Below are 60,948 nucleotides of genomic sequence, written 5' to 3' on the forward strand. Positions count from 1 at the left end.
AAAAATCGGATTCACAGTCAAATATATCTCACATGTGGGGTCATAAATGCTGACTATAGCATAAGCTAACACCTTGTTTCTGTTTGTCAGCTTTTGTAAAACAAATTGCAATAAATTGTACACACTGTAGTAGTTACCCATCTTTTGTGAACCCACACTTTGATGCAAGCCTTCTGAACAATAGTTATCAGTTTGTTTGATCACAGTTACCAGGAGATGGAAGCTATGTTGTGGAGAAACTTCCTAGGAAAGGCTGGGGAACCAGAGCAGATGTGTATGATGGTCTCCAGAGAGAAGAGGCATGCATCAGAGCTCTGTCAAAATTCACAGGCCAGTGTGGCAGACGTTGGAGGTGGAACGGGATAAGGACATGTCTGTACTCAAGACACCTTGGTGGCATAAGAATAAGAGAACTGAATCTGTAAATGCATCACTGCAAAAACAAAAACACAGTGATATTGTGCCTGGTGTTCTTTTATTTCAACATTTGCATGTTGACAAGTCTGCCAAATGTCATCTCAAGGTAATGCATGTCTATACTCTCAAGATACGTTGTGGACCTTTGAATCGTGGGCAGTGAGTGTGAAGCTACACAGGTTTCACATGCTCATGTGTTCTTGGTTTAGATCCAATGTCTGAAAACAGTGTGACTTTATATTTTATATTTGCACCCAACAGACTATTGGCTGGATCCTTATAAACTGTAATGAAAATTCTCTGTGGTTCATATTGTGGTCAAAATGAATTATGATCAGTATGCCACCAAGCATTGTGAGCATACCATAATAGTTACATTTTTCCTAGTAATGTGGTTCATTGCCATAAATTTAGGACATATTAGGGGTATTTAGGAAATATTTTATTGTTATTAACTGAAATATCTACTATTTCAAATTGTTAATATTTGAAATCTTTAATTTATATAAATTTAAATGAAATTTACAAACCACATTTATCCAAGCCTGGGTAGAAATTTCATTTACCTTGTGTAATTTTGTTCTTGGTTGTCATGCAACCTGCCCCTGTTTGCATCTGACTATTTCTCTAGTTTCTTTACATTGCACAGCCTTTAGATATGATATGGAAGGCACTATATCTTAACTATGCATGACTACGAGCAGTTGCATTTTATTATTCATATTTAGCATGGGATTTTCCCTTCTGCCCACAATCCTTTCAGAACAGACCTGTGATCCAGTGGTCCAGAGAGAAATGACCACAGCACTGAATAGTGAGGATTTCTATTTGCGACCAATCCATTTTTGATATCCACAGCCTGGTCATTGTAAGCCAGTTTCTAGAAATGACTCACACATTCATATGAATTCCTCAGAAGCCGCTCGCTTGAGTGGATGTATATGATGTGCATGCGGTCAACAATAAGTACCTTCACATGAGGGCTTGCAGAGGCCGTGTGCGAGCTCACCGCCACAGCAGATTCTAATGAGTATTATTCTAACATACTTACAGCAGGAACTTGCTTTTCTTTGCATTGCTGGTTTGTATAATGATAATGGAATATTTTTAACCATGCTTATACACATAAATATCCAGCTCACAGCCCACAGAAGTGTCATATCTGGTTCCAGATGTTTTCATTCTATACATGTAAGTGTATTTCTGAAAATAAGACATTGTGCATGGGCTTGTATGGGACAGAATTACAGGAAAACGGTTGTAACTTGATCTGAGATACATTATGATTCCAAAATGCTGGTTGCAGATGTTGATGTCCTTTCTGGGTGGTAAGAATTGATCTTTATGATTACATAGTTTTCTCATTTATACACAAAGAGGGAATTCTTCTGAAAATCTTTCAAACTGAGGCCACACCACTTGCTGATATGCTGAAATATTATTCACCTTAGGGGTTTGTCTTTTTTTGCCTTTTATGCCACAACACACATCCTTTGCCAGGTCTCCCGTTTCTCAGTACCCTAAATCTTTTGCGTTTCACCCTCCCAGTTGCAATATTGGCTGTGTGCTAAGGTGTATTTGTCAAGATCTCACACACACTGAGGTTGTGCCAGTGTGGCGGTTGTGCAAGTTTTCCCTATGTTCACAAAGCAGTCGTAAAGCAAAGAGCTTTCTGCCCACTCCCCTGTGCCCCCACTGTATGTCCTCGAAGAACCTGAGGAAAATTTTCCGCCATGGCTAAAATCGGCATGCTAACGTTTGGCACGAGCCCTCAGTGCCCTCCTATCGCTGACCTGAGCAGAGTGCACACAACCGAGTCTACTATTTTCATCGTAATATTTATAAATTTCATTAAAATGTATATTTTGCTTCATTGGGAGTATACACACCGTGTCTTGAAATCACGACACAGGGTTCGTTTTTGTCAGCTAGTGTGAAGCAAACTGAAAGAGAGGGGTTTGTTTGAGCTGGATGCCTCAGTGGGGCATTTTTAAGTAGCCTACTTAATTTGTATAATTTTGGATTTGATATGGTTATTCAATATTTTGTCATAATTCATGCATTGATTAGATCTTACTTTTTCTGTAATGTTCTTACAGTAATCAGCAATGCAAACATTTACATGATCTACAGCTTTAAAGTAATTAAATCTTAACTTTTACTTGTGACTTTGACTTGATATCTCACAATGTGACTCTATGACTTTATGTTTCACAGTTGTGACTTAATTTTTCTCAATTATGAATTTATATCTCACAATTGTGACTATACTTAACAATTGTGTCTTTATGTCTCACAACTATGACTTCATATCTCACAATTATGACTTTAAAATTCCTAATTATGACTATATCTTATAATGTGTCTTTATATCTCATAATTATGACTTTATCTCAGTGTGACTTTAAATCTCACAATTGTGATTTTATATCTTAAAATGTGACTTTATATCTCCTAATCACAAAATGTGACTTCAAATCTCCTAATCTCAAAATGTGACTTCATATCTCATAATTATGACTAAATGTAACTATAATGACTATATGACTATAACTGAAAAACAAGTCAAACTGCTTATAAAATCACTGGCATACAGTGGGTTTCTCACATAGGTTTTGAATTAATGAGCTCTCAAACCACTGGCAAAACATTACAGGATTTGTACGAAAAGCAAGGAAGCATTTCAAACCACACTATCAGTTATTCTACACCAGAAGTTTTACTAACCATTTCAGAAGACATAAATGATTTGCTGTGGATGTGTTGCTCTGTCTTCAAATATATGCCCTGTGACTTTGAATGCTGACTGCGCAGGACATACATAAGTGCACTGTGCAGTGTGTACACTGCGATGACATGATTTCATCCAAGTCGTGGTGTTTATGTGGGTGCTGGGGGTTTCTTTTGCCAAGGGTAAACAACGAGAGGTGCTGCTTATAGAACTGGGCTGCTTAATGATACGGTCAGGAGAGGGGCTTGCTCTCACTGTTCACGTCATCTCTGACCTTTTTTCTGTTTGGAGGAGGTATCTGATTTCACCTCTTTTTTTTCTCATGTTCACACATAAACCATTATGGACAGCAGGTGAGTAAAATAGTAGCTTTGTTTTGATCTGATGGAGGTAAGGCAGCCAAGGAACCAAAAAATGGCATGCAATCAACATGAACGCCTGTTTATACAGCCAGTAAAATCAGTTTTCCACCAGCTGTTTAAAAGCAACACTGCCCTCTACTGGACTCTTTGGCTTCATTTCCTCCAGTTTTCATTTCATTTAGCCTTGAGCACAAAATTCGCATTGTTCTGCAGATGTGATAATTCATTATCAAAAGAAAACGTCCTGGTAAGCAGGACCCCCTAGGTGGTTTGGAAATATTCCATTTGAATCCCACGAACAATATTTCAATGTTCAAACTTACACATCACTTCAGGAAAAGAAGATATCTTACTACTATGTATTGCAGTATGTTTTCGAAAGAGAACAGTCATAACCTGCTCTGCATTCACATATGCATGTTCCACAAAGGAATATAATGAAAGTGCTAATTTCTTTGTCTACATATACACTTGATGAAACATTATGTTCTTTTTTTGCCCTGTTTTCAACCTTTTAAATTTAGTCTCATCAAGTCTACGATAACAAGGGAGCCCTTTATAAGGGGATTCTGGGGGCATAGTCAAAGCAGTTCTGTGTGGAAGAAGCCAAATATCATCTCGCTTCAGGGAAGTTTGGCACAATATATATTGCTTTCTTCCTGATAATCAAAGAAAGAGCAAATGCAGCAGAACTATGTGCGTAGACCACAGGGAACCAGTGGGGTTAAGCTAAGCAGAAAGAAAATAAACCCCATTTCAACGGACTGGATGCCTATGGCCCACTGTGGCACCTCAGATGTGCAGCTGAGCTACTCGTTCTGTTCCAAAATATATTCATTGTGGGTGCTGATGATATTTTTGCGTACCTTTTGATGCGTTCACAAGTGCACTTACAAAATTTTCCAACAAGAAAGCATATTGATTTAAGTCTCATTTACTCCCCCTTTCCATGTCTCTCAAGCACAGAGATGCAGTGTCTCATTTGTGCAAGTTCACTTAGTTCATTATATCACATTAGGTAAATCAATTCTAGGCCAGCCACTGAAGATATTAAAAATCTTGAGGTTGGCATATACAAACAGCCCATTAAAAACAGCCAAAATAATCACATGACTTGTGATTATTTACTCGCAACCTGATTTTTGCATTTATGGATGGCAATGCATCAGTGTGGCTATTAAACCCCTGGGGGAAACACGTCTGGCAGGAGGGCCTCAGTGGTGATTGACATGTTTTCCTGCCTGTAACCACCTGAACTAATGCCAGTTACAGCAGTTGTGACCTCAGCACACTTCTTCTGGGTGTTTTATTTAAATGTGGCATAACTCGTAAAGGTCTCAAATCCTAGTTACTGTCACTCAATTTGTCATACTTTCATGATATGTTGCATTAATGTAGTAAGTAGACATTAAATGAGCAATTAAAGTCTTAAAGGGATAGATCACCCAAAAATGAAAATTATGTCACCATTTACTCACCCTTAAGTTATTTCTTTCTTCTGCTGAACACAGAAGAAGATATTAAGATTGCATAGTATTTTTTCTATAATATGGAAGTCAGTAGCTAATAGGAATCATCAACTGTTTGGTTACTCACAATCCAAATAGGATTTACTAAATCCATGTGTATTCTCCATAAAATTAAACCTGATTTCATTATTTAGAAACAAATTCAGTAACAATTCAGTAAACGTACTAGTCAGTTTGTCATTGTGACATTACAGTGAGGTTATGTCTGAAAGGTACTGACTGTGCTATAGGCCTACTGATGGTTGACTGTTCCGTTCAGTTTGCATTAACACAAACGTTGCACATTCTTTGCATAAAACTGTGCAGTTTACAAAAGCTTAACACCAAATTCCTATGCAGCTTTAAATATTTAATTCCTTCACGGAGATGCTATCACACCTCTTGATGGCAGCATCCCCCTTTCCCTAGATATTTTAATATCATGAACAGACAGGCCCCAGGCTAGCAGTGCCAGTCAGGAGGAAAAAGATACACAAGTGAGGCAAAACTACAAACAAACCCTGGAACAGGTACAGGAAGCTATGAAAATGAAGCTTGTCCATTCCTGCTGATGTTAGTTACTTTCAACTGTAGCCTAAAGCGTTGTGTTGGTATGAATAAAATAAGCAGTGGTACAGCTGTAGGAGGCGATTGAGATAGTATTGGCATCTGGTGGAGATAATGAGAGGTACCACTAAAATCTTAATTTCAGCATTATTTCCACTTGCAGATAAAGTGGAAACAAGAAATCAAGCAAAGCCAACAATGGAGAGATCAATCAGTGATTTTGAGCATAAATGTAATGCTTCACCACATTTCTCCAAATTATGAGTATATATCTCACAATGTGACTTTATGTCTCACAATTATGACTTACTGTATGTAAGTGAAATCTTAATTGCAGCATTAGTTTCCCTTGCAGGCCAAGTGGAAAACAAGAAATCAACGGTAAAACAACAGAGAGACGTATCAAACAATGACTTGCATGCTGCTGCTAAAATAAACCAGCTGAGAGCACTTTCCATGTGCTTACAATTCATACCGCTTTGTTTGATAGTAGAGCCTTATTGTATTTTTTTTTTTTAGTCGATGATGTTGAATCAAATGACAATAGTTGTGGCACACACTAACAACTCTCAATCCTGTTATTTAAATTTGTGCTTCAGCTCTTCAACGTACTGTTGTAGCAACAATGTCAAACCACTTGAAGAGAACCAATCGACCAAATAGGCTATTTGGGTACCAAAATATCATCTAAAGTAGGCAGTTTATTATGTTAAACAATTAGTTTGTTCTGACTTTTACAGGCACATCAGTTTACTGATTTCCAGTGTATTTTTATGAGCACTAGTCTCATTTATGATTTATCATTGACATTTCCCTTTATTATCAATATTTTTATCAATCCACAGGGATTTTTTATTTTTTTTTTGTCTCCAAAAGATGTAAAGGAATCTAATATTGTAGAGCCTTAAAGTGGAGACATTCCTTCGATGTTAACAGATTGAGCTGTAAAGGAGACTCGGGTCAGCTCTCTCTGTTGAAGAACGAAATAAAGCCTTATGTCGACAATCAGCCCTGATTTGTGATCCATCATTCACATCACTCCATCACACGGGAAGACTTCTGCAGTGAATGAGAACAGCCTGCTGGTTGAGTCATCACATGTACCCTCACACTGGGCTCCATCGCCCCCAATCAAACTCATTGTCCTGCTGCTCCCCAGCCCTCTGCGTGCACCTGTTAAATGTCTCCGCTAAAGGATGGCCCGTCATGACTGCTTAATATGACCTCCGACCCTCGTGAGCATGTCAATCACTCTTGCTCATGTTTTCCATCTGGCCTTGCTGCCAATCGAGGCATGAAAACATGTCAGATGACATTGAGTCTCAAGGCAGTTTATGCTATCAAGGGAAAGTAATGTGAGCTGTCGTGGTGGGTTTTGTCACATCACTGTTCAAAACAACCAGAGAGATTTGTTTGACATACAGACAACATAATGTAGGTTTAATACTCATGCCCAAACTGTGTTTGTTTACAGATTACATCACTTTATTTAATTAGCGAAAATTAAACTTCACTGAGTAGATGATAAAAATACGTAAGTGTTTGTCATTTGTATTCAAACCTAATTTTGCATATGAATATTCTGGGGGTAAAAGAGTAAAAGGATTTATTACATAAATAATAATACAAAATAAAATTTTACTAAAGCTAATGTCCTAGTATTTGCTGTGAAATGTATTAAAAGCAGAAAACATTGTGTTGTCTGTGAAAGAGGTGCTTGGTTAACCCTTGTTGCTGAAGGTAATTATCCCTCTGCAGAGTATCTGTCTCCTTGTTGTAGCTTTCAGTACACCTGACCACAACAGCCCACAGCTCTGTCAGTTAAACGGGGCAGAAAAAACAACACAGAGAAAGAGTATGACATCAATTAGCCTGGCCTTGGCATGCATAGGTGCCCTCTTTAAAATATTACTGACATTAATTAGACCACACTTTAATCAACTAAAAGTCTGATGTGCAAAAGCACAACAAAAATGCAGGAGGGTTTGCATTTTTCTTGTGAGCAGCCTGGTTTGCTTTCCAAGGTCTCTTTAAGTATGAGTATACCAAGGGTACATAACAGGAACAGATTTGAACTTAAATGTTAATAAAATAAAAGTAAACATGAATATACATTTTGCATTGTTTAAAATTTGTGCAAATGAACAAACAAATATGCATACATGACAGTACTTGAACCTCTACATCACCATAAACCAAAAAGATGACCAAAAATTTAAACAAACAAACAAATTAATATTAGACAGCTCTCCAATTATGATTATAATAGTATCACACAAGTATAAGTGATGTATATTATTAAATCTATTTTTTATTAAATATGTAAAAGCAATAGACTTAAATATTTAAAATAATATTTATTTTTTCTTTATTACTTCAGAATCAAAACTTTAGTATTCATACATAACTTTGCAAAAGTTTAGACCATTAACTGTTGCTTTGAATTCATATAATTACCTTTTTAAAAAAAAAAAAAAAAAAAATCATCCCTACAATGAAAAATATTTACTTGTTGCCCTCTTCTGTAATCAAGACTAAAAATAAGGGAGGACAGGTGTCACTTTATATGCTACTGATTTTTTTTTTTTTAATCATAAAGTCTTATTTAAAGAAAAAATATTACCACCATTATTGCCCATGAAAAAAGACACTCCAGAACCCTTTTGTGTGTTATCATGTATGTAACAAGAGTAACTTGTCACATAAACTAAAGGTTTGTTAAGTGCTATTTAACCTTTTCAGAGAGACTTAATCAGTAAAACAGTAATAAACCACTTATGTAGGCTACAAGGTGACATTACAAAAATATGATTGTGTTGGCCAACAGGAAATGTAGCCTAATAACTGGAATAATAACTAATAACTAGTAACTGGAAGTAGCCTATATAAAATTACAGCCAAAAAAAAAAAAATGACCATGGCAAAATATAAAACGAAATAACATAACGGCCTTACATTTATATAAAAAATAAGTTTAAGAAATGCCTATTATTTAATAACATAAACAATATTTATATGCGGTTTCTTGTGCTCAAGCAGACAGTCAGTGGCGCTCCATCAAAGATCTCCTCCCCTCCTTCACATTCACTCCCATGATGCAACAGCAAACAAAAGAGGGCAGAGAAAAGAGACAGTAACGTTACAAGGAAAAATGGCAGCTAGCTAGAGAAAAGTTTCAAACGCCGAAAATAGGCACAGTTCAAAACGTTCACAGCGTACGGTGTCACTTTATCACAAAACGCGATCGTAAAGTGGCCATTATACCTCGTCTCTGTAGAAATTGAGCTCGTTTCTGCGCTGTTTTTGTAAGAGCAGGTATCAGCTAGCCGTGAAGTAATAATGTCTCCTAATGTGATTTCATAGCTCTGTGGACACTGATATGAAAACTGCTGTTAGTTGACAGTGTATTCAAGCCACGGCAGGTAATGTATAGTTAATATTTGTATGTGAATATTGATGGTTAGCGTTGTAGGATTAGACAGAGAAGTGCTGTTTAATATACAGGGCCTGTACAGGTTAGCCTGAGTGCTAACTGCTCTTAAAGCGTTAGCACGCTCTTATTGATGAATTCAAGGAGTGTTTTGAACTTTTAACTGTGTAACTTGTTTATAGAATGGCAGATACATATTTTATGTCGGTTATTATCTGATGAATTCATAATGTGCACTAGACATGCCAGACAACAATAGGACATAAATATTTAACCTACTGCAATATAATAATGTCATTATTTTGAAATACACTGCACATGTGAATGTCAACCCTGATAACCATATACGTTTTCCTAGAAAAGTGGTGTTTGGTACCATGTGTTTATGATGAACTTATGCAATATGGTTTTTAATTATGTTGGGGTTAATCTGGTGAGTCTGTACTGTTTATTGAACAAAATAGCTTTTAAAAATCAACATTAATTCATACCTCTTAAAACCCTGTTTACTTTATTGATTCATGTTGCTGGTCCTATTGTGTGTGATTTATTTGTGTATGTTATTTACAAAAAAAAAAAAAAAAAAAACCTTAATCTTTGTCTTTATCAATCAGAAGTTAAGGGTTGATAAGATTTTATTTTTTTTGCCCTTATACACACCTTGGCTGATTTATATAAATAAAAATACAGTAATGCAGCAATACTGTGAAAAAGTATTAACTGAGTTATTTATTTTTTTTTTTATTTATTTATTTATTTATTTATTTATTTTTTTTTTTTTTTTTTTTATTTATTTATTTATTTATTTTCAGCAGCCAATACTCCAGTCTTCAGTGTCATATGGTCTTTCATTTCTTATTATTATCAGTGTTGAAAACATTTGTGCACTTAATATTTCACTAAGTGAATTTATGTGCACTTCTTAATATACATTTTTTTTTTCAGAATTCTTTGAAGAATAGAAAGTTTAAAACAATAGCATGTATTTAATATATATATATTTATATATTGTAACATTGGCTGTGTTTGAAATGGCATACTTGCTTACTGCCCAGTACATAGTGCATACTGCCTACTATTTTTTAAAGAATAGTATGTGAAACAGTATACAATAAACAACAAATGTTTCAGAATAGTGTGCTAGTGTCATCACATGACAAACACTGAACATTAATAGCAATATATTCTAGTTACAGTAAGTGTAAATAATGGTAAATTCTGTTTACACAAAAATAGTTAGGTGGCAGATATTTATACTTCAGTACTGTAGTTCATTTTAAAACCGTATGCAATAACATATTGAGTGTAAATGATCATATATATATATATATATATATATATATATATATATATATATATATATATATATACACACACACATTTTATTAGATGAATGCCTTGCCAGTTTATTGGGTCAAAAACCTCCCTACACATACAGCTAAGCATACCTAATAACACTGTATTATTAATGAGGCGTTTTATTTCCACTTTTCAAATATTTACTTTATTTTTTATTGAAAATAAATGCCTTCTGGTATGTGATGAGAAAAGGAGAAGTACGAGTTTGACAAAAGCTGGAATCGAACTCGGGTCGATCGCATCAAAAGCACAAACTTTGCATCATTTACTCACTGCACCACTGATACTACAGATAAACAGGTGTCCTTTGCAGTGCTGTTTATCGCAGCCAGGCATTGGTGGGCGGAGTTAATGTTAATAGCCTCTGCCAACAAATTCTATTTGTCCTTATACACTCTGTTTCTTTTTAGAGCTGCTTTATAGCGGAATTGAATTCTGTTTGTGTAATTGAATTATTATTTTATTTATATATTACATTAATGCAATATTATTATTATTTAAAACAATCAGTACTGTATAAAGTCCTAAAGGTGTCGTCATATGACTTGATTGGAAATGTGCCGTAGAGATTAAAGTACGATTTATGTCCTGCTAACGATATTATTTTTAGATACACAGCGATAGGTTGTAGTTTACATGTATATGTTTACAAACATATACAAGTGTTACATTTATAATTACTATTCCCCTCCTCCAGTTCACTCACGCGTTTGAAGATGAAACGTCACATGGAGCACGTTGCGTTCTGGGAAACAGTATCCCATGCAGTGTCTTCAGATGCATACATCGAATTTCAGCAAATGTAGCAGATAATAATCCGGGAATTCCACGCATACAGAAAATTCACATACTATTCACAGTATGCACATAGCATACTGCAATATAGTAGGAGTTGTATGGTAGTATGCCATTCCTAACACAGTTTCCGTACTGATTTCAGCGTACTTGAGTTATATTTAGCAGATTCTGGCAAATAAAGTAGGTCATTCTGGTATTTCATGTGTACAGAAAATGTGCATACTATGCACAGAATACATACCGGATACTGCAGTAATAGTAAGAGTAGTATGACATTTCGACCATTAATATTGAATTCACTGTCACTTTTGATTGAATTAATGCTTCCGTGCTTTTCATTTCCTAAATAAAAACAAACAAAAAAAAATGTTTTGAATAATGTAACAATCGGACATAACCCAAAACAAGGACAAATACATTGGACAATTTAGACCAGTTATTGGATGTAGTCTAATAATCATTTAATTATTACCTTGTCAAGAATCGGTATTAATAGTGGGATATTTTTCAGTCTCTAGCTTTTATGACAAATTGAGAATCTTCACAGAATATTTGTCACACCACTCATGATGAGTTAGTCAAGGTGAAAAGGTGTCTAAATGGGTGAAAACCTTAAAAATCACACTGAATTTTCTGTCTTAAATTGTGAAAGTAACATGAGTTGTGATTGTTGTTTTATCCTGAATGTAATGAATGAATGTATTTTTCTGTTTTGCAGGTATGGCAGTCGTGGGTCGTATGTGATCAGCTATGTGTAAGTGTTCACAATCCTCTCCCTCATCCCAAAAACATCACGCATAATCCCCCTTCAAATCATTAAGGGGGATCTTTCAGAATGAAGAAGATCAGTCTGAAAACAATTAGAAAGTCATTTAATATAAAAGGCAAAGAAGAGAATGAATTTGCCGTATCACAGCCGGACCTGTCAGCCAGTTTCTCCGCTGAAGACTCTCTGTTTGGAGGATGCTACAGCAAAGATCTCGTCAGTAGCGACCTGGATAACGAGGATGAAAAAAGACCCAAAGGCCGATCTAAGAGCGAGGGTCTCATGGGCACCTTGAAAAGGAGACTCTCAGCGAAACAGAAACCAAAGGTCAAGGGTGGTTCTCCATCTGTATGCTCTATAGATGATGACACCTTCTCTTCTTCTTCGGCACCCATTACTCTAAGTGAAATAAAATCCCAGCGTTCCTCCCGCTCCACATCCGTCCATAGTCATCATTACAGTCCCACCCCGTGGCCTCTCAGACCAGTGAACTCAGAGGAGACGTGCATCAAAATGGACGTTAAGGCATTAATGAACTCCTCAGCTCCAAGTCCGTCTCTCAACGGTGTGCGCCAAGACTTCCTAGACCTCCAGAGAGAGTTCAAAGAATCTAGCGATGTGCCAGACCACCATTCTAGCGCTCAGAATGGTGATTTGCACCTTGAAATGGATGAACATGTGCCTGTAGTCATTGGTCTCGCAGCTCAGGATTATATTCAATACACAATGCCTTTAGACGATGGACTCTTTCCTGACGACGAAGGTTCACGCTCTTTTTGCTTAGATGGCACCACACCCATGGACGTCGTTCCACAGTCAGAGGGATGCAGATCTCTTCATGCAGATGAGGAACCTATTGACCAGGACCTCCTGTCACCAGACATCTTCATGGAGTCGTCATCAGTGAACCAACTCTTTTTAAATACTGCAAATGTCTTGCTGCAGGGCTCCAGACTGGAAGCCCCACTTTCCCCCTTGCTACCTCTGTTGCCCGATAGTTATCTCCAGAGAAGCTTCTCTGGGTTTGGTGGTACACATGCTCAGGTTGCAGAGAGAGTCATGCACCATCTCAACTTTGACCCCAACTCTGCTCCAGGGGTGCAGCGGGTCTACGATGCTGTGCAGAACAGCGGACCCATGGTGGTTACTAGTCTCACGGCTGAACTAAAGAAACTAGCCAAGCAGGGTTGGTATTGGGGTCCCATTACAAGATGGGAGGCCGAAGAAAAGCTGATGAATCTTCCAGACGGTTCTTTTTTAGTCCGTGACAGCTCCGATGATCGATATCTTCTAAGCTTGAGCTTTCGCTCACAGGGTAAGACTCTTCACACACGAATCGAACACTCGAACGGCAGTTTCAGCTTCTACGAGCAACCTGACATCGAAGGCCATGTGTCAATCGTGGATCTCATTGATAATTCGGTCAAGGATTCAGAGAATGGAGCGTTCTGCTATTCCAGATCTCGCTTGCCGGGGTCCGTCACCTACCCCGTTAGACTGACCAATCCTGTTTCGAGGTTTATGCAAGTGCGCTCACTGCAGTACTTGTGCCGCTTTGTTATCCGCCAGTACACACGGATAGATCTGATCCAGAAATTACCTTTACCGAACAAAATGAAAGATTACCTGCAGGAGAAGCACTACTGAATGCAGTAAATCCTGACTCGGTTGCTACTTGCACTTTTTGGAAGACGTAACGAAGCAGGTTTTGCAGACATTTCAAGAGTTTTGTTACCATTCAATTACGCTATTTCTGAAAGGAATGACGATGTTTGTTGGTCTGGTAGAGTAGGTAATTCAGTGGTTTGTGACGAGATTCAGTGCCAGAATGTCGTTAGAGTGTTTGGATCTCAATGTTGGAGCATTTTACGCATGTTCTCGTAGTACTGTAGCATTTTGTTTTTGTTACAGTCAAAGACAGTCCAGTATTTTTCTTCATATCCCACACTATGAAATATCAGCACACAACCCAACCGCTTTTTTTTTTTGTAGGGCATTTAGAGGTTCTTGGCAAAAATGCACAGAGGTATAGAAGCCTTAATAATGGCCGCACGTTTGTGAATGCGTAGATTACATTCCTCCTCACCCCGTTTTTTGAACGCATAACTTTTGTCGTACCAGCCATTGTTATGTCATAATGTTATTCAAAGGGAAAATGTACTATACAGTATGCCAAATGATGTCCTCTCGCCATACATATGATCTTACCCTTCTGTGGAGATAATCTAATAAGCTATATTAGCTGCTCATATTTGTCAGATCATATTCTCACCTCCTTTTTTGTTTACATTCTTTAGCACGTAATGCCAAGTTTAGGTGCCTCACTGAAACTCATTTTTGCTGTAGTTAATTAATTGATTTAGGACTGTATGATTTGGTCTTTATAACGGTCATCTTTTAACAGGCATCTGGTCTTTTCCCCCTTGCATTGTTTAAGTGTTCATTAGTATTGTACATCATTGTTTAAAAACTGAAAGGTTTCCTGTCATGGACTATGTCAATGGTACAGTTTAAAATCATTTCTTTTTGGAAACAGAATTTGCTTACTGATATGTTGTAACTTGAACTTGTTCTTCAGTTCAAAATAAAAGTTTTATATGATTAATCTCTCTCAGTTCGTTCTAGTGTAAAACTCTTAATTTGATCTGTAATTTAAAATCGAATTTATGGTAGTAAAAATGTTTTAACAGATGCATTGACATCATTTTTGTTTTATTTTTACATTTATTAATGGATTTCCTTTCTCCTTTGTCAGTGTTTTATTTATATGCTTATGTTGTATTTGATCTTCTGCTTGGAGAATTGCACCCTTTCATTAATGAATAGCAAAGCAGCAAACAAACAAGAGGGAAATTTGAAATCTGAAGTTTCTTGGTTAAATATAATTCTAAAACACTGTATAAGTAATTATGACTAAATATATATGGTATAAGCATCTAGCTATTTCTACAATAGGTCTATCATAGTAATGAGTTTAATATTTTTAGTGATTCACCTGAAGATCGTGATTTGGCTTATTTGGTGTACTAGAACGATCATCCCTCTTGCACGTATGTGGTGGGTTTAGATTGATGATCAGTTGAGCTCAATTATGACGTTCCCTGTTTTTCAGCTGGGGACTGTCTTGGCATGCTTGTCACAGCAAAGCTGTTATTTTAATATATCTGTGCTTGAATTAATGAATGTTTTGGAAATAACAATACAAGTGGGCAGAGTGTAGGCTTTAATTTTTGTTGCCAAAGAGGCTTTGCACTGTGTTCTCCATTCGGCAAACATGCACATTTTTAAGACTTTAACTTTTTCCTTATTTTCTGGTAAATATTTTTTTATTACCAAGCAATTTGAGACTGGATGATTACATTTTTATATTTTGAGTTTTTGTTTGTAACTGCTGAGTAAGTAAAAGACAGCACAGTGCCAACAACTTTCTGGCTGAATTGAAACATGTTTTTTGCAAACGCTTCGTCACATTCCATCAAAAAGAATATACTTATATAAATTACTTAAGCAGTTCTGTACGTCTCCAGAGACATACTTTTTTAGTATGGTTTTTGTTGTTTTAAATAGTTTTATGTGGACAAATCATCTTATTTTCAGACCAGCTCATAGTGTTAATAAAGTTTAATTTGATGCTGTTGTGGGAGAAACAGAGTGTTTTTGCTAATGCCTGATTTTCTTGGCTGTTATTAAAACATTAAAATCTTTTAATTTTGTAATGCAGTGATTGTACGTAGACTGTATGTTTTGTTGTTACATCTCACTGCCATTTAAAGACATCAATAGAAGGCCAACAGCTGCTCTGGTGGAGGTGAGTGTTAGTCACGGGATGTGACATTTACACTTTCTGGACTTGAGAAGGCATCTAAGATCTTCAGTAAACTGCCTCAAGTATCTTCTGAACAAGAAAGATATGGATCCTTCTTACCCAGTGTACATTTTGCTTGCATTGTGCTTTAACCCACCCAATGGACTCCCAACAGTAAGCATTCACTTATAAAGCTGCAGAAGTCTTTTTATTTCATTTCATCATATGTTGGCTATTATGTTGTCAATGCATGATTTGTCAATCCCCTACATCGCTGTGACCCTTCCTGTAATCCATCCTGTTAAGGCTCTGGAGGACACTTTATTACAGGTGGTGAAGGATTTCTGGCTCTGTTTATTGCTCCCTCCCTTCTTTTTTAATTGGTTTCTTTGGAATTTCACATCAGACTCCTTTGAGAGCTTCCTACACTCTACTTACCAGTGTGTATGCCTTCTATGTTTTAATCAAAATTACCTCTATGCATCTGTTTGTCTATTGTATCTGAGGTAATTGAGAATTGAGAGTTTTGACAGAATGTTGACAGAATGTAGACTTCATAAATCCACTTGTCATTTAAGTAATCTGAGAATCAAATCTAACTACAACATTTAAATGTGGAAATCTATAAAATAATGGGGACATGACTCAAAATTCTCATATTTGATAATTTGGTCATATTTGATGGCATTTTAATGCATTGTCATACTATTGTTCCTCAGCCTCTCATCATCAGCAATCAGTATTGTTGCTAAATGTATTTCTTTTTTCATAGTCACATTTCAACTCTGCTGTGCATGAAAAGCCCTGCAGGATGTCTGACATGCATCCACCAAAGCTTAAAACATCCACCATTATACATATTTTTAAATCATTTAATTCTTTCATCTTGCTCAATCTTCCTTGAATTTCAAACATGTTATTCTCAGTTATCTCATTTCCTGATGTAAATAATACGGCCTGTGTACACCTATCTGGTTACTGACAATTTCATCTGTTCTACAGTCTGTTTTGTTCGCTTCGTCTAATGGCATCTACTCACCACATGACAAGACTAAACACTGCTTCTGTTCACCATGCTGATTTACTCGACATCCGGATACATTCTGTAAGCTTAAATGTTACATCAGGGATTAAACATAAAATTAGGGTTTTTTCTGTCCTCTCTGAAAAACTCATGTGAATTTGACTGGCAAGGCCAAGTGCCTTTTGAAGCATATTAGAACATTTGAATATTTCACAGAGGAGCAAAATGTCACAGATGAAACAATCCAATCACATTCCTATAGCCTGAGGTGCCGTTTCTGTCCTGGATTGATGATGAGGTTATCTGAGCTGCACGGGCTCCTGCGAATGTCGCTTGATACTGAATAAATATGGGTTGAAACTATGCAGCTGTTTCAACCTCAGCCTTTGTGGAAAAGCCAGTTACAGCTCATTTATGTTATGTTTTTTTCATATATAATTTTTAGATCAAAATTTTAACTATAAGACATTTCTCTAGCTGGTTAATAACGCAGGTAGGCTATTTAAAAAAGAGAAAGACATCAAGACCAACTCTTTCATTTAACAAAAATATAGTTTGTTGCTATAGATTTTGTATGACATGAAAGATTCTTTTAGTTTCTTTACAACAAAATGAAAGGAAGTGAGAGAGACTGATAGAACAATGGGTAGATAAATAGATGGATAGATAGATTTTTATGAGTTATTTTGCATTAAGACAGACATGTATGATATTTTCCTGTAATCAGCATCTCTGTTTAATCGGCTCAGGCATAATTTTTAATGTAATCACGAAATGTTCAAGTAAATTAGCAGCAAGCAAAGCAGTGTGTTGTGCAAATGCAATCAAACTGAGCAAGAATCCTCATGAGACACGATTGCACGCTATCCCACCAATATGCTACCAAAACAGCTCACCTGAAACCAGAACACAGCTGGAAAACCACATCTAAAAATTCACAGCCCTTCTGATCTTCTCGCATTTTATTTTAAGCTTAACTTCATTTAATGCTAATGATTTAAAGTGTCATATCAACTGTACTAACACGTATAGCACCGGAACAACAGGTGAAGTCTAGGATATATATATAAAGCCACATCTGGAAATGCCTTTAGGGTAATCTCATAGAATAATGAATCTTCAAGCGAGTGAGGTATGGTGCTGTGCAGTACTGTTTGCTTAAGCCACCCTTTTATGTGGAGACACATGGTGTGCTCAGAAAGAGGTCTTCTGGGGTTTCTGACAGATGGCATGGCTCACAGATAAAGACAGCGTCAATGTGACAAAAAGCTCAACTCTGCAGGTCTCTAGTACAGAGACCCACTGTAAGGCTGCATATGCCATTGTGATTTCTTACAGGCTCGATTCTTGCTCTTTATGCACTTAATGAGACTGAATCAGAGGTGTTGAAGTGTATTAATACATCAAAATGATGATAATATGATGTTCAGCAGGCTGAACTACCTTTAAAGGGTCCAAAGGACCTAATAGGACGAATTGATGACGGGCCATTGAATTATTGAAAAATAATGCATACCCGCAAAGTGGCTGTTACATAGGTGTCAAATATTCTGCATGTACCATGGTTACAATGTATTTCAAGATATTTGTCAGGTTTTTGTCCTTAAAGCACATCTCCCAACTGCGTTCACCAGCAGCATCTTGACTTGCGAAACCGTAAGTTTAACAGCTTCAAAAATAGCCAAATAACCACTGTGCTATAATGTAGTTTTAAAATGTCGTTTTTCAGCTGCAAAAAGCTTTTTAAATTTCTTTGATGGTCAGTATCTCTGTGGGTTTTGGTTCATAACTTGGTTCTAAACAGTACCAGAAAAGGGTTCTTCAGCTTGTAACAATAGCAGAACCCTTTTTATAGGGTTCCATAAAGAACCCTGCATTGAAAATGCTATATAGGACCTTAATAGTGTTATAAATAAAAAATTTTAATGATAGTTTATTTTCATTAATATTGGTATATTAACATATTTATATCATTATTAATATTATTTGTATATATTATTTATTTATATTGTTTTACTCCTCTATCTGCCTGGTATTACAATATCCTGCAGTTTCTGTTAGGGTTTTACATAAAAACAACAACAACGTGTCAGTTAGGTACTTTTATTTTTTGATGACATGAATTTGAACCAAAAACTACAATTAGTTATTAGCAGAATACATTTTGTTTTTTAATGAAATGTTTTACATAAATAAATACTTAAAGAAGTAAAACAAAATAGAAACAGGAAATAGTGAAATGAAGACCAAGTTCCAGTGAAATACTGTAATTTCGTCATCCTCTATGATGCCTGTAAGTCCATCATTATGTGTATTTTGGTGTGATTGAGTGGCCGTTGCTCTCTGCAGACGATGAGGTTGTAGGATGTGACAGGATCTGAAATACGTAATTGAGTTCAGTTACAGTGTGTCTTCTTCCATTTGTTTTTGTAAAAACAAAACAAACAAACAAAAAAGGACCATAAATTAAATATTTTTGTTATTTTATAATAACCTTTATATTCTAAATATATCCTTAACTGAACAGGGCTGGTCACACTTACATGTTCTCTTAAACTGAAAGAGAAAAAGACATGATTTGTAAGAAACCAGTTACAATTTGAAAGTTAAAAGTTATAGACATTTTAAGAAAGAAATAATTTATTTTGCCTACTGAGTTTGTGTTGACAGTCTGTGTAGTTTGATAGCTGAACTCCAGAAAATCAGTAGGCCTAATGAGCCATCTTTTTTTAGAGTGTAGCCTCTGTTAGTAATAAATACGTAATTATTAAAAAAAAATTCTAACAATATGGATTATAAATTCAATGTCTCTGTTACTTACTTAGTGGAGAAGAGGAGTATCCTCAGCCAGAGCTGCTCACACTTACATGTGATCAAAAAAGGAGAGAAAAGAACATGTTTGTTTGAAAACCAGATACAATTTTAAAGTTAAATTTGTATTTAAATTTAAGAATGAAATAATTTACCTGTTGAGTCTGTAGTTGGATCACTGAACTCCAGAAACTAATTAAAGTGCTTTGACAGTTACAGATTTGAAAAACAAAAGGGCAAGAATAAAGAACCCTAAACTCTGACAGAAAGAACCATTTCAGTATTAAAAGGGTTCTTCAGGATACTATGGTTCTAAATAGAACTGGTTCTACACGTAAAGAACCTTTAAAGAAACCATCTTTTTTTAGAGTGTAGGGATTTTGAAATAAATAAATTGACAAACTGATATGGAACTGTAATGAGGTCAGCAGACTAGAACTACCTCACAGCTGTGTATTTATTGGTAAATAATTGCACATTGTAGAATGTTAGTCAATCAGGCATTCAACAGCAGCCATGGTATACAAAAATAAAAAATCTTCTTTATAAAAAGACATTCATTTGGTGCTGCCACTTTTGAAGGTGTTTTAGATTCACACTTCTAAGCAAGAATAAATGTGTGGTCTCAGTAATTTAATGTATCCCCTGCTGAGTTTCATCCATAGGAGATCTTTCCTTTGCTTTAAGTTCGACAATCAAGTAGAGGTTATCGTAATTTAAAGGACATATAAAACAGGCGAGACACTGCAGGTGAATAGGGTTTTAAAAAAAAAAACTAGTTATCACCTTACTTATTGATAATTGCAAACATTTTTTGTATTATAAGTTTTCTAAAATGGTAGGTTTGAATATGCAAATGAGTCATTGTTTAATGAAATGTTTGCTAATTTGCATAAATATCTAGTACAAAAACCTAAACACTGGATGACGTCAGTTTCAAAATTCTTGTTTAATTCTTTTGACAGAGTCATTACAAAGGGAATTTTGGGTATCTCATTTTTGTCACTCCATAATTCAGAAAATGCTTAGAACGGACAGAAAACACTATATTTTAAAAATTTTGGGGGGAATAAAATGTTGTATATAATCAAGCAAATTATATATGAACAAATCCCTCTGTAAAAACCTTCAGGATATAGACAGGAATAAAAATGTAAAGTTTGGTTTGTGTAAGTGCTACTGAAGTGGAGTTAACGGTATTATAATTGAAATCTATTGACACAAATAAATAAAGTGATATAAAAGAAACACTTAACAGTGTCTTTTGGATGTTTTCTTTCCACTAGTTTGAAAAAACACTTTATGAAAATCCAAAAAGCCCAAAATCTCAAACTTGACAGGTGCATGATAATAGTGTTTTTTGGTTGTTTTTTTTCCTTTAGTTTGAATATTAAATACTTACCTGCAATAACAATAATATAGCACAATAAAACTCAGACATGCATCATTGTGCCTAAAACAATCTACATAGTGATGGTGAGTTATCACAATATTGTCAATCGTTTCTTTATTAGAGCATTAGAATGAATTTACAATGAACAATTGAAATCATTCTTCTTTGAAAGAGTTTATTATTTCATAAATATAATAAATGTGTATTGTTTGCTCATTATGAATGTATACAACTTGTGAAATGTATAGAGTATATGTACACAAAAGATTTTAGTAAATAAAACCAAGATTATCAGAATATGTTTCAGAATTTTGTTTGTACGAAATGGATCATCCGCGGTGTGATATGAGCTGTGAAAGTAGTGCCAGTTTCTGTTACCAGGGTGAGCGGACTGATATCATTTTACAGTGGAAGATGAAATGTCTGACCACGATTGACCAATTAGAGTATTCCATAGATCTGTGTAATAATAATGTTACCATATTAAACCTTAATGTTTCCATTAATATGAAAACCAGTAAGCTAAACTGAAAGTATAGGATTATTCAAGCATCGTCAGCGCACCATGTGCACATCAATGAGACAATAACTAGAAGTGAGGAGCGCTCTCTTCGCTCAGGCTGACTGACTTAATGAGAAATAAGTAAAGGGTACATAACAGGAACCAGCAGATGCTCTTATTTATTATTTACATACAGCCACTGACATCCTTTAGAGACAGCTTCTCATAAGAGTTGGCATCAAGGTCTACAGCTTACAAGACAATTGGAGGTTCTAGGAACAGAGGACAAATGCTCAAACTGCTCTCTGGTGCAGTCAGTTGTGAGGTTATTAAAGATTCTCTGAACTGAAGCATTTGACAAAATAACTAAATTACTGAGGCTGATGTTTACTTTATTTTAATACCTGACACTCTGCCCTAGACATTATTTGTTTGTATTGTACTATCATTCAAAACTGCTCCTCTGAGGACTAACTTTAAAAAATTTAGCCTAATATTACAACTGATTGTTGCTGAGTTGCTGTCCCACACATTTTAAACCGAGGCAAATTTATGACCAACTTTTTCCACAGATTGGACATAAATTTTATGATGGGCCATACTCTGTTATGCAGTCTGAAAATCACAGCAGATGGGCTACGAAAACCCGCTTTAGATGCAGAAAAATAAATGCTGTAATGTCAATATGCTCTGGCCAAGTTTGACAGAATAAACCATTGTCTGGGATGGAGCCAGCATGCAAAGTGAACTCTTGCATTCAAACAACCTGTTCAGAGGCCATAAACTGAGAACTGATTTGGGGACAGAGCAAAGGAAAAAAGGATACACACTGATATATCTGTATTTTATCTTAACAATATTTAATATTAGGGTCTTGAGGATTTAAAGATAAAGCTTAAAGTTAGTATTGGCTCAGTTTGGTCTACAATATGCTTTCAACAAAACTATACTGAGAACCATCACACGTACTGTATGGTGTTTGCTTATTTTTTTAGTAATAAACTAAATATAAATACATTATCTTTTTTAATCATAAAAATATAAAATATAATAAAATAAAAGATTCAATATTTTTATTTAAAAAACCTACGTGATTTTTATTGATTATTCTATTATTAATAAATATAAATGTAATCCCATTTGAAGATAAATAGTTATTTACATTTGTATTGTACGGTTATTTACAAATGTTAATTTTCTCTTTCTGTCTATGTGTTTGTGTGTATTTTTAAATAAATTATATACAATAAAAAATACATGTAAATATAATAATGTATATAAACATATAAAAATATAATTCTTATTCTAAAAATCCCATATGAAGATATTTATTTATTTACGTTTTTATTGTATATTTTACATTTTACATTATTTAAAAATATTTAAAAATACATGAAAATGTAAATTATGTAATGATTATCCACTGCTATAAGTATTAAGCCAAAGCATAAAAACAAATGTTGTGTGAGAAACATTAAAAGATCAGTCCTGTGCTTATTCAGTGAGCTAATACAGTATTATGTTAGGCTGTAATGAAGATTGATGGTAGTGTTCCAGGTGTAATGGAGGCACAGAGGAGCCTAGCAACTAATTATGCTTTAATTACAATAACTGTAAGCATCGTGCCATCAGCACAATATGTGCCTCCTACAAGCATTTTTGTATTTTTATTTTGTCATCATCTTTACAGTAAAATCATATTGAAAGACAATATCTAGTTTCTCATACTAATTTGTTCCCCTCCAGTTTTGTCTCATATCTCATTTAAACTGTGTGCCCCAGCACAGGAAGCAGCAGGCTGAGAGTTGATATCCTGATGCAGCTAAATGCCCAGCAGAGATGGCCGTGGGTTCTTCTGGAGACGTTTCTGTCCCTCTTGCCTGTAAAGGGCAGCTTGGCGTGAGTCTGCAGCGCTTGGGCTGATTACAGAGCCGCTTATGCCATGTGTCAGTGGGTCACAGATTGGACCGGTGCTTTGCCACTCGGGCTCTCCCAGCATGCATCCCACAAGGGGTATGGACATCAAAAGGCCCCGTGTTGCACTCATGCTGGAGAGACGGGGAGGCTGTGCCTTTACCATCTGAACGGGGACACGCGTTACAGCCCAAAGATAGATGCAGCAACATGAAATCTGCTCCTGTTGACAGCAAAGGATGAGACAAAAGGAGAGCTGGAAAACTGATTTGCATTTGCTTAGTAGGTCGTTTAGGTTTTCTCACCCTAGACAAGAGAAGTAACACGTTTAATTGAGATAACAAATGAGGTTGCATTTGTCAATGGGGTGTTAAGCGTAGAATCTGGTCATTAAATCATTCGTGACAGTGCGAGAATACTCACAGAAACTGCATTTTCTTTATAGGACGATACATCTTCAATGCATAATGCTTGCTGCCAAAGATCTGAAGCATTCTAGGATCAGCCCACGCATGAATTTTGTTATTAAAGCTATTTCTGTATTGCAGAAATTAAGTAAAAAACATGTGCCAGACTATAGGAGCTCAGTAGCTCTCATTATCACATCAGGCTTTTCCTGTAGTTGTGGCCTTTCATGTCTAAACTTACACAACTCAGTCTCATTTTCTTGCTCTGCTGGATTCTGTTAGCCACTATACCATGTGATCGAGTCTATTTTGGTAGATCAACGTAGAGAAACCAGGAAACAAATTAGACAATTCATTCTGATTCATCGGGCTTATGTCGTGTAAATACACAGCATTTGGGCAACTATGTACACCACCGAAAATGTTTGGGGTTAATAATATATATTTTAAAGAAATTGATATTTTTATTCAGTAAGGATGTATTAAATCGATCAAAAGTGACAGTGAAGACATTTATAATTGTACAAAAATTTCCATTTCAAATAAATGCTTTCTATTCATCAAATAATCTTGAAAAAAGGTATCACAGTTTCCACAAAAATATGATAATAATTAAAAATGTTTCTTGACTACCAAATCAGCATGTTTATTTCTGAAGGATCATGTGACAAGACTTAATGATTCTGAAATTCAGCTTTGTCATCACAGGTATAAATGGTATTTTAAAATATATTAAAAATTATTTTTATTAAACAAATGCAGCCTTGGTGAGCATAAGAGGTTAAAAAGTTATATATTCAGAGAGCTTTACAGTCAAAAGTTTGGACACGCTTGGACTGGATTTATATTTTATGGTCTTAAAAATTTGATTTCAAGGATTTATAATTGAATGCTTAGTAGATGAATTGCTTTAGAAGATAAATTTGGCCCACATATGATTTTTTTTTTTTCAAAACAAAACTAAACAAATAAAAAATAAAATAATTAAAATGGAGTTGGACAGGATCGTGATGAAGCAACAGCCAACAAGTGTCTAGCTTACCAGGCCAAATACTTAAAAAGCATCCCAGGATGCACCTTAGGGAAATGGATGATAGAAGCCCAGAGCTATAATCGAGACAAAGGGTGGCTGCTTTGAATAAACTAAAATAGTTTTGATTTACTGAACATTTTCAAGTCACAGCATAATTCCCATTCCTCCATTAGTTTAATTTCTCAGCTCTGGTTCATGTAATTGGGCATATGTGTAGTATGATAATGATAGAATAAACAATTAATGATAAAGTAGACTGACCTTGCCTCACTTTTGCATATGAATGAGATATAAAAGACTGCTAGCAGGCAGATCCTTTATAAGCCAGTTTAATTCACCAGCACCCAATAGTACAAGCCACGAGTAAAGTCTATGAAATCATGACACTTCAGCACAGAAATTACAATAATTAAATCACGAGTGTTGGGGGTGAGACCTCATAGTATGACATGCTTATACACATGAGCAGGATAAATATTGCTAATGATGAAAGAATTTGTGTAGCGCTTGCCTTTTTATTTATATTAAAAGTAAGAGTTTGATATATATTAACAACAAGATTTATGTTCTTAAAGGACAAATGAAAGAATTATGCAAAGAAACATTTTCTGTCATGTTTAGTGACCTAGCAGTGACATGTGCTGTTGAGTCATGTTTTCATTCTTAATCATCTTTATGAAAAAGAAAGGTCAGATACAGGCAAGAGACAGCTTTTAGCCTTTGGCCGATGTTTACTTCCAAGCCAACTCAAATGACAGGGAGATGATCTAGTGGAGAGACAGGATTTATTTATTTATTTTTTTAATTTTTAAAATAAATTAGTAAAAATTCATGGTCTGAACATGTGGTCAAGCATCAAATAAAATTGCACAATATTACCTAACCTAATGACTGGTTACCCCCTGAAATAACTCACATTATGATATAACATAATGTGACATGGTCTTGACAAGTGAAAATATGTGCTAGCGTCTTTTTAAGCTCTACTCTTGGAAGGAATATTTCACTGTTTAACACTTAACACCCACATCATTCTCATACCCCAGCACATTTGCATTTCACCTCCAAATAATGCTGTCTTCACAGTTTTTAATTGTGCCCATGGTAATAAATTACCTAATTTCCATCCTGTTTCCCAGCCATGCTTTGAAAAATATATAAAGCTATCAATGTTAAATCCTTAAAGTTCAGTGTTGTGTAAGACAGCATCTTGAAACACACTGCCCTGCCCTAAATGGAGAGACAACAAATCTGCATGGTGTCTATATCTTGCCAGTTTTTGAACATATTGAACTCTGTAGGCGGATGTTACTTTCATCCTTCCTAAAACTGCCCCCGTTGAGAGACTTAATCAGATGTATTTGAATATTATATATGTTTACACCCTTGTTACACAATTACTCTCAAATACAACTATTAAGATAATAAAATCCCCATGTGAATCTGTAGATATAGTCTAACTACTAAAGGTCTATGCTGTACAACTGTAGGTGACATGTATCCAAACCAAATGTGACTGATAAATGTTGCACTGCTTGTTTTGATGTAAGCATTTAATAATCATTCATCAGTGCTTGACAAGATTGCCATTTTTAATGGACAGCTGTTGTTCAGCACCACGGACAGCGTTGAGTTCTTCTCTTCTTTCACTCTATTTTGGGACAGTTCACCCAAAAATTAAATGGTTGCTGGTAGCCTTTGCCTTCCATAGTATTTTTTTTCTCATACTTTGTAAGTCATTGGCTACCAGCAACTGTTTGTTTGCCAACATTCTTCAAAATAATTTATTTTGTGTCTTACAAAAGAAAGAAATTCATACAGGTTTGGAATAACATGAGGGTGAGTAAATGATGAAATGTTCCTTTCCCCATGCCTTTAAGACTTTATAAACCCTTCTTGCAAAATAAAACATTCGAGCCCTAAAAGAGTTTTAAATACATTCCTTGTTTATCACATAAGTATATTTACATTCAAGTAATATAAAAATGCAAGATATCATTGCTTGTCTATGCATTAAGCCAAAAAACAACGATTAAACAGAAATGACTGGTTTTTTTTTTTGTACTTACTACGCTCATACTGAACATCAAATTTATAAGGGCTATACAAATCAATAAAATGACAAGCACATAACAAAACACATTTCGTGCAAAATATGCTCCTGAATGCAAAAATATCATTGACAATAACAAACCACTCTTTCCTAAAGCAATATGCAGACATCAATTAGTCCAAATATTGTCAATACTGTCTTACTTTCTTTTGAACCTCACAAATACTTAAATGCATACATACGCATACGCACATACATACATACATACATTTCTTCAGATCCTAAGAATACATAAAATAAACTAACATATTCCATGTTCTCTCTGCTACATTTATTTTTGAAAGCAGATATGGAAATGTCCCTTGGTCTTCAGTCTGGGCGATTTAAAATGGGCTATATTCAATTAGAGAGGGAAAACGAGAAAGCCAGAGAATGTGGAGTACTTCCACCCGCCCATGAGGTTCCCTCTCTCCAGTTTGAGATAGAGTCTGTCTTCACGCTCCAGGTGAAGCAGAACGCCGTTACTTGCTGCCTCTCGGGTCACATCTTGATCACCGGCAAATGCAGATATTATTGGGTATTCATTATGCATCAGATTGACCTAATGACATGGAAACACAAGATGTGATCACACGCATAACAACAAGCCAGAACTAAACTGCACTAAATAGTATCTGTTTTTATATATTTAACATATATTTTTAATTACTATTAAGTAATAGTGAAGAGTATCAATTCCATTTCACTTTTAACTGCTAACACTTGTTAGATAGTCCTTATTCCGATATGGTGACTAGCATCAATTCAATTATTAAGTAGTATTTTACATACTAGAAAATAATAACGTGGTACTAGTCACTGCTCTGATAGTGAAAACTAACTATTCTGTTTTACTGGTAAGAAGGTAATCATTTTTTCCAATTGAATTTTACAGTGATCTGTTGTTTACATATTCATATTTTCTTGTGACTAGCTAATAAATTCCAATAGTTATTGATACCTATTCCAATTTGATTATTTCTTAGTTATCCAAAATTGGCATCTGTTTCAGCTTTGAAGTGGTTATTTAATGTATACAGTACATACATACATACATATATATATATATATATATATATATATATATATATATATATATATATATATATATATATATATATATATATATATATATACACACACACACATACAGATATCTATCCTAAATTGTGTGGGTAACATATCTCATCTCAATTTCTTTTTTATCTATCATATGAAATGACCGGAATGATACTTTACAGTTTAATTAAAATCTTACTGATAGGATTACAGTTGGAATACAAAGAATGTCAAATAGCCTAAATAAATATTAATATATATTCAGTTAGTAGTAAGAAACCTGTAACATATTGTAACTAAATTAAAGACTGAGTGGTACTGTCAAATTAATTTCAATACTTATAGACAGACATGAGTAGTTAATATATGCACTTTGCAATATTTCATTGTGTTATAATTCAGTGGCAAACCATTCAATTTAAGTTTCAGTTGTTTATAATTTGTTTAGTATAAAAACCCTGAATGTTAACAAATAGACTCAACCTGAATTGTCTGTCGATTGTAGACCTTCACAACGTGAAAGCTGAAGCTGTAAATGCCTCGCCGAGGAGCTTGAAATACACTCGCCTTAAGATCGAAATGATTTCCAATGTTCACTAGTACCTGCAAAAAGGGGTTTGTTCACTTAGTTAACGTATGTTGTGGAAAAATGTTAAAGCCTACTTAACACACAAATACGCGTTGTCTAAATGTGAAAGCAAGGTCTGACCTGATCAAAGTAGATTGTCATGGACTTGTTACTCATTTCTGATGGTTCATGGTTAGTTCCTCTGACCGCAGAAAAAGCCACTTTAGCACCAGCAGCTCGGACAGATATCCCAAACGACGAGGTCACTCCTCCTTCGGCAGACGGGTTCGAGTCACACACAACTAAACATTTTCCTTCTAAGACTACCGGTTCTGTGTCATTCTGTCCGAGGGAAAACGCAACGCTGAATCCCAGAAGAAGGGTGGAGGCCAGTACGGCCAAAGAGCCCGGTTGCCCGGCTCTCAACATGACTGTGGAAGACCTCTGAGCAAAAAAATACTAACGAGCGCTCTTTGGAGATCAGTGAAGACGAAAGCAACTCTCCCTCTCTCTCTCGTTCCGTCTCTTTCTCTCACATACACACTCTCTCTCATCCACACACACCGCGCGCACGCATTATTTGAAAACGCCCTGAATTTTTACCATGTGCATAAGTTTCCATTGCGCAATAGTCTACAATCAAGTTCAAAGGCAAAATTCATGCATCACAGCTAAACAATAAATAATAAATAAAAATACTATTAATTAGAATAAATGTATCACTAATCGATGCTTTGACAACCATAATACTTTGACGGATAAACTGTTAATTGAAGGGTTTATGCGTTGAATGGATCTTCCAACAAACCCCACTGAACAGTTAAAAACACTACTGTATTCAATATACTGTAAAAGTCTTGTTATACTCTTATAAACTTCTGCTCAGCATTTATTGGTGGAAAATTAATTTTAATGTCAATTGATGTTCTGGTGACATCCCATTATTTGGTGTTGAGGTGTTTCAAAAACTAATATGATGTGCTATTGCACCATCCAGTGGTTGTGAAAATATATTAAAGCATAACTTTATATGAAAAGACTTTAAACTAGCGAAGTATTTAGCGCTTTAAATCTGAATTCACACATGCAAAAATTGTGTTAATTAAATGCAATATGCACAAAACGTAAGCGAATGACAAAATCAGAACATACTGTAAATATGTCCAAAAGACTGGGAAGTTGATATAGGCTATAGTTGAAGTCGCTTTGCTTTTTCTTACAGCAACATCAAGATTTTAGGATAAATGTTATGTATAATATGTGCACAGCTGGCACAAAATGTCAACAAATTTCATGCCTTTATGTTTCAGAATTAAGATTTGTTCACACATAACCCTTTAAAACTAAAATACGTTTAAGCTGTAAGTGTAAAACTTTTTATGTGACAGATTTTGTGAGTCACTTCTTACAGTAACAACTTTAAATCTGTTGTGGTAATATGCACCAGCTTTTGCATGCTGTTCAAGTGTGATTACAGCCCATTCTTTACTACAAATTTGCTGCAGATTTTTTAGATTAATGAAATGACACTTGACAGCCACAAATTAGTACCATACCATTTCAATGAATAATTTTGTTCTTTTGACACAGTGTGCTAATTGGATCACTGTCTTGCTGAAACTGAAGCAGGTTATCTTGCAGTATTTCCCTGTGTTATGCAGCATCCATTCTTTCTTCTGTTTTAACAAGATGCTGATGAAAAGCAGCCCCACAGAGAATGCCAGTTTAGCAGAAGGCATTTGGGACCATATTAGTGTCTTATTTTTCATTTTTTCCTCCACATTTCTGTGGTTCTAGTTTCTAGTTTAAACACAGTCTTGTTGTTAGGTGCATCTAATATGCAGCAGTACAGTGGAAAGTGAAACACAAAAGATGTCATGTCATTCTCTTTTCTTAATAAACATAAACAATGATCAGGTAAAATCAGTCTAACTTTGAATTATCTTTGCTGTTTGACTGTATGAACAAGGTGGGTGAGAATGCACAAGTGGCAAACCCACTGATCATGTTAATTTGAAACTTTTATAGGCCTACTTTTATGGATAATATTGTTATCAGACCATACATCTACTGACAAAACACTAGTAGTAAATAATAAGTGATTTTGGAGTTGAAAATTGTGATAATGCACACATTAGCCTAAAATTATTTTGAAGTTGCTTGGAGTTTTGCAGGGTATCACAATGAAGACCTTATTAAGGTAAATAAAGAATTCGTAATAAAGAAGACCTTATTAATGTAAAAGCCACTTATTTATTGCGAATGAAAACGAGGCTGTGTGGTCAGTCAGTAGGCTACTGTTCCCAAGGTCACAAGAAAAAACTCTGGAAAAACATATTTCTGTACAACTGACTGCCTTGTTTTAATTAAAAAAAAAAAAAAAAAAAAAAAAACCCAATGCAATCTTATTCTTTGACAAGTGGCCTGCTACAAAAAAGAAAATTTTATATTTATATATAGGTTTTTTAGATCGTTATACTTGGAACTCGCATTTTGCACAATGTTTTCATTTTGTCCCATAGCTATTTTCAAGTAGGCTATTTAATCATACTCAGTTAGCAAACCGTGGGTTAACATCACCTGGACAAACTTCATCTGAGGCAGGGTATTGTATATAGAATATTCTGGCCAAATATGAGTGAAGGGCTCGTGTTAATCCACTCTTCGCGTCCGCAGGTCTTCTGTGCACGGATGAGGCGGATTATACGCACATGTGTTCAACCTGTTCCATCAAACAAGTCTTCAACTACACCCTGAGTTCTGGGAATAGCGGCAACAATTTGTGCGATGAATCTCACACAATTTGGATCGCGTTCTTTAAGCAGCTTCTTCAAAAAGACGGACTCCTTTATATCGTAGTTATATTTTATCTGTTTCATCCTTCGCTTCGCCACTTCCATTAGCATTTCATGGAATTCAAAGTTGAAACCCTAGGGGAGAATCATGGTGCCGCGGGTGAAACTGCTTGTTGGTGAGTAAATATAATATTGCGCGAGCTTATGGAAACGAACATAAATATAATGTTTCATTTTATTTTCATTGACCGAGTAACCTCTTGAGAACAATACATACATGATTTCTTTTAAGTTTAAGCCATAATCCTATTTAATGTGTTATTCTGTTCGCATGTTCACACGAAAACAAGTATATCACCATAATGTGGCATAGAACATGTAAACATGCACTTGTAATAGTGGTGATAAAGTTGCATAAAGGATAGAGAGATACGATAGATAGATAGCTTATAAATACAATATACAGAGTATAGTACTGTACATTGGAGTTATCTTTGAAAATGATCCTGGACCACAAAACCAGTCATAAGGGTAAATTTTATGAAATAGAGATTTATACATCATCTGAAATCTAAATAAAGCTTTCCACTGATGTATGGTTTGTTAGGATAGGACAGTATTTGGCCGAGATACAATATTTAAAAATGTGGAATCTGAGCGCGCAAAAAAATAAAAATATTGAGAAAATCACCTTTAAAGTTGTCCACATGAAGTGCTTACCAATGCATATTACTAATCACAAATTAAGTTTAGGTATGTTTACGGTAGGAAATGTACAAAATATCTTCTTGGAACATGATCTTTACTTAATATCCTAAACATTTTTGTCATAAAATAAAAATGGAGCATTTTGACCCATACAATGTATTGTTGGCTATTGCTACAAATATATCCATGAGACTTAAGACTGGTTTCGTAGTCCAGGGTCACATTTAAGAACTGTATAAACACTATTCTTGTCTCAGATCATTATTCATTTTTGCAGTTGTTGCAAGTCTTGTCAATCTTGGATTTTCTGGAGCACCAACAGCACCACCAAAGAGAGTTATAGGTAATTATCTCTAATTAACAATTAGCTCTTAAGTAAGCAAGAAGGGCATTGTGATCGCATGCCAAAGTAGTACTGATTTGATTGTAGATTATTTTGTATATATACATATCTTTTAAAAAAATAAATGCTTTGTCTCTTCAGTTAAAAACAACTCAGGTGTGACGCCGGCAGGGTTGTGTGGTGCTTGGGTCAAAGAACCTGATGGAGGGCTTTTCACATCTCCTAACTATCCTGAAAAATATCCTCCTGACCGAGAATGCATATACATAATTGAAGGTTAGCGAGCTATCATTTTGACCATTTTTAATGAGTAACATCTGCTGTCTAACTAGAGGTTTTAATTATGTCATAGCTTCTCCAAGGCAATGCATTGACCTGTATTTTGATGAAAAGTATGCTATTGAGCCATCGTGGGAGTGTAAGTTTGACCACATTGAAGTCAGGGATGGCCCCTTCAGCTTTTCTCCTATTATTGGCCGCTACTGTGGACAAGAGAGCCCAACCTATGTAAGGTCCAGCGGTCGATACCTTTGGATAAAATTTGTGGCAGATGGTGAACTAGAAGCCATTGGATTTTCAGCTCGGTACAATTTCACCCAAGGTAAGTGTTGTGTTTTTGTCATCGGTACATGCCTTTTTCTGTACACACCACCAAGTATTTATCAGTTTCTTTATGCAAGTTTATGCATTACCTGATGATCATGTCCAGCATGGTTTGAGGGTCTTGTGCTTCAATGGAAGAGCATCTGACTGTCCAAATGAGCACAAATTGTATTTAATAAGTGACCTGGATAAAGAATCTAAAATGGGTCTTATTCACCTTACATCTTGAAGTTTCTTGGCTTTAAAATCTTTAACATGTTACAGGTTTAATCAGCAGATTTTGTGGTCTCAAACATTTAAACTCCACTGTATTTATTTGGAAACAAAATGTATAGTTATAATATTGGTTTAGTACAGTTGGTTTATTCTTAGCAAGATCCTCCGTGTTTTGGTAAATGCTGTGTTCTGTGCTCAGGTCAGATGGCCCTGCATTTGTAGTGCAGGCACACATGCAGCAGCTGAGTGGGGGAGGTTTGTGATGTCTCTGATCCCAGTTAATGAAAGCTTGTCTTCAGAGGAGCACACTCGGTCTGCTCCATGTCCTGAGCTCTGTCCTCCTACTTCAGCTTTGCCAAATCCTATTGCAAATCTATGGGATGGCCACAATAATTTGTATGCATTATTAGGTTGCAAAGGGTCTTTTGTCAATATATTTTTGAATCCATATTTCACATCATTCAACGAATAGCCAAAGTGAAATTGGAAGTGAGTGTTTTTTTTGACTAATAAACTGTGGTTTAAGACAGATGTGATGTCCGTCTATTCTAAAGTAGGCTGGTGTTCCTGATTACGTGATGTTACTTAAATTCTGATTACACCAGTGTTCATTACAGCTGCCTAATAAACACTGAACAGCAGTGCTAATCTCCTCTCAAAGCTAAATCCAGTCTTCAGATTTTGGTAATGAAGCAGGGTCATAAGAGGAGAAGACCAGCAATCACATATCTGTCTTGTGAATTGACAACCCTGCAACGAAGGAAGCACACAAAATCACCGATAGAACGTCTACACACTGAGGAAACTCAAACAAAATCATTATTTATTTATTTATTTATTTATTTAGTTCATTTTATTTAAACAAAAGCTAAAAATATTCACATCTTTAAAAAATTACATTTGTAACCAACAAGAGATGTAATGAATGATTATATTACAAAAAAAAAATTTATAGGCTGCACTAGGCATTCCAATCAAGTTTTTTTTTTCTGATATGCATATAAAATACTGTAAAATATCATTCTGCACATCATAAATCAAAGATTTATTAGAGACCTACATCCATGCATCCTGTTAAATCAGCATAAAGAATAATCTTAACCAAGCTGTACCAGAGGTAAGAAAACATGAGAGGATTACTGTGAATCCCTGAATGATTTTAGATTGAAAGCCTTAAGACTCTGAAATATCCTGGTGAATATTTTTGGAAAATTATAAATTAGATCTACATGATAAACTGGACAGAGCCTATTACCTGTTTTAACCTGAAAAACTGTGCATTAATAAAAGAAATTAAAACAGGCTCCTGTAAACACACCTACATCTTTGAGTCCTGTCACACTGGACAGCCTAATCTGTGTGAGGCTGGTGCAGGGATTATTAATCCACGTACAATCATGACTCAAGCCTCAGGACATCATTCTCATTCACTAATCCTATGTGTTTCGGTTATTATGGTAAAAGAAAATAAATGATTGTGCCGGGACAGAAGTTCCTCAAGGTCAGGGAGAAAAGTCAACCATGTGTCTGTGTTTGTCTTTAACACCATCAGTCAAATAAATTTCCATCTGTTTTTTATTTCTTATGCTCTTAGGAAGAAATAATGCAGTCTACAGTATTGTTCAGAGGTTTGGGGTCAGTAATACTTTTTAAGATTTTGAAAAAAAATTTATTTATTACAAAAATATTGAAATATTTCTATAACTTAAAATAACTGTTTTCTATTTCAGTATATTTTAAAATGTGATTTATTCATTTGATGTAAAAACTGGATTTTCAGCAGTCATTACTACAGTCTTCAGTACATACAATCCTTCAGAAATCGTTCTAATATGCTGATTTGTTGCTCGCGAAACATTTCTAATTATTATCAAAGCTGAAAATAGTTGTGCTGCTGAACATTTTTGTGGAAACATGATCCATTTTTTCAAAAGTCTTTGATGAATAGAAAGTTCAAAAGAACAGCATTTATTTTAAATACATTTTTAACATTTTAAATGTCTTTATTGTCATGTTTGATCATCTTAATGTGTCCTTCCTTAATAAAAGTCTTACTGACTCCAAACGTTTGGACAGTGGTGTACTGTATATACACTGTTTTGTATGCTGGTGTCCTCACTGGCATGACTTACTTTTCTAAACCAACTTCTGCAGGAAGATCACTTTGGATAACCAGTGCTTTTTGATGGTAAACAGCATGGCATATACCAGCTTTTAAATTCACACTGATCTGTCTTTTCAACAGCAAGAAGCCACCCCTTTTGATATTTAGAACAATATTTTATGTCGCTTATGTGAGTATTATATCATTAGCGTGTTTGTGAGTTCTATGACCTTGTAAACTAAACAGATGAAAGCCTTATAAAATCCTTAATCACTCACTCTCCTCTGCCTGTTTTGCAGATCCTGATTTCAAAGACCTTGGAGTTCAACCACCTCTTCCTAGTGAGTGAAGTATTTTTTAGATTTAATTGATCTCCTCTGCATAATAAAACCACTTCACAATGATACATTACTGTGCTTTCATGTTGTAGTTTGTGAGTTTGAGATGAGCGGACCAGAGGGGATTGTGGAGTCAGTAATGGTTACGAAAGAGGGTAAAGCGTTGCAGACAGAGGCTGTAGACTGCAGGTGGTTCATAAGAGCTCCTCCTGGCTCGAAGGTAAAACTCCATTCACAACCATATTTAATGAAATGAATGCCCAGCATGGTGGCCTAGGGCTGATCTGGTTACTTTCCACTATGTAATGATATAAAAAAGATCTCCTAAGAACACTGATATAAATGTGACTCTTATTGTTCAGATCTATTTGCGTTTCCTGGATTATGAAATGCAGAACTCAAACGAGTGCAAGCGTAATTTTGTGGCAGTGTATGATGGGAGCAGCTCGGTGGAACACCTAAAGAATAAATTCTGCAGCACGGTGGCCAATGACGTGATGCTGCTGACTTCATTAGGTGTGATTCGCATGTGGGCCGATGAGACCAGCCGCAGGAGCCGATTCCGTATCCTCTTCACCACCTTCCACGATCGTGAGTCATTCCAAGGTTTTTTTTGTTTGTTTGTTTTTATCTTAACACATTTCAGTAGCACATACTGTATAGATTTCTTTTTCGTGATTTACCTCTTATTTTAACTGCATATTTGGACTAACACATTATTAGTCATTTCAGCCGTTTTAGCTGCATGATATGGTAGTGTCTCATGTGGTTCCTTCTATAATTATTATTATTTTGCTCTGCTCTTCAGCTCCCTGTGAAGGAGACTCTTTCTTCTGCCATGGCAACATGTGTATTAACCACACATTGGTGTGCAATGGTATCCAAAACTGTGTCTATCCTTGGGATGAGAATGGTTGCAAAGGTAAATAGTCACATGTTTAAAAATGAACTATTAAAAGAAAATAATGCTATTTAAAAGTATTTATGCTGTCACCATTTACTCACCTCAAGTCATTACAAAACTGTTTGATTTTCTTTATTATGTGGAACACATTAAAGAAGGACATAAAAAAAAAAAAACAGCATCTGTGTTTTTGTCCATCCAGTTGACCCTTTCATTTCAAGGACACAGACACAGATACATTTTTCAAAATATCCTTTTTTGTGCATTCCACAGAAGAAAAAAAAGTTGTATAGGTAAATGATAAGAGAATTATAATTTTTGAGTAAAGACTTCATGTGCATGTTAACTACTGTAATCGATTGTATCCTTATTTTTCAGCAAGGATACATTCATTTGATCAATATAAAGATTTATAAGGATACAAAAGATTTCTATTTTGAATGTATCATGGATTCCATAACAGATATTAAGCAGCACAACTGCTTTCAACATTGATATTAAAAAGAAATGTATCTTGAGCACCAAATCAGCAAATTAGAATGCTTTCTGAAGGGTCATGTGACACTGAAGGCTGGAGTAATGGCTGTTGAAAATTCAGCTTTACCATGACAGAAATAAATTACATTTTTAAAATGCATTCAAATAGAAAACGATTTTTTCATAATATGTACTGTATTTTAAACAGTAGTTTTTTTTCTTAATTTAAAACAGTGTGCCACATACAATATTTATGCTTCTTTTGCACAGAGAAAAGAAAAGCCACTATCCTGGACAGTCTCGACAACACTAATGTGACCATTATAGGCGTGACCTGCGGAGTGGTGATTATCCTGCTCACCGTGTCAATCATCATTCAAATAAAACAGCCACGGAAGAAGTACATCATCCGCAGAGATGAATTCGACCCCACGTTGCTGCACGAAGCCTTTGAACCCCCACACTACGAGCTGTGCACGTTACGGCAAGCAACCTCATCCGACGGTGATGTTTTACCTGAAGACTTCCCCAAACTGCAGCGCACCTCCTCCAAATGCATCCACGGCCACCACTGTGGCTCCCAGGTGTCCAGCACTCGAGGCAGCCGCAGCGATCTCAGCCTGCGAGACGCTGCAGCTATTCTCTCAGAGATGGAGCCAACCATACAACCTCCATTTCCTCTGCAGGCCACCCCTACTGGCCGCAGGAATATCCTAGTGATGAAGCACAGCTACTCGCACGATGGGGCTGAAGAATGCGACCTGGATGATGAACTTTATGATGGGCCCACCACCAGCCGTGGGCGAGCTGCAATGGACAGAACTGTGCATCGGTCAGTATCCAATGACTTCTAATGGTTTTCCATGCACGTCAACCCAGCTTTTGGACAGATTTCTTTCTTTATTGTCCTTTTTGTCTCTGTTTTATTTGTAATAGTTATGCACTTGTTTATTGTGTTTGTTGACGGACAAAATTTCCATTTTCACCGTTTTGTATCCATGGAGGATTATGGATCAAAAAACATGGGCGCATTAATATGTGAACCATAAAACTAAATTCCTGCCAGTTTTCTTTTCCTGTTTTGTATATGACTAGTCCTAGGCTGTCTAGTCCATATCATTTGATGACTGTTATGCACTTTTGTTTTCATCCTAATATTGAGAAATGATATTAGGACACTCAATCGTTGCATATGTTTGATGTAAATATTTTGATTCATACAGTTTGGTGTGGGTATCATTTAAAACATTACATAAAAACATGTCATTACTGCTATGGCTATTTTCACCTTTGTGTTTTGTAATGTGGGACAGGCTTCTCTTTTTCCTTGAGCTGTGTGGTTTAATTTATTTGTGCTTTACTTGTGACTTAATTTATTTGTATTTTCATTGCTTTTATGCCTATGTGAGAACATTTTTGCTTCTTTTATACTTTGTTACCCGAATGCTTCAGTTTTCATTCTCATATCACATATTACTGATAAAATTACAAACAAGTTGTTATGCTGTCTCATTTTATTGCATTTTTATTATAAAATGCCATGTAGAACAAAAACGATATTTTACAAAAAGTGCCTTTCCATTGGATTGCCTCCTCCTTATTGGTAATATTTTAGAGCGGTTGTAGGCATGTGAACATTTCTAATATTGCCAACCTCGTCATAATAACGTCCATGCATTTAATACTATAAAAGTACTGTTTTCATTATCATTACATCTGTCATTTAAAGTTGAAAAACAGCAGCAGTCACTATTATCCGCATAATAGTGCCTCCCTCTGGTATATTAAAGTAATTGCAGTGGATAAACTTTCACCATTATTTAAAAAAAAAATACATATAAAGGGACAGTTAATTAACAGGTTATGAATCTCGAACCCACAATTCGTTAGGTTTCTTCAAGTCATTTTTATTATCCCATGAACTAATACTATGTCCATCTGTAACAAAGAGAGAGAGCGGAACTAATGACGTTTTGTTGACTCGTCGGACAGAAAAGGAGATGCACCGACTTTCATGTATCTCGTCTCGTAAAATAATAATATGAACGTCCTGTGGTTGTTTTATAATATATCTATATAATTTATAGACAGTATAGGTGTGTGTATGGTTACATGACTATGTCGTTGATTTAGTTAAATGTCTTGCTCATTACTTGCATATCTGATCTATTTTAATCGCAAATCTGTCAGAAGCTGCGTGCTGTCATTGGGCAGGAGGTCAGTTAATGAGTGCCTCTAAATACATTTAGGATGTCTGAATTTGGCATAGAATCAAATCACTCCACAGAGACTTGTAAGCAGGGATCAGCTGGTGACAGTGCTTTTAAAAAACGACTCGGTATTTTTGCAACTTGTGTCGTGGGAGGGTCATTGGTCGCTCTGTATGCGGTGACCGGACCGTTTGTTGCACCAGCATTGAGGAAAGTTTGTCTCCCATTTGTACCTGCAACAAGGACTCAAATCGAAAACGTTTTTAAGGTTTTGAAAACTAGATCAGGGTCTCTGGTGGATATCGGCAGCGGAGATGGACGGATAGTGAGTTTCCTTATTTTGACTTTTTTTTTCATAATGCATTTGTTTTAGTAAAGAAAATAAAAATTTATGTGTGTGTGTTTGTTTATTTATTTTTATAATACGATGAAGAAAGGGCTTTTATAAATGTTCTCAGAGATATAAAGTGATCATACCTTCATAAGAATATTTTATGTAAAGCTTCCTCTTTTGCGCTAACAAACAGTACCAAGTAAATGCCATAGTATATGAATAAAAATCATTCAACACTGTGGTATATCAGCATTGGAATACAACTGTATAATATTTGATGTTAGATGATCCCAGTTTGTTAATAGTCCTAATAGTCCTGTTCCTCTGTGTTTCTGGTTTGGTGTAGGTTATCGCTGCGGCAAAAAGTGGTTTCAAGGCAGTTGGCTTTGAGCTGAACCCATGGCTGGTCTGGTACTCCCGATACAAAGCCTGGAGGGAAGGTGTTCATCACAACACATCTTTTTATATTTCTGACCTTTGGAAGGTGAGGACAGGTCAATCATAATCTAAATGTGGACCTTAGAGATCAATACAGTCTGTATGTGATCATGCCACATGTGTTTGAAGTATTATTATTTGTCTCTTCTTTCATAGGTCAGTTTTTCAGAGTACTCCAATGTGGTCATTTTTGGCGTTCCTCAAATGGTAAGATCTTCTGACTGATTTTATATATACATACATACATATAAATGTACATGCATTATTTTTTACAATCTGACAGACATTGTTGTTTTCTCCACAGATGGAGCAGCTTGAAGTCAAGCTCCAAACAGAGCTCCAGAGTTCAGCCAAAGTCGTGGCTTGTCGCTTTCCATTTCCCACTTGGACTCCTGATGATGTCGCTGGAGAGGGAATTGATACTGTTTGGGTTTATAATGCCAAGACATTCAAACCTCCCATCAGAAATGACGAAGACAGTGACAGACAAGAACTAATGACAAACTAAGTTTCTTTAAAGAAACATTTCTTTCTTTATTGACCAACATTTTGTTAATTACACCTAATTAAATATCCCTGTGTTTTAGTAAAGAAAAGAATGAATTTGTTTTTTCTGCATTTGTATTATATGACAATGAAAAGGATCATATATATATTTTCTCAGAGAAGTGGAGTGATCATATTCTGACAAGGATATTTTATGTTCTTGTTTAAAGGCCCGTTCACACCAAGAACGATAACTGTAAAGATAACTATATTAGCGTCCACACCACCGTATGTGTTTATTGTGGGGTGCACGATCATCTGCCATTATAAAATTCTTGATTCTGATTGTGTGTCCATGTTTTTTTTTTTTTTTATCATTCATTAACTTGAAAAAATCATTCTGAAAGTTATTCAAATTATATCGTTTCTCTGTGCCTTTATCGTTATAGCTCAGAACGATTTTTATACCTATCATTATCTTTATAGTTATTCTCCTTGGTGTGAACAGGCCTTAAAGCTTTTTCTCTATATTTATTTTTTTTATTAAGTAAAAGTACATCTTAAGTACTCATAGGGACGAATATATATGTTATGTAAATAATCCAATATTTTTCCTGGAATAAATTGATCGACTAAGTATTAATAGACACATTTGTTATAACAAATTATATCTCATACTGATAAAAGATGCATGCATATTTAACCCTTAAAACCACATTTAAACCTTAACATCTAATTTCCATTACAAAAAAATCCCATTCACCACAAAGCCTTTCAGAGCCTTACACACCACCAAATCAATTATTTGCATTGTGGGGACCATATCCTCATTCAAAATGTTACCTACAAAACATGAGAGGCCAATAAAAAGTCAATATCCCTAATAGGAAAAGGTGTGTATGTGTGTTTGCACACGCCCAGGTGTAACAAGATTCAAAGTCACATGCCTCACCCCCTTAACACACATACACACCAAAAAAAAAAACTGCCTCCAGTATTTTATGCTGGCATTGTGCCCTTGTTATAGTAAATTGCCATATACCATGATGCATACGTATAGTATATTTGTTTCCAAAAATAAATAATGATTAGATCTTTAGAAAAAAATATGCTAACATGATGCATATCGAGATGTAGTAGTGCGATTTCATTCATCTACAATCCAGCGCAGTCACCACCGAAAAACGCCGGAAAGTGTCGCGTTCTCTGCGCATGCGCGCTGTTCTGTCGTAAATCGAAACCGTAGCAGCACATTCAGATCCAGAGGCCACAAACATGTTAAACCGAGGAGGAATATAATCGACCAACACGTAGCTTGATCAGCGCTATCTGTGAGCACTACACGGAAAAAGGGGTCGAGTCTGGGGTTACGCGGCGTTCATGCTTGGATCATGTTGTATTTTAGCTTAGTTGTGAGCTGATATTGTATTTTGTTCCGCGGTGAGTGTTATGTGTTGACTGTAAAGAGGACAGTGCGTCACCGTACAAGATGGACACTGCCGAAGAAGGTAAGCTGTCTAGATACGGAGGCATTGTGGCTGCTGTCTGTTTCCATGTTGTTGCTTTTTAAACGCGCTACAGAAGTATGTTTATCATTATGTGAAGATTTAGCCGGGGCACGCAATCAAATATGCATCTGTAACGTTAACTGATGTGGCCTTTGCAAGCTAACGAGCTAAATGTTTTCCTGCCAGCTTGGTCTTTAGTACAGCTGTCATCCTCCAAACACGTCCAAATAATATCAATTTGAACTTGATTTCGACTTTAAAGGACGTCATGGAAATTGTTAAAAGTAGTTTATCACCATAACGTTTGTAACTCACGTAGAATGGTTTATTTGTGTATTTTGGCCAGGTGTAAACGCACCTGACATATGCTGAAATAAACGAAACGTAGGATATCTGTCAAATCACGTCTTCCATATTTAAAACACTGCCTGAAATGAGATCCCATTGATTTTTGAACTTTATGTGTGTGTGAGTGATAGTTGTCTCTCATGTTATTCATTATTAAATAGTTAAGATTTATACTGTTGTTATAGCAAGAGGAAATTGATTGGCAAATTAGCAAGCAATAATCTTGCATGTATCTGCCCTTTTATTTTTTTTTAAACAATATAAATGGAAAATCATAAAACGTATTAAGTCTCATTTTATAACTTTTATACAGTGTGTTTGTTGCAACACTCATATCAAGTTCATTCTCATTTAATTGAATGTGTTCTGCACATATTGGTTTTAAATGTTTATTTTGGCCATCTTTTCTGGCAGCTGACATTTGTAGGGTGTGTCGATCTGAGGGAACTCAGGATAAACCCCTCTACCATCCCTGCGTGTGTACTGGAAGTATTAAGTTCATCCACCAAGAATGGTAAGAGCTTTGTTCATTCAGTGACAAATTCCCTGTATGACAACGGTTTTATACTGTTTTATAAGATGTTTATTTTGGTCATACAATGTGTACATAAGTGTCAGAGTCCGTAGTAATGGGACATTAGAGGTAACATTCAATGATGAAAGCTGGCTCATGTCTAAAGGCACTTTATAATTAGTTTATTGTGTCTGCTGTAAAATTCAGAGGATGTAATTTAAGCAGGTAACTACACTGAACCTGCTGTCCTGCAGTAATAATTCTAGGTGTCCTACTCAAGATGAGTCAGTAATGGCAAAAAATGGGACCGCGTGAAATGGAAAACCACTTGCAATGTAAGAAGGAGTTCCAAGTTCTGACAAACAAGAATATGATCTGATCTGACAAAGGCCTTGCTGTTCATTAGTAAGCTTACAAGTCAACAAGTGCAGGCATTAAGCATAGTTAAGATGATTTAGTGGAAGTCTGGTTGATACAATACCGTTCAAAAGTTTGGGATCAATAACATTCCAAAAAAGTTTTTGAAAGAAGTCTATTATGCTCACCAAGGCTGTATTTTTTTGATCGGAAACACAGTAAAAATATTATATATTGTGTATATATTGTTATATTGTGAAATATTATTATCCTTTAAATAAACTGTTTCATATTTTACAGTGTTTTAAATTGTAATGTAGTCCTGAGATCTGAATTTTCACAAAATATTATTCCAGTCTTTAGTGTTGCATGATGCTTCAAAAATATTTTGCATTGAATTGTAATTTGCTGATTTGGTGGTCGTGTAACATCTCGTATTATCAAAGTTGAAAACAGTTGTGGAAACTCTGATGCTTTTTTTAAGGGTATTTTGACTATACATGTCTTTGCTGTTACTTTTTTTGATCAGTTGAATGCATCTTTGCTGAATAAAAATATTAATTTCTTTAAACAAAGGTAAATGACTGCAACCTTTTGAATGGTAGTGTGTATTGCTTTGGCAAAAGAAGATAATAAATTGAAAATAGTGTTGGATTGCACATTTCTGTAACACCCAAAATCGGCTAATTTGGCATTTTCTAGAACTGTATGTCTGTCAGTAGATCTAGGTTAACCTTTCTATTGGGGCCAGTTATTTTTGTAAGGCTTTGTGTTCAGTTTTTTTGTTCTTTTCAGTTACTGAATGGAAAGCGTCAGCAACACCCATTTGACTAACCGACTAGCTGCAACTTATGAGCTCAGGGGTCCTCCTCAATGTAATAGTTCCAGCTGTTGTTATTCTTCCCGTGTGGAAATGGGAAACGAAGCAGAATTTTCTGTGCTTTTTCACACAAGTCAGATCATCATCCTCACGGCCGCTTCCTGCCCCCCTCTTGTGTTTTCACAGCTTGGTGCAGTGGCTTAAACACAGCAGAAAAGAGTACTGCGAATTATGCAAGCACAGATTTGCTTTCACGCCAAGTAAGTAACCCACCCTCATTACATTCTTCAGGGGAGGTAAAGCCACGAACGGCTCTATAGAGTCACAACAGCCTCGAATGGCCTGTTCAATAGCAGCGATTGTGTGCTTCAGAGCCAAAGGGTTCTTTGGGTTGATCATGTGACGTAAAAGCACGGCACTCGTGTTGCTGAACTGAAAAAAGGTTTTTACACCCAGAGTAAGTTGTTGCATGGCTTTACTACAATGAAAGTGTTTTGATGTAATTTTGGTATTTGCTTTTCAAAAGCTTTGGGAGGAATGTAAACACAAGCCCTTTGGAAAGTCTTACTTACAGTCTTCTGTGGGAACTTAATGCATTACTGAACATGGAATGACATAATTAAACAAAAAAAGCACCAAAATTGCAAAATGGCTTAGTGAGTTTATTAAATCACAAAGCATTGTGATTTAATTAAATACCTATAGAAGCTGCGTGTTTTAGAGTGAAACTGGTACACATGAGCAGCTCATGATTCTGTGCTTCCAGTGTGTCAGAATGGCTCGGTTCTCAGTTAAAATCACTCCATACAAAATCCTCTCTGCATGTGCTTTGAGTTTGGGTTGTTTATAGCATGCATTTGGTTATGGAACATGCACCAACAACCATCTTCCCAAACGTATAAAAAGGACTTATATTATATGATGTTATTAAAAGAGGATATTATTGGGGTGCTTGTTGTTTTTTTGTGCAAAATAAAAACTTTATGGTTTTTGAATGAAGAAATGAAGACTGCCATAAATATTAATATTGTAATTTTGCAGTTGTAATATAAAAAAAATAATAATTATAATATAATTTTTCATTGGTACTTGGAAGTTTACATTAGAAAGCTACAGTAGTAATATTTCTTATTTTTTATGTAATATTTATTTTGCAATAGTAATCTTAAAATAATAGTAAAAAGTATTATTTATTTTTACATAATTATTTAAAGATTTTAAGATCACAGTGTTAATCAGAAAAAAAATTCCTATGAATTAGATACATGCCATTAGATACAAGCACTAAATCCTTGTTAACATTTTGTTTGCTCTTAAATGTTGCCACCTCTGTTTATGTGGACAATAATTGTTTTGATTCTCAGAGTTTGAAAGAGATGCTTTAGAGGAGCCCAAAATGTTTATCTACAATTGTCTCTTTTTCTTTCAGTTTACTCCCCAGACATGCCTTCACGGCTCCCAGTGCAGGATATTTTCGCAGGACTGGTCACCAGTATAGGCACGGCTATCCGATACTGGTTTCATTACACGCTTGTTGCCTTCGCTTGGCTGGGGGTTGTACCTCTAACAGCATGTAAGTGATACCCAGAGGTCACAGTCTGGTACGCTGTTAGTAGTACGCTGTCTTTTATCCCCATGTTGTGCATTTTATACGATGTTCCTCACATAATGTTCTCCTTTTCCTGTAGGTCGCATCTATAAGTGTCTGTTTACTGGCTCCGTAAGCTCTCTCCTGACTCTGCCGTTAGATATGCTCTCCACGTACGTACCAGACAGGAAAGCTCTCAAGTTTTCTCCTTAAAATATTCATTTACATTGCGGATCGGCTCATTGTGAACTCTGAGCATGATGGGTTATTTCAATCCTCGCTGCGGTCTCGGGTTTAGCCGTGGACTTGGTTGCGTGGTGAATAGTAATGGATGGATATTTCAGAAGTGATGATCAGTGAATGTTCATCCTCTGCAGGGAGAACTTGCTGGCTGACTGCCTGCAGGGCTGCTTTGTTGTGACCTGCACCCTCTGCGCCTTCATCAGTCTGGTGTGGCTGCGGGAGCAGATTGTTCATGGTGGAGCCCCGTTATGGTTGGAGCAGAACCAGCAGCAACCTGCTAATGCAGCAGGACCACCTAATGAGGTATAATATCTATTTGACATCACATCACTTTTCATCTGATGGAATTCATATCACACTCAAATTTAATGTGTTTAGAATAAACAGTAGTGATTCACTAATAAAATTGTGTGATTAAACACACTTCCTTTTAACTTTAGTTGTAATTACTACATTGGCAAGTACAAGTTTGGGGTCGGTAGGAATTAAAAAAAAAATGTTTTTGAAAGAAGACACTTCACTAAGGCTGCATTTATCTGATCAAAAATATAGTAAAACAATAATATTGTGAAATATTTTTACAATTTAAAATGACTGTTTTCTTTTTGAATATATTTTAAAATGGCATTATGCCTGTGATGGTAAAGCTGAATTTTCAGCATCATTACTCCAGTCTTCAGTGTCACACGGCCCTTCAGAAATCATTCTAATATGCTGATTTGGTGCTCAGGAAATATTTTGTATTATCAATGTATTGTGAAAACTGTGATACATTTTAAGCATTTCCTTTTTACAAATTCCATATGATCTTTTTTGACATGATGTTCAATTAATAATAATAAAAAAACTGTTTATCTAAAAAATATTATTACATTTTTAAATATAAGTTTAACCAAAAAATGGCGTTATGGCATTTTCAGCCCAATTTATTTTCTGGTGGCTTAAACTTCTGTTTATTCCTAATAAACTTTCTATTTTCATTCTTCCACAATTTTCCAGATCAGCAACTTCTGTACAGCAAAAATGACATTCCTGTTACAGCTTAAGGCAGCAAAACTTTCTGAAAGCTTTATATTCTTTAGAGACCAATTATACAGGTTGTGCCATAACCCTCTTCGTTTACTTCGCTTCCTGCTTACTGTAATTATCATTTTGATTTGAGCACAACAAAGTGGCCTGCCTGACCTTCTGTCATTTTCAAATCCCTCATTATCCCCTGAAGCTCTGGAGACTGCACTCAGCTTATTTTTTTCCTGGTTTGAACCAGATGCAGTTTACTACTACTACTTCACAAACCCTCTTATGTACAGATTCCACCATAGTTGTTTCCAATTTTCTTCATTGTTAATATCCTATCCATTAGGCGGCTGGCCAGGGTAATGGGGGTGCTGAAAACCAGCCCATGCCCGCACCGGCTGAACCTCCAGCAGAAAACGCTGCAGCGGCTGAAGCTCCTGACCTCCACGCTGACCCTGCAGAAGAGATGGAGCTGGATAATGAAGATGAGGAGGATGGAGGAGCTGAAGATGTGGCGGATGCCAACAATGGAGCACAGGGTATGATGGCTTTAATTAAACAACTGAGAAACTTTTCAGGGGTATAAATGCAAACTGGTGCAAAAAGCTGTTGGGCTGCAACGTTGTGTTTGTTCTGTGCAGATGATATGAACTGGAATGCTCTGGAATGGGATCGCGCAGCTGAAGAGCTCACTTGGGAAAGGGTGAGATTATGTGCTATATGTCACTGTATCAAACATCAGACCAAAATCTTGCAGAGAAACTTTAAACCTGTTCTTCCCTCTTTAGATGCTTGGGCTTGATGGGTCCCTGGTTTTTCTGGTAAGTCACTCAAATACTTAATTTCTCAAAAAACATCCTGTTTAAAAGAACTAAAAATGAATACTTTTTTATGCTTTAGGAACATGTGTTCTGGGTGGTCTCACTCAACACACTCTTCATCTTGGTGTTTGGTAAGCATTATTTGTTTAAAACAAATCATAGCATGAATGCATTCATGTTCAGTAACCCAATATGAAAACATTAGCTATGTTTCCATCCAAAGTTTCTAATTAAACTTATGCGCAAAATTGGAATATCGCACAAAAATTTACGAATAAAGCATTGTTTCCATCCAGTAAATTGAAGAAAACAAAATCGTCACTTCCTGATTAACTTGTATATACATATATATAATAATGTCTGTATGAAATAAATTCCGAGCTTCAGAGCGCGCAGAAACACGGTCATGTTATCTTATTTTCGGAGCTTGCTGTTTGGGAAGACAGTTCTGGGAGTGAACTATCATGTTTTTTTTTAATGCGCATTTTTAGTATTTATGCGCATCTCGGCGTTTCCATCCAGCTTTTTTTTTCTTTTAATGCAATTTCCCATAATGCGCAAAAAGGATAGAAACATAGCTATTGACTATGTTTTTTAATTACAAACTTCAACTCTTAAAATCATCCCTCCTCAGCTTTCTGTCCCTACCATATTGGCCACTTCTCAGTGGTTGGACTTGGTTTTGAAGAATATGTAAGTATCAGATTAGTTTTAGACCTTTTATCCAGATTTGATCAAATTCTTTGATGCAAATGCAGTTTCAACATTGACAACTGTCTCTCATCTGTTTTCAGGTTCGTGCCTCACACTTTGAGGGACTCATCACTACTATAGTTGGATATGTCCTTTTAGCCATCACACTCATTGTGTGTCATGTATCCTTAAACACTCAATAACACCTGAAATAATCACAATCCAAGTAACTACCTTTTCTCATTTACCAAGTCTTCCAGGAAGTTACACAAGAAATATGACTAGAATCTTTTTTTTTTTTTTTTTATGAATTTGCCACACATCTACCTCCAAGTCATCCAGTTTCAGTTTATGTTGTCATCTAGGGCAGTATTGCAGAAATACTCCTTCTCATATATGATATCTTAAAATGGGAAGTTTCAGTAATACGGCCCCTGATGTTCCTTTCCTTAATTCAGATCTCAGGGATTAGCAGCACTGGTGAGATTTCAAAGATCACGCCGCTTGTTAGGAGTCTGCTACATTGTCGTAAAGGTCAGTTACATCAGCAGTTTATATGCACTGTTCTGCAAAGCCATGTTTGCTAAACTTGAGTAATTAGAAATTGGGAAAACAATGACTTAACATTGGTTGCAGCAACTGGTTTTGCCAAAGATCTTTGGGATTTACTGAAATTCTATTTTCTCAGTCACATTAATGCTATAATTAGGTTACATTATCTAAGCTTAAATTACAGGCCTGGGCCTAATACACTTATTTATGCTGCTATGTATACGTTTTATATTTGCTATTCGTTTAGTATCGGTCATGTACTTCTTTTATTGAGACTCATATTGTGTTTCTTCCAGGTGTCTCTTCTAGTAGTTGTAGAGATTGGCGTGTTCCCCCTCATCTGCGGCTGGTGGCTTGATATCTGCTCTCTGGTATTTAGTTTCATTTTATCAAACTAATTTAAGATATGCATTTCTGTTCATGTTGGCCCAAAAAGGTCTGTAATAAATTGTAGAAAGCTATTGGTTAGCATTCCCATTCATCTCAATGATGGCTGCTCTGCTTCATTTCCTCTTTTTTTTTTGTTTAAGGAGGAAAAAAGTAATGAGTTCACCATTAAAACCTTAGTAAGTTTAGTTCAGGAACCTTAAACTTAGTATTTGTCAAACAGAAAAGGTTAACATTTGTTTATCTCTCTGTTTTGTAGGAAATGTTTGATGCCTCTTTGAAAGACAGAGAGTTGAGTTTTGAATCAGCCCCAGGGACCACCATGTTTCTTCATTGGCTGGTGGGGATGGTCTATGTCTTCTATTTTGCCTCTTTCATTCTTCTACTCCGAGAGGTGGGCATTTCTATATCAGTTTAATCATGCAGAAGATTTTTCAGGAGATGTTTGAGGGATGCAAGCGCTTTTCTTGTATTCTTAGGTTCTGAGGCCTGGAGTCTTGTGGTTTCTTAGAAATCTGAACGATCCAGATTTCAACCCAGTGCAGGAAATGATACACCTACCAATATATAGACACTTGAGACGATTCATATTATCAGTGGTGAGTAAATGTTCTACTATTTTTGAGACCCTTTTCAACGGATCCCCTTAAATTTCATGGTGATGGTCAAAAAAAATGGAAGAAAAATTATTCAATGGTTTTGCATTCTCTTGCAAAAGTATAGTTTTCCTCCAAGTTACTTTTGCATTCCCTCGCAAAACTTTTGTGATGGAAGTAATACAAGGTGGGAGGAAAACTATGGAACACAGTACTTTTGTAAGAGAATGAAAATGCTTTGTGAGCAAATGCAGAGTTTCTCAGGAGAAAGCGATACTTTTTTGAGAGAGTGCAAAAGCCTTTTTCCTTCCACCTCTTATTTTTTTTTCCCATTGCCATGCCCCCCCCCCACCTACCTTTAGTGCTCAATACTTTTCTGTTTTCCATGTTCTTAAATGAAAAGGTTTTTCTCTCTTATCAGGTTGTGTTTGGCTCAATCGTTCTTCTCATGTTGTGGCTTCCTATCCGGATAATCAAACACATCTTCCCTTCATTTCTTCCCTACAATGTGATGCTTTACAGGTAAATAAAATGTATTTCCATCTCATTGTCATAAAGTCTTAAAGCTTAATATGCCTTGAGATAATTGCCTATACTTTGTGTAAAGATTCGGAGCTTGTGGACTAGGTGCTTTTGCTTGTTTTACTGTGTAAATCCAGTCAGAGATTACAACCAGAGGGAGCAAAGTGTCTTCATGGTTAAAAGGGACATAAATGGGAAGTGCTAATTATTGCTGTCATGGCAGACCTTTGCTTCATTACCTAATGAGTGTCAGGACTCTCTGTAGTGTCAGGTGGGCCTGTTGCATCATTTGGCAGGTATATTACACCTGATGTCATCATTCCCAGCAGAGCATTACTACAGTCTGATCTAGCAGAGAGCTATTAATATAATGTCCACCACAATAATGCCACAGAAAGTCTCCTCACTCTGTGGAGTATTTTTCCTTATGTAACCCTGCTGTCCTCAAAGCAGTGCTGAGCTTTACAATCATCACTAGGCGAATTCTTTGAACAGCTGTATTGTTTGTTAGGGCACTGACTCTGACTTCTGCGGAAAGAGGCCATCTTTCACGTGTTTAAGAGCTTTCTTATGTAGTCATGCATTTATGGGTCATAAGGGTGAATACATGATGTAAGAATGTTCATTTATTGGTGAACTATCCCTTTTTTTTTAACACTACATAACTTCCTGTTTTCTCCTGGTTCACTAATTGATGTCCTGTTTAACTCCTCGGGTTAATTCTGAAATATATAATGAGTTTTTAGAACACTGGTTTTCAATTTGTGTGTAGAATAAAGGGCTGTTCACATCAAGGATGATAACTGTATCGATAATTATAACTTCAAAGTTTTAATAATCATTTTGGGGAATGGGGAGGTGCACACCACAACTATTGTTATAATGTACAATATAGTTAGAATAACTTTCATAAAAAAATGACACAATGTCTTAAAGTAAATAGAATGTTCGTTCATTCTTCATTGATGTGGCACTAATAGTTATTGTTATGAACAGGCCTTAAAGTCTGTGGTTAAGCATTATTTGAAGAAACTTCCCCATTTGGTTCTAAAACATAAATGACATGGTTATTTTTAAATCGTTGTGCTTTAAAAGCATATTGTTGACAAGTTGCTACAGAACAACTACAATGGTGCTTAGATAAAAAAAAAAAAAAAAAAAACTACAACGGTGCTTAGATAAATGACACAACAGTAAGTTCATGCACACACAAAAGGGACAGTAGTGTTAGCTCTATTTAAAATGTTCCTATTAGTATTCAAGAATTATAGGAAAGGATGAAATAAAATGAGCTTATCTGGGTGTCACAGTGTGAAATAGTTATTTAAAGAGGTCCTGGAAAAATGCTACAGATCTGGTTAGGTGACTCCCAGGCCATTTTATTCTAAAAACCAATTAGATGTTCCATAGGGAACCCATAGAGGTTTAGCATTATGGGTGACCTACAAATCGATGTCATGCTCTATTGCAAAGTGAGAAGAGTGATACCAGTAGTTTATATACAAATGTAATGACTTCCTCTCCCTCTCTCTTTCAGTGACGCTCCAGTGAGTGAGCTGTCTCTGGAGTTGCTTTTGTTGCAGGTTGTTCTTCCTGCTCTGTTGGAACAGGGACATACTCGGCAGTGGCTCAAAGGTCTGGTGCGAGCGTGGACAGTGACCGCTGGATACTTGCTGTGAGTCTCACACACATTAACCCAGTTGCTCATTACGTCCGTTAACCTCATGGACTGAAATGACTTTTCCTGGTTTTCTCTGTGTTGTCCTAAAAAAATCTGTCACTGGAATTGAACTTTGTGTTAGGGTAGCACGATCATGACAAATCATAACTGTGGAATATTTCCGTTGATGTTATAATAACGATCATTAGTTTTGATTCAACAGATCTTGGGGTAAAATATATTTTATGTGGTATTTGTATGCCCATTTTATTCCATTATAATCAATGAATGCTGTCACTTCAGAGTGTAACTGTTTGAGCCGTGCAGTTCACATGTACAGAGTTCTGCACTTTCACAAATGCTTCTGTTAAAATCAGTAAAGCTGTCCACATTGTGGAATAAATCTCTAATTTACATTATGCCTACACCTTGATTTTAATAGGAGGGTTTTGTTCACCTTTCTTTAAACTCTTTCTTGAATCTTTGAAGCTCTAATGATAATCTCAATTAATGCTACGTTGTGCCACACCTTTCAGAGACTTGCACTCTTACTTGTTGGGAGACCAGGAAGACAATGAGAACAACGCCAACCAGCAAGCCAACAACAACAACCAGCAGGCCCGAAACAACGCCATTCCTGTGGTGGGAGAAGGACTGCATGCTGCCCACCAGGCCATACTGCAGCAGGGGGGCCCAGTGGGCTTTCAGCCCTATCACCGGCCCATGAAATTTCCTCTAAGGGTACTCCAACTCTGTCAGATTGTCTTTTTTATAATAGTGAATGTCTTGAGTTTGTGAATCTGATTTTCAGATTGATGGTCTTTAATGTTTATTTTTCTCTTTTGGCCCCCTTTGTAGATTGTGTTGCTGATATTGTTCATGTGTGTGACACTGCTTTTGGCCAGTTTGGTGTGTCTCACATTACCAGGTGAGAGTCCAACAAATTGGGATCTTATCATTTGCTCACTCTCATATTGCTTTATAGAACATAAATGAAATAGAAGTTGTAATAAAAAGAATTGTGCTGATTGCATTGAGCTTTCAATGTTCAAAAGGGATTTAAAAGCAGTTTAAGTTGTCAGTCAATTAAATTTCAAAGCTTGTGTTAATCAAAGCTATCATGCAACTTTGCAAGATTTAAAACACAATAGTCTTATGGACCATTTTAATGGTGTTTTTAAAGTTTGAATATGCAGTCCCTGTGCCTTGTAATTGCATGTAAAACAGTGACCCACACAGTCTTGGAAATGTAGGTTACACTTCATTTTAAAGGGTCTTTGTTACAGTATAATTACATTTAAGTACAGAGTAATAAGAATTAACAACATATACTTACTATAGGGTTAGGATAAAGTTTTGGTTTATGGTTAGTTGCATGTAATTATCCATCATTTTGCTAGTATTACTATAGTAAATACATGTAGTATGTAACAAGGACACTGTAAAATAAAGTGTTACTGAAACTTCTCCTTTTGTGCTCCATGGATATAATAACAATTTATATTCCTTATTATTTTTGTTAAAAGAAAATGCAGCCTTGATGAGCATAATAGACTATTACTTCAGTGTGTAAAAATATTAAAATGCTGTTATTAAATGATATTTTCCTTAAAACCTTTATTTATTTATTTCTATGCTGATCTGTGTGCTTTCAAAGAGAGAGAGAGAGCATAGAAAAGTTTGTCGCACAGATTTTCAGCAGTGCTCTGTTTGTCACAGTGTTCACTGGACGCTGGCTGATGTCCTTCTGGACGGGCAGTGCTAAGATCCATGAGCTGTACACTGCAGCGTGTGGGCTGTATGTGTGCTGGCTCTCCATCAGAGCGATCACCGTGCTGCTGGCCTGGATGCCTCAGGGGCGGAGAGTCATCCTGCTCAAGGTTCAGGAGTGGACCCTCATGGTACTGAATGCAGTGGTAGTGGTTTCATTGTGGCTTCAAAGGAATGGAAAAAGGGGGAATAAATTAGGATTTTGGGGTTATTTTACTGCAACATACATGACTTAAAAACTATTGATCACATACAAAGGAACTAAAGACAGATGATTCTATTAATGAGCCGTGTTGCTGATTTGTGTGTATTCAGATTATGAAGACACTGATTGTGGCTGTGCTGTTGGCTGGAGTGATCCCTCTGCTCTTGGGACTGCTGTTCGAGCTGGTGATTGTAGCTCCTCTCAGAGTGCCGCTGGATCAGACACCGCTGTTCTACCCCTGGCAGGTAAAGCACCAATACTAGTCCTGCTCTTAAAGGCACAGTTCACCCAGCATAGATCAGATGTATAGTTTACTCACCTTTATGTTGTTCTAGACCCCTATGGCTTTCTTCCGTGGTACGCAAAAAAACGCTAATTGTAAAGAATATTCTTTCTACTTTTTTCCGTGTAATGAGTAAATGAGGATTGGGGCTATCAAGCTTCAAAATCACACAAATCCCACCTTTTAAAGTATCAAAAGCAGTCCATATGACATAGTTGACATTTTTTCAAACTGCATGTTAAAACCAATGGTGCTGGGTAACAATTAATTGTGATTAATTTTTTTAATGTATATTTATTATGTATATGTAAATACACACACATGCATGTATATATTTAAGAAAAATATTATGTTTATATGTTAAATATTTTAATAATATGAATATAAATATATACATGTAAATATTTTCTAAATATATACTGTATGTGTGGGTCTTTACATAATAAATATACACAGTACACACACACATAAACAAAAAATTTTTTGGTAGAACTTTATTTTAAGGACTTATTCTCACTATTAACAAATTGTTTATTAGCATGCATATTACTAGCATATTGATTGTTTATTAGTATTTATAAACCACATATTAATGCCTCATTCGGCATGACCATATTTTAGATCCCTTAATCCTACCCCATACCTAAACTTAAAAACTACCTTACTCTAACTATTAATAACCAGCAAATTAGGAGTTTATTGAGGGAAAAGTCATAGTTGATAGTTTATGTGTTCCCTATTCTAAAGTGTTACTTACCACTTTTATTTTGGGTGTGATTAATTGTTGGCCAGCACTAATTGACAATCTTTGAGTATGAAAGAAAACTCTTACTATTTACTCACCCTCATGCTGTCTTAAAAGTATATCACTTCAGAAGAACACAAACCTGCTTGCATTGCATGGATTCATAGAGATCTGAAATCTGAAGAAATATACATCTGGGACAGCATGAGTGTGGGTAAATGATGAGAGAATTTTCTGTTCTTTAGTGTTGTGAGTTCTTTATACACAAATAGTTTAAAAATAACCTTGACTTAGCAACTGTGTTCTCACCTGACATGTCCACTGTGTGTCAGTATTTATCTGACCCAGCTTTTGTTTTTGTGCCATGCACTGTTCTCTGTTTGAGCTAATGAGCTGTGTCACTGATGTACCGGAAAACAGATTTTGGTTGGATTTACTCCAGTAGCAGGCAGTTTTTCAACAGACTCCTTTTGCCCTACTAATCTGTTTGGAGAACTTAATTTCCACAGGCGCTAAGTGGGGCACAAAGGTACGGCCGTGTCAGTGGTATTGACTCTTATTTTTCTCTATACTGTTAAGGACTGGGCTTTAGGAGTGCTGCATGCCAAAATCATTGCTGCCATCACCCTCATGGGTCCCCAGTGGTGGTTGAAGACCGTTATTGAGCAGGTTAGTGACTGCTGTGAATATTGTTTGTTCATGATCTCTGTGGTGCTGTTAAGGTTCTAGATGCTTGACTATAGATGGGTACACTCACTAACTGAACGATTTACTGCTTTTCAGGTGTATGCCAATGGAATCAGGAACATTGACCTTCATTTCATCATCAGGAAGCTGGCGGCCCCGGTCATTGCTGTACTGCTGCTTTCTCTCTGCATCCCCTATGTGATTGCTGTAGGCATCGTCCCCCTTCTAGGTGGGTAGAAACAATGCTGGTGTTAGTCAAAGCTCTCACTTTCTCAGAACATGTTTGTATTAGGCTTAGTTGTGTTTAGTGTAAATGTAACTTTTATCTGTTATAGTTTGATGCTGTAATTGGTCAATCAAAAAAATTATTAATGTTTTTGTGATATATATGTTTTTCTGTTTTTTTGTTATAATATGTGATTTTATATTATAATATATTTTTTAAAGTGTAGTTTTAATATATGTGTTTTAGGTTTCTAGAGAGGTTTATATAAAGAACATTGATGGAATTTACTGTATAACGTGGAATGTCAAAATTTGGATGGATAAATCAGAAGTAGGTCAGTACACTTAAATCAATATGCGGTATTGTTTAATGTCTATGAATATTAAGAAGCAAAAATACTATTTAAATATGAATCCTGCATATCTCTGTGTGAATGAATAGCGTTTTCAGCCTCTGCTGCCTCAATATATGAGTACATGAACACAAACATAATCTCCAGAGGTGCTCTGAGAGTCACTTCATGAGAATTTTAGCACTTTTTTTTTTTTGAGAAAAACTACTGTCATATCATATACAACAGAAACCTAAAGGTCTTTACAGCAACCCGACAAAATAAAAGTTTGGTTTAACTTGAAGTAACTGTGACAGAAACATTTTACTTAATGTAATGATTGTATTACTACTACTAATTAAATTAGTATTAAAACATTATTTTTAAGGAATATTTACAAGAAAAATTATTTACCAGAATTTATTTAGCAGAAAAATGTAAATACACAACAAAGTATTTCTAAAAAACACAGAATTTGGGGAAAATAAAACTGAATTTGAGAAACAAAATAAAACATTCAAGTAATTTTTGTTCAACTTTTAATAAATTGCTATTATATTGTGTCAGTTTCATGATTACAATTAATTAGAAATGATTTTTGATTAATAAAATGTAATTTAACCATTAAAACAGTGTCCAGAAAAATTCAAATGGAAAAAAATAAAAAAGAAACAGTGTCCAGAAAAATGTAAAAAAATGTGGATTAAATAAATGAGATCAGCGCCTGTCTAAGATTTGGTACAACTGACTTCATAGGCCTTTATATAGTAAGTTCTTTGATTCCTTTCATCCTGGACATCACATAATAAGTGATACTGTCATTGCAGTTGGACTTTATTTGATTCTCATCTTTTAGAAGAGGTTTTAGCACTCACTCGAGTGGCTTCATCATGTGGAGATTCGAGTGGTCTTCAATCAAAGAGGAAAAAGTCCAGTTATAACAGCTGCATTGTAAATGACTACTTGAGCTTTTTAAGTGCAAAAATTCAGATGAAATCTGAACAGTTAGGCGCCCTTCATACTGCATATGGGAGTTTTATAGTGACCTTTTAAGATTCCAATAAATATCTGTTTGTTCGTGTCAGGACACAACCAACTCTCTATGGCTCATAAAGAGCAGATCACCATCATTCTGCATATGTTCACATATACTGACTCATTTCGGTTACTGCACCACTGAAAGCATTCTGGCTGTGTCAGTGGCTGTTGTGGGAGTAGTGTGGTAAAATTAGCTCATCACTGGCTGTGCTACCAAACATTAGGGATATCTTACATGCCTTAAGAAGGCCAGGTGTGTTCTCAAGGACCTCAGTCACCCAAAATAGAACTCTCTTTCTGCCTGAAATCATAATTAAACAGTCAAAAACCATCATGTATCTTAAGACATGTTTTTCTTGCAGAGGTTTTCTCTCATGTAACAATACGTTAGCACAGTTCTCCATTCTAACCAGCTCTTGTCACTCTGAATAGGGGTCACTATGGAGATGCAGAATCTGGTGCAGAGGAGAATCTACCCCTTCCTTCTGATGGTAGTGGTGCTGATGGGTATCCTCTTTTTCCAAATCCGACAATTCAAGCGCCTTTATGAGCACATCAAGAATGACAAGTGAGTCTTGAACAGAGTTTGAAATTAACTACTTTCTTAAGAGCCAGTACTTGCCAATACAAATGCCTAGAGGATTTGATTTTCAGAGACGTTTTTGTACCTTGAGAGAATTTCAGTAATGTGCCACCCATTTGCTCCACCATTCAAAGACTTGGGGACAGATTTTGTTTTATAAAAATAAATTAATACCTTTACTTAGCAAGTATGCAATACATTTATCAAAATTGATAGACATTTAGAATTTTATAAAAGATTTGTATTTCAAATAAATTTTCTTTAGAACTCAAAGTATCCTGTAAAAAAAGTTTACGTAACAAATCAGCACTTTAAATTGATTTCTGAAGGTCCATGTGACTAAATTCTGGAATAATGGCTGCTGAAAATTCAGCTTTGCATTGCAGTAATAAATTGCATTTTAAAGTTGAAAATGGTTAGAATATTTTACAATAAATAAATGCAGCTGGGGTGAGCATAAGGTTCTACTTTACAAAACAAAACAAAAATATCACCAACCTCAAACTTTTGAAAATAGTGTGTCAAATATTGCAATTAAATGATTTAAATTAAATGATCAGTTATGGCTATTACCTAAAAATAGTACTTAGTAAATATTATTAAATTTTAATATAATACAGCTAGTATAATATGGCATATATATCATTAGATTGCTTGATACATAAAACTTACATTTTAGATATTTGGAACATTTTTGATAATTTTTAATAGAATTTATGTCCCACTTTGGAATACGAATAAAGTCTGTCTCTTCACACCTTACTGACACACTTTACTGATCAGCTTGTTTATCTGGGCTTTGTGTTGATTTGTTTTGTTCTTTTTCGTCCATGCAGGTACCTTGTTGGACAGAGACTTGTGAACTATGAGCGAAAAGCTGGCAAGCCCAGCACTACCACACACAGCAGTTCAGTGCAGGAGTAAAGAGCTTGAGATTGCTTTGGAGTCACTGTTTTTGTGTGTGAGTGAGTGAATGACTGAACAACCTTCCTCTCCTGCTCCCTTTGTGTGCGTCCATACATCCAGCACGTCCACAAAGACTCAAAAACGGACCTCTGGCCTCTCTGACCCTGCCAGCAAAAAGGGACGAAAGAGTCATGTACATAAACAGGGCGAAAGAGTGAATCTCTACAGCCAGCCAACCGTGGATTAAACAGAATGTCTCACTCCTAAAAAGAAAAAAAAAAGTGTTAATTTATTAAATCTGGTTGTTACCTTATTTGTGGAGATTTGTTCGTGGCAAGACTCGACCCACATGGTTCCTTTCATCACCCTCATGAAGAGGCCAGTCAGACTCCAGGGATGAAAAGTCTTGAAACGTCTGGGTCATAATGGAGCTGGACTGCCACATTAGTACCTTTTTATTTATTAGGTTTAAATTTTCAATGAAATATGATCTTGAAGTTTTGGAATGAGAGGGTCTTGTTTGATTTGATGCTTTCGGTAGTGTGTCTTACCTTCATTTCTCGATGCTTTAACCTCCAGACCAGAAGCGGATGGAGATCGGAATTAACAGTTACGTCACACCCATCTGCTTCCTGTCATGTGGAAAAGGGGGAATTTTGTTTCACCAACAGTTCGCGTGCGACTGTTGTTGACCACCAGTTCCTAGAAGCACAGAGTCAGTATCTAGCAGCTGAAGCGTAGTTTGACGGTAGAGTTTATGGCTCACAGTGAGCCGCGAATCTGATCTCTGCCTACTAGCTCTGCGTTCAACTCTGAGGAAAAAAAAAAGGTTTAGAGTGCTAGTTGAATCAGTGGTTGAGCTAGCATATTTGTTTGCTGTTCAAGTTGATGTCGACTGTTGTATGTCCGTCTCGTGCTCAGCATGGCCTAGCAACACTTTCTCATAGATGTAACTCTGGCACGTACACAGGTTGTTGCACTTTTTTAATTTTAGAAAGCGTCTTTTAAGAGCAGCAATAGTTCAGAATCCCCTTAGACCAAATTTTAAGTCCTCACGCATATGGGAGCTCACTAATGTGGTTTATGATTCTCTCATCGGTTCGGTAGAAGTGTTTCGTGTCTGTAGATAAGGAGGAGATCCTCAACACGTTTGTAAATAAATGTAACTTTTCGATTGATCGTAGCAGAGTATGTATTTCTCCATTTCAAATTTGCTGCGTCTGTTACAGGTTCACGATTCCAGAAGAATTGGTCTCAGACGGCTTTAGAGATAGTGTTAATCAGAGCTGAGATTCTATAAGTGACCTTATAGTATCTTATTACATTGAAACTGGATACTGTATGCTTCTTGATAGCTTGCGCTCCTCTGAAAGGCAAATGTTCTATTTTTATATGTGCAACTAGTGACACTGTTTTCATGTTTGCTCAGCCATTGATTTGATTTCCTCTGAAGTTTTCAGCTAGAATCCGGGTGAAGGTAGTGGTCCAGCACTAAATGCCTTCGTGTGTCTGGTTTACTAAGCCTTTTCCTTTTCATCGCATGTTTGTGTGAGAAGTATTCAGTATTCGGAATGTTTTCAAACCTCCTCCTAGGAGGCTCTCGCTGTAACAATTACATCCTCATAATGGCAGACTTTTTTTTTTTTTTGCTGTTGTTTGTTGAAAACTTTTATTACAAATATTAAATCACAAAGTGTAGTACTTACGGTGCTTTGTGTCTTTAATCAAACACAAAATCATTTGTGTACTTATTTTCATGCAGATCACTGACCAAGTGAATTAGAAATTTAATAATGCAAAAGATTACTGTCAGTGTAATATAAGGATGTTTAGTATACAAATGACTTTTAAAGCATGTTTGATGTATCATAATAATAAGTTTAGGAACATCTGACTTTATAAGACTTATTATACACACAAAGCTAATAAACATGTTGGATGGTTGTGGTACAAAAACAACAAAATACAGAAAAAAAGTTACTAATTGCACAATTCATTCAGAACATGCATTTAGAACAGGACAATTCCTGTAAGCATGTAGAATAA

At 35.9% G+C, this 60,948-nt stretch overlaps 5 protein-coding genes across 6 annotated transcripts; 4 read left to right on the forward strand and 1 right to left on the reverse strand.

Annotated features, from left to right (window-relative positions):
* The first annotated feature begins 8,666 nt into the window (after positions 1 to 8,666).
* LOC109088238 (suppressor of cytokine signaling 6-like) lies at positions 8,667 to 14,543 on the forward strand. Its single transcript, XM_042718394.1, has 2 exons — positions 8,667 to 9,007; positions 11,891 to 14,543. The coding sequence occupies exon 2, from the start codon at positions 12,008 to 12,010 to the stop codon at positions 13,583 to 13,585; it is 1,578 nt and encodes a 525-aa protein (XP_042574328.1). The 5' UTR covers positions 8,667 to 9,007; positions 11,891 to 12,007; the 3' UTR covers positions 13,586 to 14,543.
* A 12,209-nt stretch (positions 14,544 to 26,752) lies between these two features.
* Positions 26,753 to 29,100, reverse strand: LOC109074521 (cerebellin-2-like). The gene is made up of 3 exons (XM_042718395.1): positions 28,688 to 29,100; positions 28,462 to 28,581; positions 26,753 to 27,481 (listed from the first exon to the last, which is right to left on the reverse strand). The coding sequence occupies exons 1-3, from the start codon at positions 28,973 to 28,975 to the stop codon at positions 27,284 to 27,286; spliced, it is 606 nt and encodes a 201-aa protein (XP_042574329.1). The 5' UTR covers positions 28,976 to 29,100; the 3' UTR covers positions 26,753 to 27,283.
* A 2,025-nt stretch (positions 29,101 to 31,125) lies between these two features.
* On the forward strand, positions 31,126 to 38,480 carry LOC109074520 (neuropilin and tolloid-like protein 1). The gene is made up of 9 exons (XM_019090540.2): positions 31,126 to 31,517; positions 32,327 to 32,392; positions 32,534 to 32,668; positions 32,745 to 32,993; positions 35,615 to 35,656; positions 35,746 to 35,873; positions 36,016 to 36,244; positions 36,462 to 36,575; positions 37,305 to 38,480. The coding sequence occupies exons 1-9, from the start codon at positions 31,490 to 31,492 to the stop codon at positions 37,886 to 37,888; spliced, it is 1,575 nt and encodes a 524-aa protein (XP_018946085.1). The 5' UTR covers positions 31,126 to 31,489; the 3' UTR covers positions 37,889 to 38,480.
* Positions 38,481 to 39,007: 527 nt separating this feature from the next.
* atpsckmt (fATP synthase c subunit lysine N-methyltransferase) lies at positions 39,008 to 40,671 on the forward strand. Its single transcript, XM_019103086.2, has 4 exons — positions 39,008 to 39,569; positions 39,925 to 40,062; positions 40,173 to 40,223; positions 40,321 to 40,671. The coding sequence occupies exons 1-4, from the start codon at positions 39,285 to 39,287 to the stop codon at positions 40,522 to 40,524; spliced, it is 678 nt and encodes a 225-aa protein (XP_018958631.1). The 5' UTR covers positions 39,008 to 39,284; the 3' UTR covers positions 40,525 to 40,671.
* A 1,009-nt stretch (positions 40,672 to 41,680) lies between these two features.
* Positions 41,681 to 60,603, forward strand: LOC109088939 (E3 ubiquitin-protein ligase MARCHF6). Of its 2 annotated transcripts, XM_042718396.1 has the most exons (27): positions 41,681 to 42,010; positions 42,773 to 42,872; positions 44,236 to 44,309; positions 45,479 to 45,622; positions 45,738 to 45,810; positions 46,015 to 46,183; positions 47,244 to 47,436; positions 47,539 to 47,600; positions 47,686 to 47,718; positions 47,798 to 47,849; positions 48,353 to 48,411; positions 48,513 to 48,593; positions 48,877 to 48,945; positions 49,260 to 49,334; positions 49,494 to 49,529; positions 49,610 to 49,744; positions 49,830 to 49,949; positions 50,368 to 50,468; positions 52,006 to 52,143; positions 52,665 to 52,869; positions 52,987 to 53,056; positions 53,848 to 54,029; positions 54,214 to 54,348; positions 55,711 to 55,800; positions 55,915 to 56,047; positions 57,846 to 57,981; positions 58,833 to 60,603. In XM_042718396.1, exons 1-27 carry the CDS (start codon positions 41,992 to 41,994, stop codon positions 58,918 to 58,920), a joined length of 2,772 nt encoding a protein of 923 aa, XP_042574330.1. In that variant the 5' UTR covers positions 41,681 to 41,991; the 3' UTR covers positions 58,921 to 60,603. The 2 variants fall into 2 exon arrangements, with proteins under 2 accessions (XP_042574330.1, XP_042574331.1); XM_042718397.1 differs by lacking the exon at positions 49,494 to 49,529 and having other exon boundaries at positions 41,688 to 42,010.
* The last annotated feature ends 345 nt before the right edge of the window (positions 60,604 to 60,948 follow it).

This window comes from Cyprinus carpio, chromosome B2, assembly GCF_018340385.1.
Source record: "Cyprinus carpio isolate SPL01 chromosome B2, ASM1834038v1, whole genome shotgun sequence".
Lineage (NCBI taxonomy): Eukaryota > Metazoa > Chordata > Actinopteri > Cypriniformes > Cyprinidae > Cyprinus > Cyprinus carpio.

Bases quoted from the DNA above. Each gene is read 5' to 3' on its own strand.
- LOC109088238 (XM_042718394.1), top strand. From the start codon at position 12,008: ATGAAGAAGATCAGTCTGAAAACAATTAGAAAGTCATTTAATATAAAA.
- LOC109074521 (XM_042718395.1), bottom strand. From the start codon at position 28,975: ATGTTGAGAGCCGGGCAACCGGGCTCTTTGGCCGTACTGGCCTCCACC. The intron at 28,582-28,687 runs GTCAGACCTTGC...CCCTTTTTGCAG, and splicing joins TGACAATCTACTTTGATCAG to GTACTAGTGAACATTGGAAA. The intron at 27,482-28,461 runs GTTGAGTCTATT...CCATGTCATTAG, and splicing joins ACAATCGACAGACAATTCAG to GTCAATCTGATGCATAATGA.
- LOC109074520 (XM_019090540.2), top strand. From the start codon at position 31,490: ATGGTGCCGCGGGTGAAACTGCTTGTTG. The intron at 31,518-32,326 runs GTGAGTAAATAT...TCATTTTTGCAG, and splicing joins GCGGGTGAAACTGCTTGTTG to TTGTTGCAAGTCTTGTCAAT. The intron at 36,245-36,461 runs GTGAGTCATTCC...TCTGCTCTTCAG, and splicing joins CTTCACCACCTTCCACGATC to CTCCCTGTGAAGGAGACTCT.
- atpsckmt (XM_019103086.2), top strand. From the start codon at position 39,285: ATGTCTGAATTTGGCATAGAATCAAATCACTCCACAGAGACTTGTAAG. The intron at 39,570-39,924 runs GTGAGTTTCCTT...GGTTTGGTGTAG, and splicing joins GCAGCGGAGATGGACGGATA to GTTATCGCTGCGGCAAAAAG. The intron at 40,063-40,172 runs GTGAGGACAGGT...CTTCTTTCATAG, and splicing joins ATATTTCTGACCTTTGGAAG to GTCAGTTTTTCAGAGTACTC.
- LOC109088939 (XM_042718396.1), top strand. The intron at 47,601-47,685 runs GTGAGATTATGT...TTCCCTCTTTAG, and splicing joins AAGAGCTCACTTGGGAAAGG to ATGCTTGGGCTTGATGGGTC. The intron at 53,057-53,847 runs GTGAGAGTCCAA...TGTTTGTCACAG, and splicing joins GGTGTGTCTCACATTACCAG to TGTTCACTGGACGCTGGCTG.